Raw genomic sequence first — 72,089 nt, 5'->3', positions numbered from 1 at the left:
CCTGTGACTGGATGCTCTGCCTCTACACCAGTCACTGAAGTTCTAGGTGAGATAAGAGTGAATAATAAATTCTAAATATAAATAGAGATATATACACATATATACAGACAGATATGGTATATGTCACATTGGCATTTCGGTGTTCACAAGATTTCAAGTATCTCCTTTCATAACATGGCAGATAGATAGCAAACAGCACATCTGAACTTACAAGCTCCTAAAATTATTGCACTTTTATGAATTTAAGCTTCTCTATGCTCCATAAATATCCTCTATCCCTAGTTTCTATCTATTGTCCAAGGTGTGAATTATAATTTACTAGTAAAATAGTTCACAAATAGAATTTAATCACTAAATACCTCTTTCAAAAAATACTGAAATACAGTATGGATTTTCTTTGGGATATTGCTAAATATGTTTGAAGATATGGGCCACAGTGTATCTGAGGAAAAAAATGGTAACAAAATATGAGCTTACACCTGCTTTGAAGCAATGCTATGACAGGGTTTCAGGGACATTGCTTTGGTAATAAATTCCTTAGTTGGAAAGTAAATCAATAACCTATCAGGACCCTAGAAGGAACATTCAATGACTCTTTTCAATATTTTCAAAATATTAGCTTAAGGGAGGCATCAAATGAGAGAACAGCAGCCCATAGTAATCATGTCAGAAAAAAATGGAGAGACATTCCTAGGTTATATAAATATGATTGCATTTATATAAATGTGCATTAAGTTAGTAACAGTTTTTCTACAACTCTAGAATCTACATTATAAAGCAAAAGAGCATATTATTTACATTGTTTTAGATTAATGTCTGAACAAACTATAATCTTCTCCATTATATTACATTCATTTTACTGAAATGTTTTCAAAAATAATCATAATGGTAGATTAAAACTCATAAGTAATGCAGCACAGAAATAGTGAAGACAATGTCAAGACAGCCTAAATAAAACTTCCCCTTCCCAAAGAATCTGTACAATACTAGCAGTTCAGAAATGAAGGTCTGCTGGTCAGGGATGCCCCAGTGTGGGGCTCGAACTGGAGCAGGGAGCTCATCTCTCTCCAGCTCTAGCCAGTGATATTAGCACTCACTCCATCTTATGTTGTAGAACAATTTTGTAAATATAAGTAATTTCTGTGTCTAATAATTATTAAGATCTGGTGATAGCCTAAGGAAGTTCCAAAAAGAAATCACTATGTGACCATCTTATCTCTTACACTGTTTCTACAAGGAGACTTGCCTGTTACAGTTGACAGAATTTTCCTCCTGGTATGAGGTTTCTCTAGCAACGTCTGCTCTGGGGTAGGCATTATAAGGTTCTTGGATTCCTTTGGCCATTTCAGAGTCTTCTGCAGAGGAAATACTTGCATCTGAGGCTTCTCATCCTTCCAGAATCCTCCTCAAACAATACATTGGAATCATTGACTGACCAACCCTCAACCACACTGGGAGATGACGATGATGAGAAAACTGCCAAAATATCAGAAAAACTCCCCATCACCCACACACACACACACACACACACACCATCACTACACACCACAGGGACAGGACTTTCTAGAGTTGGGTTACGGGTGAAATCTGGGCATTTATTCCATTTATCTGTACACAGACCATCAGGGTAGATCAGTATGTTTCACCAGGAATGTGATTCCCTCTACAAAGGCATGTTGGTTTCTGCAACTCCCGAGATTGAAAATATCATCTCCTGTGCAAATATACCTATTTTACATTAAGAGATGGCACCTCTAAATCACAAACAGTGGAGTAAAAAAACATTACCTCAGTATAAAAAAATACAATATAACAAGATGTCAGCACTGGATACTCCTCAGGAATCTCCTTTCACCAAGAGAAGGCCCTTCAGAGGCAAAGGACATGTTCTATATCTCTGTGGCAGGGATTTGAGGAGAAATCTCAGTTGAGGAGCGTTTGCTACACTTGATGATGGTTTTTCAACAAATCATGGAGTTCTAAATCATACCTCAAGGAGTAGATTCATTTAGAATCAACTGAAAACTACAATTCCCAGAAGAAAATTTTTACCTGATTCTTTCTACATTTTTCTTCCTAAAGTGGGAGGAAAACATCCCTGTCTTCTCTCTCTCGGGTGAGTAAAAATTCTTCCTGCATTTCCCTTGAGGAATATTCTAGGCAAAAATCAAATTGCAAAAGTCAAATCACACAGAGTCTACACAGACTTTCAAATATCTCAAGGGTTATGAACCTTTGAGAGATGTCACAAATTGGAGTGGAGAAATCTTTAAAATGATTTGTTTTCAAATGCATGATGCTCTATGATAACCATGGATATTATGTGAGGTTGTGACTTGTAGAAGGTTAAGAAAGGTTCCCATGGAACCTGCTATGCAAACCTGATAAAGAAATAGTCCCTCAAACCAAAGTGCTCCTTAGTAGAGCTGATAGATGCAAATGAGCAAGGACTTCAATATCCACAAACAGCTACTCATGAGCCCTTAAAATGTTTTAGAAAATTCTTCACTGCTTGATACGGACTATATGTTTTAAATAATCATAATAACTTCAGTGATATACAGAATGGATTTTGAGTACTTGAAGTTAATATTGCTTCATCAGTGATAATGGACCTCTTGAGAACTTTCGAAAGTACCTGGAAGGTCAATAATTTTTTTAAAATCTAAAATACTAATTTTCTATCACATTCATCCTGCCATTAGATTGAGTGGGGATTCCCAAAGGCTACAGCTATGGGATATTTTAACACATTGGATGCAGATGTAAAAGCCAAAGTCTATTTTTCAAGATACATATTCATGATTTTTTAGAAAAATATAAACATGACTAGCTTTCATTTGTTGGTCTTCGAGATGACAGGTATTTTACACACCATATATTATCATATATTAAACATCATATATTATCACTATGAGATATTACTTTTAAATAGATCAGTAAATGTTTTCAAGTGCCATATTTTCTCTTTCACCTTTTTTAGGTATTATTGACACACAATGTTATTTGAGGTACACAACATAATGATTTGATACCTGTCTACAATGTGAAATGATGACTGCAGAGTGACACATCCAACATTTCACATAGTTTCTTTCCTTTTATAGTACCAGCATGTTGACATTTTAAAAAATCCAATTACTTTTTAATGAGGCAACTTTGGTTATAACACTGCCTATGACTTGGAGGTACAAGTTCATACCTTTCATGTCACTATACCATGTCCACCATGAAAACACCCACAATCCTTAATTGTAATCGACTGCCTCCCTCCTTTCTGGATCCTCCACTATCTCCCTCAGGTGGCCTCAATTCTAGACTCCTAGGGTATGTTTTGGATTTTTTTTGTTACACTCTCTACTTTTTCCTCCACATCTACATCTGAGTGAAATCATCTAGTATTTACTTTTCCTTCTGATTTATCTTATTTAGCATCACCCTCCCCAGTTCTAGCCTCTTGTCACAAGTAGTGAGTGGTCATCTTCTTTGATAGTTGAGTGGTACCAACTGCACATCCATACCACATCTTCTCGAAAACTGTTCATTCAATGGGTATTTATGTTGTTTCCACAAAATGGCTATAATACGCAGTGCTATAATAAGCAGGAGAGGGCACATATTCATTTGAGTCAGTGATCTTGTATTCTTCAGCGAGATACCAAGGCATGGGATAGGCTAAGATCTAAAGAAACAGTTCTCCACCAAAGACACATGTGTGATGAACAGCCACCTTAATAAATGCTCAACATCACTCATCACAAGGGAAATGTAATGAAAATTACAATGATAAGTTATCTTGCACGATGAGAATTGTGTACAATAAAAAAATAGAATCAGCAAATATTGGCAAGACTATGGAGAAAATGAAATAACTGTACACTGGTGATGGGAAAATAGATGGTCCCGGTCCACTGGAAAACAGTACAGGTGTTCTCAAGATATTAAAAATAGATCTACCATATGTTCCAGAATTACCAGTCCTAGGTGAAATTACTTTTATTTCCCTTGGTATTGGTATTGAATCCACAAAGACATCATTGAGGCCAATGACAGGAAATGTCATGGAATGTTTGTCTATATATGTTTTCTTCTACATATTTTATGGCTTTAGGACTTCCTTCAAAGTCTTCAATCAATTTTGAGTTTTCTGTATGAGATAGTGGTCGTGGGTCATTTTGTTGGAAAATAAACTTGCCAGTCTCCCCAACACAATTTGGTGAAGAGATTTCTTTTCTCCATTGTCACCTCTTTGATCTTGAGTCTCATTATACTAGCAAGACCATATGTGAGCACTACGAACTGCATAAAATTCCAGCCTCCATCATGATGCCCTCTGCTTCTGCAATACTCTGTTGAAGGCAGCCTTCACTTGGGCATTCCTCAGACTGTAAATCAGGGGGTTCAACAATGGGTTGAAGAGGTCATAAAATAGGGAAAGGATTTTCTTCTGCTCATCCCGGTGACCATCATCGGGGACCAAGTAAACCATCATGGCAATGCCAAAGTAGAACCCAACCACACAGAGGTGGGAGGAGCAGGTGGAGAAGGCCTTTCTGCGGCCCTCCTTTGACTTCATCTTTAGGATGGCCAAGACGATGCGGATATAGGAGACCATCATCAAGGAAAGGGGGCCCAATATGATAAATGCACCAGTAGCAAGGACAAAAAGTTTGTTGATCCAAGTGTTCCCACAGGCCACTTTGAGGACAGCTACTATTTCACAGAAGATGAAATTCACCTCCTGGGACCTACAGTAGGGCAGTCTCAGAAAAAGAATTAGATCTCCTAAGGCAAGAGACAAACCACAAGCCCAGGAGGTGATAGCCAGCACTGTGCACAGTCTCCAGCTCATGATGACTGTGTAGTGGAGAGGATGGCAGATGGCCACGTACCTGTCGTAGGACATCACCACCAAAATCATGCACTCAGTACAGGCAAAACCCAAATACAAAAACAACTGTGCAGCACATGAAGCATAGGAGATTGTATTTTTGTGTTTCACTAGGCTTTCCAGAAATTTGGGCAAATTGCTGGAGGCATAGCATATGTCAAGGATGGCCAGATGAGAGAGGAAGAAGAACATGGGGGTGTGCAGCCTGACATCCAGCCAGATGAGCCCCAAGATCATGCCATTTGCCAGCAGGTTGGAGACATACAGCAGGGAGAAGACACAGCAGAGAAGCACTTCCATGTCTGCACTGAGCGGGAATCCCACCAGGATGAATTCTGGGACCCATGACTGGTTGTCCCCCATCCTTAATGGTAGTTGGTCCAGGACTGTACGTGAATGAGAAGCCAGAGCTGGAGGTCAAGGTAGAGTTATTTATCTTGAATTGAGCTTGGAGAAATCATTCCATTTTATTATGGTGTGATTAGTATTTTAGATAAAATTGCACTAACACATTTCACCATATTATTTAGTCATGTTTCTTTTTTCATACCTTTTCCCATGAGTGTATTTGTGTTGTATCACATATATCTTATATTTGATTGAACCATGTAATTGCCGAAATAATGCCAAATATCCTTCTTTGTTTTTCAAGAATAATTCAATTCACTATTCTATTCTCGGTACGATTACCCAAATTGTAATATAAACATGATTGATGTCAGTTTGCTACAAGTTATAACCTCATGTCACATTTTATTTCTTTTCTAATCTCAGATAATTAGCCCTGACCCAAGACCATTTTGAATGGTGCACAGTCTTTGTTTTATACAATATCTCCCCTTTTATATCTTCTATTGATAATCCACGTTGTAGCCAATAAAATAAACACGATTTTAACTCACTTCATTTACACTAAGACAATATTACTTTGTCCTATTTTTTTCAAGGTTAATATGGATTAGTCAACCAATGTTTTTTCTCTACACATCTACATTACAAAGTCATTTATCCACACTATTTCGTGTCAATACTTTCCTGCTTCTATTTCAAAAATTTGTTCACTGCCAACTTTCTACTTACCCAATTCAGCATGAAATCAGTTACCTCATTAAAAGGTCTAATTCGTTTTAATGGTAAATCATATTTTCAAAGCAATTATACTTAACAAGAAGTTTCATCATGTATATTTTTATCAAGATTATTATCATTGTTCAAACATCATCATTCATTTAGAGAGAATATATAATTTGGTGTACAGATTGTTAAAGAGATAATAGATTCTTAAGATTCTTTAATACTCATGCAGCATTACTCCACCTTTTGGAGCGACAAATTTAATTTCCTAAATTAACATTGACCAAAATTAACATTTGGAAACTAATGTTATCAAATTTACATTAGTATCACCCTATGTCTTTGATATTGTACAGCAAATAAAATGTAAATTTATTATCCCAGATTCTTATGAATTATCTCTTTAAATATGTTATTGTTCTCTTTATATTTATATAGAAAAGATTCTTTCACATTTTAAATTCAAAACAATCATAATGGTAGATTAAAACTCACAAGCAATGCAGCACAGAAATTGTGAAGACAATGTCAAGATAGATGAAATAAAACTTCCCCTTCCCAACAAAATCCTTACAATAATAGCAGATGGAAGAACTTCAGAAATGAAGGTCTGCAGGTCAGTGAGTGCCTTCTCCCCTGAGCACCCAGAACCGGAGCAGGGAGCCTCGCTCTCTCCGGCTCTAGTCAATGGCATCGGCCCTGACTCCATCTTACGTTGTAGGGCAATTTCGTAAATATCAGCAGTTTATGTGTCTAATAACTATTAATATCTGGTGATAGCCTAGGAGAGTTGCAAAAAGAAATAACTATGTGACCATCTTACCTCTTACACTGTTTCTACAAGGAGATCTCCCTGTTATAGTGAGCAGAATTTTCAGTTCTAGTATGAGGTTTCTCTCAGAATGTCTGATCTGGGGTAGGCATTGTAAGGTTCTTGGATTCCTTTGGCCATTTCAGAGCCTTCTCCAGAGGAAATGCTTGCATATGAGGCTTCTCATCATTCCAGGTTCCTTTGCCAACAATACATTGGAATCATTTGAATGACCAACCCTCACCACACTGGAAGATGATGAGAAAACTGCCAAAATATCAGAAACACTCCCCCACACCACCACCACCACACACACACACACACACACACACACCCACCACCACCACCACCACACCCACACTTCAGGGCACAGAAATTTCCAGAGCTGGATTAGGGGTGAAATCTGGGCATTTATTCCCTTTATCTGTACACAGTCTTGTCAGGCGAGAGCAGTGTATTTCACCAGGAATGTGATATCCTCTACAAATTCATGTTGGTTTCTGCAGCCTCCCTGCTCTACTTCAACACCCTAGATTAAAAATCATCTGCAATTTATCTATTTTACATTAGGAGATGGCACCTCTAAATCACAAACAGTGGAGTAAAACAGCATTACCGCAATTTAAAAAAATACAATAAACCAAGATCTCAGCACTGGATACTCCTCAGGAATCCCCTTTCACCAAGAGAAGAAACTTCAGAGGCAAAGGACATGTTCTAAAACACTGTGGCAGGGATCTGGGGAGAAATCTCAGTTGAGGAGCATTTGCTACAATTGATGATGTTTTTTGTACATATCACGGAGTTCTAAATTATACCGCTAGGAGTAAAGATTTATTTAGAATCAACAAAAAAACTACAATTCCCGGAAGAAAAATTTGACATGATTCTTTCTACCTTCTTCTCCCTAAAGTGGGAGAAAAACATCCCTGTCTCCTCTCTGTGGAAGAGAGGAAAGATGTGCTGGGCTTTTCCCTGGGGAATATTCTAGGTAAAAGTCAAATCACATATTGACATCACACTGTGTCCACACAGACTTTCATGGTCTCAAGGGTTATGCACCCTAGAGAGATGTCACAAATTGGAGTATACAAATCTTTAAAATTATAGCTGTTCTAAATTCATGCTGCTTTATGGACCCCATAGATATTATGAGGCTGTGATTTGTAGAAGGTTAGAGAAGTTTCCCATGGAAGCTGCTATGGCAAACCTGATAAAGACACAAATAGCAAGGACTGCAATATCCAAACAGCTACCACGAACACTTAAAATGTTTAGAAAATACTTCAGTTGCTTGATTAGGACTATCTATATTAAATAATCATAATTTCAATAATATACAGAATGGATTTTGAGTATATGAACTTAATATTGTTTCATCTGTGATAATGGATGTCTTGAGAACTTTTGAAAGTAACTGACAGGTCCATAATTTTCTCTAAATCTAAAATACTGATTTTTAATCACATTTATCCAGGCATTAGGGGAGTGGGGATTCCCTAAGTCTACAGTTATGGGATATTTTAACAGATTGGATGCAGATGTAATAGCAAAGACCATTTTCCAAGATATAGATTCCTGATTTTTTACAAAAATATAAAACAGGACTAACTTTTCACATTTTTGTCTAGAGACTACAGCTATTTTAAATACTCAAACACATATATTATCCACATGAGCTACTTCTTTCAAATGGATCAGTAAATATTTCATGTGCCATTTTAATTTTCTCTCAGCTTCATTTACGTATTATTGACACATAATAATGTTTATATATTTGAGGTGCACAAATGTAATGACTTGATGCCTGTTTACACTGTGAAATGACGCCTGCAGAGTGACACATGTAGCATTTCATACTTTCTTTCCCTTTGATATTTAAAAAAAAATCTATTACTTTTACTGAGGCAACTTTGGTTGATAACACTGCCATGACTTGGAGGTTCAGGTTCATACCTCTTCATGTTACTGTACCATGTGCACCATCCAAGCACCCAAAGTCCTCCATCAAAATCCACTGCATTTGCATCCTCCACTATCTGCCTCTGGTGGCCTCAATTCTATGCTCAGATTCCTAGTGTCTGTTTTGGTTTATTTTTGTTACCCCCTATATTTTTCCCTTCATATTCTACACTGAATGAAATCATCTAGTATTTTCCTTTCCCTACTGACTTATCTTACTCAGCATAGCCCCAGTTGCAACCTCTTGTCACAAGTGGCAAGTGGTCATCTGCTTTGATCATCTCCTGCACATCCATACACATCTTCTTAAAAACTGCTCAGTCAGTGGACATTTAAGTTCTTTCCATAGCACAGCTAGAATAAGGAGGGCTATACTGAGCAAAGGAGGGCATATATTCCTTTGAATCACTGATTTTTGTCCTTCATTGAGGTACGTAGGCATGGGATGGGCAAGAAGCTAGACAGAAATTTCTCCAGGAAGACCTATAGGTGACAAACAGCTGCATTTAAAAATGTTCAACATCACTAATCACAAGGGAAATACCATCAAAAGGACAATGATAAGCCACCTTATACTGCGAGAATGGTCTATATTAAAAAAATCTGAAACAATAAATGTTGGCAAGACTATGGAGAAAATGAAATCTTTGTACATTGTTGTTGGGAAAATAGATGGTCCAGGTTCAATGGAAAACAGCACAGAGGTTCTCAAAATAAATAAAAATAGATCTACCATATGTTCTGGTAATTCCAGTCCTTGGTGAAATTACTTTGATTTTCCTTGGTATTGGTGCTGAGTCCCCAAAGACATCATGTAGCCAATTCCATGGAATGGTTTGTCTATGTATGTTTTATGGCTTTGTCTCTGTATATTTTATGGCTTCAGGACTTCCTCCAAAGTCTTCAATCAATTTTGAGTTTGTTTTATGAGATATTGGCCGTGTTTCATTTTGTTGGAAATGAACTGTCCAGTTTCCACAACACCATTTTGTGAAGAGAATTTCTTTCTCCAATGTATGCTCTTTGACTTGAGTCTCATTATGCCAGCAAGTCATAGGTGAGGAACACCAACTGCATAAAATTCCACCCTCCATCATGATGCCCTCTGCTTCTTCAATACTCTGTTGAAGGCAGCCTTCACTTGGGCATTCCTCAGACTGTAGATCAGGGGGTTCAACAATGGGTTGAAGAGGTCATAAAATAGGGAAAGGATTTTCTTCTGCTCATCCCTGTGACCATTGTCTGGGACCAAGTAAATCATCATGGCAATGCCAAAGTAGAACCCAACCACACAGAGGTGGGAGGAGCAGGTAGAGAAGGCCTTTCTGCGACCCTCCTTAGACTTGATCTTTAGGATGGCCAAGACGATGTGCATGTAGGAGAACAGCATCAAGGAAAGGGGCCCCAATATGATAAATGCACCACTAGCAAGGACAAAAAGTTTGTTGATCCAAGTGTCCCCACAGGCCACTTTGAGGACAGCTACTATTTCACAGAAGATGAAATTCACCTCCTGGAGACCACAGTAGGGCAATCTCAGAAAGAGAATGAGATCTCCTAAGGCAAGAGACAAACCACAAGCCCAGGAGGTGATGGCCAGCACCATGCACAGTCTCCAGCTCATGATGACCGAGTAGTGGAGAGGATGGCAGATGGCCACGTACCTGTCATAGGACATCACCACCAAAATCATGCACTCTGTTGCAGCAAAAGTCAAATACGAAAACAACTGTGCAGCACATGAAGCATAGGAGATCGTGTTTTTGTGTTTCACTAGGTTTTCCATTAATTTGGGCAAATTGCTGGAGGCAAAGGACATGTCGATGACAGCCAGATGAGAGAGGAAGAAGTACATGGGGGTGTGCAGTCTGACATCCAGCCAGATGAGCCCCAAGATCATGCCATTTGCCAGCAGGTTGGAGACATATAGCAGGGAGAAGACACAGCAGAGGAGCACTTCCATGTCTGCACTGAGCGGGAATCCCACCAGGATGAGTTCTGGGACCCCTGACTGGTTCTCCCCCATCCTTAATGATGGTTGGTCCCGGACTGAAACGTGATAGAAAAGTCAGAGCTGGAGGTAAAGGTAGAGTTTTTTATCTTGAAATGAGCCTGGAGAAAGCATACATGATTATCTATACTTTATTATTTCCCAGTGTTTCTTTGATTTTGGGTGGTTTTTTTTCCATTTTATTATGATGTGATTGGTCTTTCAGATAAAAATCAAGAACTATAAATAATGGCAGTAATGCAAGTGCTTAAATAATGCCATTTTATCCCTCTTTCATTTTTCAAGATCAATTCTATTCATTCCTCTATTCTCAGTACAATTACCCAAATTGTAATAAAAACATGATTCATATCAGTTTGTTACCTTTGCTCAAGTTATATGTTATGTTCCATTTAATTTCTTCTCTAATCTCAGATTATTAGCCCTGAACCATGATAATTTTGAATAGTGCACATTCTTGACTTTATACAATATCTTCCATTTTATGTCATTAACCCTAAGAGAGTATTACTTTGTCCACTGTTTTCAAAATTAATATGGATTAGCTGACCCATGTGGGTCTCCACAGATCTATATTACAAAGTCATTTATCCACACCATTTAGTACCAATATTTTCCTGCTTCTACTTTAAAAATGTGTTCACTGCCAACTTTATACTCACCCAATTCAGCATGAAATCAGTTAACCCATCAAAAGGTCTAATTCTTTCTAATGGTGAATCTTATTTTCTTTTTTTTTTTAAGAGGCATGTATATTATTTATTTATTTATTTGTTTGTACATGCACTGGGTACAGTCAGGAGCGCGGGAGGGTGAGAGAATTCACCAGAGCCAGAGCAGGGAGCAGAGCAGGCAGAAGGACCGAAGCACACTGCTGAGGGGAGCAGTGGGCGGCAGGAGAGGTCTGCGCGCCATGTGGGACCCTCCTGCGGTGGCCGGGGAGCAGCCGGGGATCGAACCGGTGCCGCAGAGGCTGCGGGCAGCTTCGCAACCCAGCGCTCAACCGCTGTGCCACCAGGGAGACCCTGGTGAATCTTATTTTCAAAGCCATTATCACACTTAATAGGAAGTTTAATCATGTATATTTTTATCAAGATTGTTATTATTCAAATATCATCATTTAATAGGGAGAATATATAATTTGCCGTGCAGATTGTTAAAGGGATAGTCCATTCTTAAGATTCATTAATCCTAATACAGCATTACTCCTTCTTTTGGAGAGTCAAATCTAATTTCCTTAACATTAACCAAAATTAACATTTGGAAACTAATGTTATCAAATTTACATTAGTATCAGCCTAGTCTTTGATATTATACAGTAGTTTGTTTTAAAGCAAATGTACATTTATTATCCCAGATTCTTAAGAATTTTCTTCTTTAATATGTTATTGTTCTCTTTATATATGAGATTATTTTATACTTTAAATTTACAAATTTCATTTCACTAATTTTATTTGTTGTGTGGCTAAAGTGGTACATACCTAATATGAGATTTTGAAGTTTTCAAAAATATCTGGGAAAACATGAAATTCAACAAAATCCTATAGAGATGATATTATACTATATACTATTTGTAATGATTTCCCTATGGCTGATACTGACAACTGTCAATAAATGTACATACAGTGTTCATTCTATGTTATATTTTCATACATATTAGTAAAATTGCATAAATAGTATCATTTTATTAATTACAATTAGAATCATATGCACATTTTTCATATCAACTGAATTTCCCTGACACGCGTTTCAATGGATGCATACCATTAATGTGCATACTAACTTTTTGTTGAGTTAGTACATTATCTTCCACCTAGGTTTTATGCCTTGTAATGAGAAAGTGGTTAAATATAATACACTTATTCTGTGTAACTTTTATTATTAAAGTAAATTCCCAGACGGTATATCTGTCAATTTTTTTTTAAAGAGAATTTTATTTTATTTATTTATTTTTAAAGATTTATTTATTTATTTATACACGCACTGGGTACAGTCAGAAGCGCGGGAGGGTGAGAGAATTCACCAGAGCCAGAGCGGGGAGCAGAGCAGGCAGAAGGAACGAAGTACACTGCTGAAGGGAGCAGCGGGCGGCAGGAGAGGTCTGCGCGCCATGTGGGACCCTCCTCCGGTGGCCGGGGAGCAGCCGGGGATCGAACTGGTGCTGCAGAAGCTGTGGGCAGCTTCGCAACCCAGCGCTCAACCGCTGCGCCACCAGGGAGACCCATATCTGTCACTTCTACATATTATTGTCTTTCTATAGCTCCCCTTTCTCCGTCACCACCTCCATTACCATCATCATTCTCAACCACATCATCTTTTCTCACTTGATAAAAGCAAACAAGCAAAATCCCAGACATTTTGCAACTGTAATGCATCACCTAAGGGGGAGAGTCCCCGATTTACCAATCAAGGCTGTATAATAACCTCCAGCTCACCTTGCTATGGAGTTTCCCATTTTAGTTCTCAGTTCTATTACTCTGACTTCCGTTTTTTAACACTATTTAGTCAAAGATGGTTAAAAATGTACCACTTTCAGTTCCTTGTTGCCACTGCTTCATATTAAATACAAAGAAAGATCAACAATACTTAATGGAAAGTGACTTCACAAAGCTTGAGTATAAACTGACAATAATGTATTTGTCATTTACACATTAAATTCCAGTGTGCTTACAAGCTTGAGTTAGCTACCCTCTGGATTCAAGGAGCTGAGTACAAATTTATGGAGTGATTGCCTATACTTTTTACTGCCTATTTCCACATGATTCCTGTAGAATTGGCAATTCCTACCCCACTGTTCATGATTTCCTCAGACACACTTTCACGTGTGAATGAAGACCAAATGATACAAATACTCACTTTGCATCAAATGTATTATTTTTTCCACAATTCCAATTTGTGGTCCCAGAGTTAGCTCTGTTTCCCAGGGGAATATCACCTAGGATGAGGTAAGGACAACACCAAACATTCACAGGGGAGGTCTTTGCATATAGAGTGTTACAACTAAGGATCATTATATATTTTCAACACCACAGCTCTGAAATACAATGTTTTATCTAACAAGACTTTTACCCACAAGACCAATACAAGATTTACAGAGCTACAAATGCGAATATAATAGGATCTCAGTCCCTTAAGGGGATGATGAATTAGAATAATTCATAGGTCTTGAGATTCTTTTATACTTATAAAAGTAATTTGCAAATCAATATTCTGGAAATTATTGTAAACCCTGTGAAAATATCAGAGTCAGTAAATGTAATTCATCTGGCTTGAAAATTCATAAGGGGCCTTCAAAATACAAGTGTGATCACACTGTGCAGCCACTGGTCTAACTGTGTGAGCCTGAAGAGGGGTTAGTGGGCAGGACACTGAGGGCACCACCCTGGGGTGTCCCTGTATGTCCACAGACACGACAGACAGGAAGGTGACAGCCTGCTTCTTCTTTTATTATCAGCATTAAAAGACTTTAATATATTTTATATTTTCATTTAACATTTAAACTTTTAATGATATTTAATGTTTCCCTTTCATATTTCGAAAACTGACATAGAAAAAGCTGCCGTATATTTAATCGTATATTAAACACCACAAAAATAGAGAAAATTCAGGTCTGTATGTCATTTATTCTGTTGATATTTTCAGAGAAAATCCTGATTTTAATAAATCCTGATAAGCCTGGGGGTAATATGCACCAGGACATCCTCACATAATCTCTCATAACCATCTCTATCCTCTCCCAGCTTCCTCTCACCAAGAGAGCCATTTTCTACTCTCCCTAGCAGAGATAAACATGAGGAGGCCGTCAGGCATGAATTAAATGAATAAGAACTGACAACATAAACAGTGAAGGGACCGCAAGCTCACTATAAAAATCCTATGTAATCCCCAGGGTAAAATAAAACATGAGGAGTGTTTGACATGAAAGACATATTCTTTGAGCTAAGATGACTCCTTCGAGTTGTTATACAGGTACAGTGATGGATGCTATGTCTCTACGGCAGTCACTGAAATTCTAGGTGAACGAAGGCACTCAAGGAGTGTGTGATAATGCATGAATAAATAATTCTAAATATAAATAGAGATATACACACATATATACAGACAGATATGGATAGACGACACATTGGCATTTCACAGTGTCCACAAGATTTCAATATCTCCTGTCACAACCTGGCAGAGATAGCAACATAGCACACCTGAACTTACAGGCTCCTAAAATTACTGCACTTTTATGAATTTAAGCTTCTAGACAGGCTCACACTTCATAAATATCTTCGATCACTAGTTTCTATCTATTGTCTAAGGTGTGAATTTTAATTTAGTAGTAAAATAGTTCATAATTAGAATTTAATCACTGAATACCTCTTTCTTTCAGAAAATCTGACTAATACAGTAATTTAAATATGGTATTTATTTGGGATATTGCTAAATATGTTTGAAGATATTGGCCATGTTGTATCTGAGGAGAAATTGGCAACAAAAATTGAACAAACGTCTTACGCCTGCTTTGAAGTGATGCTGAAAATTGGAGTTTCAGCGGCATTGCTTTGGTGATAAATTTGTTAGTTGGAAAGTAAACAATAACCTATCAGGATCCTTGAAAGTAAATGCAATACATTTTTCAATATTGTCAAAATAGTAGCTTAAGGGAGGCATGAACTGAGAGTACAGCAGCCCATAGCAATCATGTCAGAAAAAAATGGAGAGCCATTCCTCGGTTATATAAATATGATTGCATTTATATAAATGTGCATTAAGTTAATAATGAAGTTTTTCTACAACTCTAGAATCTACATTACAAAGCAAAAGGAAATATTTACATATTTTTAGATTAACATCTACACAAACTATAATCTTTCCCATTACTATTATATTCATTTTACCTAAATGTTTCAAAAACAATCATAATGGTAGATTAACACTCATAAGTAATGCGGCACAGAAATTGTGAAGACAATGTCAAGATAGCCTAAATCAAGCTTCCCCTTCCCAACAGAATCCTTACAATAATAATGTTCAGAAGAACTCAGCATTATTAAGAACTGGTGGTAGCCTACAAAGTTCCAAAAAGAAATAATATGTGACCATCTTACCTCTCACACTGTTTCTACAAGGAGACCTCCCTGTTAGACTTGACAGAATTTTCGTCCTAGTATGAGGTTTCTCTAGCAACATCTGATCTGGGGTAGGCACTGTAAGGTTCTTGGATTCCTTTGGCCATTTCAGAGCCTTCTCCAGAGGAAATGCTTGCACATGAGGCTTCTCATCCTTCTGGGTTCCTTTGCCAACAATACGCTGGAATCATTGGAATGACCAACCCTCACCACACTGGGAGATGATGATGAGAAAACTGCTGAAATATCGGAAACACTACCCCCTCCACCACCACCATGACCACACCCCCCCCCCCCCACACACACACTTCAGGGGACAGAAGTTTCCAGAGCTGGGTTAGGATGAAATCTGGGCATTTATTCCATTCATCTATACATGCAGTTGAGTCAGTGTGTTTCACCAGGATGGAGATTTCCATCAAAAAGGCATGTTCGTTTCTGCAGTCACTCTGGTCTACTTCAATTTCAACTCCCTAAATTAAAAATTATCTCATGTGCAAATATATCCATTTTACATTAGGAGATGGCACCTCTAAATCACATACAATGGAGTAAAACAGCATTACCTCAATAAAAAAAAGTACAATCAAACAAGATATCAGCACTGGATACTCCTCAGGAATCTCCTTTTACCAAGAGAAGACCCTTCAGAGGCAAAGGACATGTTCTATGACCCTGTGACAAGGGATCTGAGGAGATATCTCAGTTGAAGAGCATTTGCTACAATTGATGATGTTTTTTCTACATATCACGGAATTCTAAATTATACCACTAGGAGTAAAGATTTATTAGAATCAACAAAAATACACAATTCCCCAAAGGAAAATTTGACATGATTCTTTCTACCTTCTACTCCCTAAACTGGGAGAATTCATCCCTGTCTCCTCTCTGTGGAAGAGAGGAAAGATGCTCTGGGCTTTTCCCTGGGGAATATTCTAGACAAAAGTCAAATCACATATTGACATCACACTGTGTCCACACAGACTTTCATGGTCTCAAGGGTTATGCACCCTAGAGAGATGTCACAAATTGGAGTATACAAATCTTTAAAATTATTTCTGTTCTAAATTCATGCTGCTTTATGAATCCCATAGATATATTGAGGCTCTGACTGCTAAAACACTAGAGGAAATTTCCATGGAAGCTGCTATGGCAAACCTGATAAAGAATGAGTCCCTCAGCCAAGGTGATCCATCATGGAAGCAGGGCTGATAGACACAAATAGCAAGGACCGAATTATCCATAAATAGCTACTTATAAACATTCAAAATGTATAAAAGTCTTCATTGCTTGATATGGACTATATGTTCTTAAATAATCATAATTTCAGTGATATCCAGAATGGATTTTGAGTATATGCACTTAATATTGCTTCCCCTGTGTTAATGGACCTCTTGATAAATTTGAAAGTGACTGGGAGGTCAATAACTTTCTTTAAATCTAAAATACTAATTTTTAATCACATTTATCCTGCCTTTAGGATGAGTGGGGATTCCCTAAGTCTGCAGCTATGGGATATTTTAACAGATTGGTTGCAGATGTAAAAGCAAAAACCTATTTTTCAAGATACACATTCATGATTTTAAAAGAGGACTAATTTTTCACTTTTTTTTTCCTTAGAGATGACAGCTAATTTAAATACCCTAATACATATATTATCAAGATGGGATATTTGTTTTCAATGGATCAGTAAGTGTTTTCAGGTGCCATTTTAATTTTCTCTCAGCTTTACTTAGGTTATTGATACTTAATATGTTTACATACTTGAGGTGCACAATGTAATGACTTGATGCCTGTTTACACTGTGAAACGATGGCCGCAGAGTGACACATCCAGCATTTCACATACTTTATTTCCCTCTTTACTGCCAGCATGCTGACATTTTAAAAAATCCTATTACTTTTTGTCGAGGCAACTTTGGTTGATGACACTGCCATGACTTGGAGGTTCAAGTTCATACCTCTTCATGTGCACGATCAAAGCACCCACAATCCTCCATCATAATCCCACTGCCTCCCCCCTTTTTGCATCCTCCACTATCTCCCTCTGGTGGCCTCAATTCTACGCTCAGATTCCTAGGGTCTGTTTTGACTTATTTTTGTTACTCCCTCTAATTTTTCTTTCATATTCTACATCTGAATGAAATCATCTAGTATTTTCCTTTCCCTTCTGACTTATCTTACTCAGCATCACCCCAATTCCATCCTCTTGTCACAAGTGACAAGTGGTCATCTCCTTTGATAGCTGAAAATGATAGTGAAAGATGCACGGTCAGTGGGAATTTAGGTTGTTCCATAGCATGGCTAGAATAAAGAGGGCTATAATGAGCAGGGGCAGCATATATTTCTTTGAATCACTGATTTTGTGTCCTTCAGTGAGGTACCTAGCCATGGGATGGGCAAAGAGCAAGACAGACAATTTTCCAGGAAGATCTATGGGTGACAAACAGCCATCTTAAAGCTCAACATCACTCATCACAAGGGAAATACAATCAAAAGGACAATGATAAGCCCCCTTACACTGTGAGAATGGCCTATATTAAAAAAAATCTGAAACAATAAATGTTGGCAAGACTATGGAGAAAATGGAATCTTTGTACACTGTTGTTAGGAAAATAGATGGTCCAGGTCCAAAACCTCTGTACCAGAAAACAGTACAGAGGTTCCCAAAATAAATAAAAATAGATCTACCATATGTTCTGGTAATTCCAGTCTTAGTGAAATTAATTTTATTTTCTTGGTATTGGTACTGAGTCCCCAAAGACATTCTTGAAGCCAATGTCATGGAATGTTTATCTGTGAATGTTTTCTTCTATGTATTTTATGGCTTCAGGACTTCTTTCAAAGTCTTCAATCAATTTTGAATTTTTGTTTGAGATAGTGGTCATGGTTCATTTTGTTGGAAATGAAACTGTTCCAGTCCCCAACACCATTGGAGACGAGAATTTCTTTCTCCATTGTATGCTCTTTGATCTTAAGTTTCATTATAGCAGCAAATCATATGTGGACACCACCAACTGCATAAAATTCCACCCTTCTTCATGATATCCTCTGTTTCTGCACTACTCTGTAGAAGGCAGCCTTCACTTGAGCATTCCTCAGGCTGTAGATCAGGGGGTTCAGCAATGGGTTGAAGAGGTCATAAAATAGGGAAAGGATTTTCTTCTGCTCATTCTTGGTCCCATTGTCTGGGACCAAGTACATTATCATGGCAATGCCAAAGTAGAACCCAACCACACAGAGGTGGGAGGAGCAGGTGGAGAAAGCCTTTTTGCGGCCCTCATTTGACTTGATCTTCAGGATGGCCAAGACGATGCGCATGTAGGAGACCAGCATCAAGAAAAAGGGCCCTGTTATGATGAATGCAGCAGAAGAAAGGATATAAAGTTTGTTGAACCAACTGTCCCCACAGGCCATTTTGATGACAGCTTGGACTTCGCAGAAGATGAAATTCACCTCCTGGGACCCACAGTAGGGCAATCTCAGAAAGACAATCAGATCTCCTAAGGCAAGAGAAAAACCACAAGCCCAGGAGGTGATGGCTAGCACCTTGCATAGTCTCCAGGTCATGATCACCATATAGTGGAGAGGATGGCAGATGGCCACGTACCTGTCATAGGACATCACCACCAAAATCATGGCCTCTGTACAAACAAAAGCCAAATACAAAAACAACTGTGCAGCACATGAAGCATAGGAGATTGTTTTTTTGTGTTTCACTAGGTTTTCCATTAATTTGGGCAAATTGCTGGAGGCATAGCATATGTCAATGACAGCCAGATGAGAGAGGAAGAAGTACATGGGGGTGTGCAGTCTGACGTCCAGCCAGATGAGCCCCAAGATCATGCCATTTGCCAGCAGGTTAGAGACATACAGCAGGGAGAAGACACAGAAGAGAACCACTTCCATATCTGCACTGAGCTGGAATCCCACCAAGATGAGTTCTGGGAACCATGACTGGTTGTCCCCCATCCTCAATATGGTTGGTTCCAGTCTGAGATGTGACAGAAAAGCCAGAGCTTTAGGTCAATGTACAGTTATTTATCTTGAAAAATGCTCAAAATGTCTTTACTTATTTTCCCAGTGTTCCTTTGTTTTTTCCATTTTATTATGATGTGATTAGTCTTACAGATAAGAAGAACGATAAGAAGAACTATAAGAACTATAAGCAATTGCAGTAATGTATTTCACTTTATTACTTTCTTTTTTCATATCTTTTCCCATCATTATGTTTGTGTTTGTATACTCATATATCTTAAATCTTACTGAATCATGTAAGTGCTGAAATAATTTCAATTTATCCCTCTTTTGTTTTTCTAGAACAATTCTACTCACTAGTCTATTCTCAGTACAATTACCCAAATTGTAATATAAACATGATTCATATCACTTTGTTACCCTTTGCTCCAAGTTATAACCTCCTGTCACATTTTATTTGTTTTCTAATCTCAGATAATTAGCCCTGATCTATGATAATTTTGAATGGTACAGTCTTTGTTTCATACAATAAGATTCACCATTAAAAAGAATTAGACCTTTTGGGTAACTGATTCCATGCTGAATTGGGTTGTTACAAAGTTGGCAGTGAACAAATTTTTAAAGTAGAAGAGGGAAAATATTGATACTAAATAGTGTGGATAAATGATTTTGTAATGTAGATCTGTGGGGAAAAACATTGGTAGACTAATCCATATTTACTTTGAGAACAGTGGACAATGTAATATTGTCTTTATGTTAATGAAGTCAAATAAAGTCATATTTATTTTATTGGATACAACAAAGATTATTTTCTAATTTTCAATTATCACACTTAACAAGAAGTTTAATCACATATATTTTTATCAAGATTGTTAATCATTACTCAAATATCATCATTTAATAGGGAGAATATATAATTTGGTGTACAGATTTTTAAAGGGATAGTCTATTCTTAAGATTCTTTAATCCTATTGCAGTATTATAGTATCTTTTGGAGAGACAAATCTAATTTCATAAATTAACATTTACCAAAATTAACATTTGGAAACTAATGTTACCAATTTAACATTAGTATCAACTTATGTCTTTGATATCATAGGTAGGTTATTTTATAGTAAATGCCCAGATTCTTATGAATTATCTTCTTTAAATATCATATTGTTCTCTTTATATTTATGTATAGAGATTACATTCTAAATTTACACATTATGATTTTACTAATCTTGTTCATTGTGGATAAAGTGGCACATACCTCATATGAGATTTTGACATTGAGTTTTCAAAAATATCTTGGAAAACATAAAATTCAACAAAAACCTATATAGATAATATTATATCATACAAATATACTGTATATAAATGACTTCCCTATGACTGATGGTGAGAATTGTCAATAATTGTACATATAGAGTTCATTCTATGTTGTACTGATATTTTCATACATATAATAATAAAATTCTATTTATTACATTTAGAATCATATGTACATTTTTCGTATTAATTATTTTTCCTGACATATGTTTCAATTGGTGCATATGGTTCATTTGTTTACTAACTTTTTGTTGAGTTAGTACATTACCTTCCACCTTGGTTGAATGCCATATAAAGCAAAAGTGACTAAATTTAATGAATTTATGTTCGTATAACTTTTGGTATTAAATTCCCAGACGGTATGTCTCAGTCAACTCTCTGTATTATTTGTCTTTCTAACTCCCCTCCTTCTGCATCATCACCTGTATCACCATCATCATTCTCAACCACATCATCTTTTCTCACTGATAAAAGCAAACAATCAAAATCCCAGACACGATGTAACTATAATGAATCACCTAGTGGGGAAGAGTCCCCAATTTACCAATCAAGGCCCTATAACCTCAAGCTCATCTTCCTATGGAGCTTCCCACTTTAGCTCTCAGTTCTATTATTCTGACTGTCATGTTTTTACACTATATAGTCAAAATTGGTATAAAATGTACCATTTTCAGTTCATTGTTGCCACTGCTTCATATTAAATATCAAGAAAGAATAGAATACTTAATGGAAAGTGACTTTACAGAGCTTAAGCACAAACTGATTATAATGTATTTGTCATTTATACATTAAATTCCAGTGTGCTTACAAGCTTGAGTTAGCTACCCTCTAGATTAAAGGAGCTGAGTACAACTTTACAGAGTGATAACCTTTATTTCTTACTGTCCATTTCACAAGATTTCTGTACAAATGATAATCCCTACCCCACTCAGGATTTCCTCATAGACACACTTTCACACGTGAATGAAGACCAAAAGATACAAATACTCACTTTGCATCAAATCTATTGTTTTTTTCTACAATTTCAGTTTGTGGACCCAGAATTATTTCTGTTTCCCAGGTGAATAACACCTAGGATGAGGTAAGGACTACACCAAAAATTCCTGGGGGATGACTTTGCACATACAGTTGTTACTACTACTGAGCATTATATACATTCAACACCACAGCTCTAAGATACAATGTTGTATCTGACATGACTTTTACCCACAAGGCCAATACAAGATTTACAGAGCTATAAATTCTAAGATAATAGGAGGTCAGTCCCTTAAAGTGATGACAAATATAGATTAATTCATAGGTCTTGAGATTCTTTTCTGCTTATAAAAGTAATTTGAAAATAGGGCCTCCCTTGGTGGCACAGGTGGCTGAGTGCAGCGCTGTGAAGCTGTCTATAGCCTCTGTAGCACCGGTTAGATCCCGGCCAGCCAGCCAGCAAGGGTCCCACATGGCACAGCAGACCTCTCCTGTCTCCCCGCTGCTCCCCTCAGCAGTGTATTTCGTCAGTCTGCCTGTTCTGCTCCCCACACTGTCTCTGGTGAATCCTCTCACCCTCCCGTGCATCTGGCCTGTACTCTGGTTCTTATATAAAAAATAAATCTTTAAAAAAAAAAGTAATTTGAAAATAAATATTCTGGAAATTATTGTATATCCCTGTGAAAGTATCAGATTCAGTAAATGTAATTCCTCTGGCTTGAAAATGCATGAGAGTCCTTCAAAATATGAGTGTGGTCACACTGTGCAGAGTCACTGGTCTCACTGTGTGAGCCCGAAGGGGGTGCTCAGTGGGCAGGACACTGAAGGCTCCTCACTGGGTTGTCCCTGTATGTCCACAGGCACCACAGAAAAGAAGATGACAGCCTGCTTCTTCCTCTCTAAATACCATTAAGACTTTACTATTTTTAATATTTTCCTTTAACATTTTAACTTTTAAAATGGTTAATATTTCTCTTTAATATTAGGAAAACTGACATATAAAAACTTGTCATATATTAAATGATTATGACATGATGAGCCTGGGGGTAATACACACCAGGACATCCTCACATAATCACTCATAACCAGCTCCATGCTCTCCCAGCTTCCTGTCACCAAGAGGGTCATTTTCTACTCTCCCTAGAATAGATAAACATGAGGAGGCCTGTCAGGCAGGAATTAAATGAATAAGATGGACAACAAATAGAGTCAAAGGACTTACAAGCTCACTATAAAGATCCATGTAATCCCCAGGGTAAAATAAAACACAAAGATCCATTCTTTGAACTGAGATGACTCCTTTGAATGGTTATAGAGGTCTCTGATGGATGCTTTCTCTCTACGACAGTCACTGAGGTTCTAGGTGAAACCAGGCACTCGAGGTACATGTGCTAATGCATGATAATATATTCTAAATATAAATAGAGATATACACATATATACAGTGTCCACAAGATTGTCAAATATCTCCCATCATAACCCAGCAGAGATAGCAACACAGCACACGCTGAACTCACACGCTCCTAAACCTATTTCACTTTTATGAACTGGAGTTTCTCTCCAGGCTCATGCCCCATAAATATATTCTATCATTAGTTTCTATGTTTTTCCAAGGTGTGAATTATAATTTATTAGGAAAATAGTTCACAATAGAATTTAATAATTAAATGCTGCTTTAAAAAAAAAAGCTGAGTAATACAGTAATTTAAATATGGCATTTCTTTGGGATATTGCTAAAATATGGTTGAGGATTTGTGCCATATTATATCTGAGGAGAAAATGGCAACAAAAAATGAACTAATGCCTTACGCTGGCTTTGAAGAGATGTTATGAGAGAGTTGCAGGGAAATTGCTTTGGTGATAAATTTCTTAGTTGAAAAGTAAAACAATAACTTATCAGCACCCTTGAGGGCACATGCCAAGACACTTTTGAATGTTTTCAAAATATTAGCTTAAGGGAGGCATTAAGTGAGAGGACAGCGGCGCCATAGAAAAATGTGAGAAAAAATGGGAGACAGTCCTAGCTTAAATAAATATGATCACATTTTTATATAAACATGCGTTAAATTTGTAACATTAAGTTTTTCTACAACTACAGAAACTACATTATAAAGCAAAAGGGAATATTTACGTTTTTTAAGATTAGTTTAAAATGTCTGAATAAACTGTCATCTTTTAATAATGCAGTTTAGAAATAGTGAAGACAATTCACTAAAAAAGACATCCCCTCCCAACAGAATCCCTACAATAATAGCAGCTCAGAAAGGGAGATTTGCAGGTCACTGAGTGCCATTCTTCCCTGCGGGGAGGGAACTGCAGCAGGGAGTGTCCAGCTCTAAGCAGCAGTATCAGCACTCGCTCTATCCTGTATGGTTGCAGGACAATTTTATAAACATCAGTAATTTCTACATCTAATAATTAAGATCTGGTATAGACTAGGGAAGTGTCAATAAGAATAACTATGAGAGTGGGCCTCCCCTGGTGGCCCAGCGGTTGAGCGCTGGGCTGCGAAGCTGCCCGCAGCATCTGCAGCACTTGTTCAATCCCTGGCTGCCAGCGAGGGTCCCACCTGGTGCACAGACCTCTCCTGCCATGCCCGCTGCTACCCTCAGCAGCGTATTTGGTCAGTCTGCCTGTTCTGTTCCCTGCTCCGGCTCTGGTGAATTCTCTCACCCTCCCGCACTTCTGACTGTACCCAGTGCTTATATAAATAAATAAATAAATCTTAAAAAAAAAAAAAGAATAACTATGAGACAAACTTACCTCTACACTGCTTCCGCAAGGAGAAGACTTCCCTGTTAGTGACTAATTTTCCTAATAACTGAGGTTACTCTACTGATATCTCATCTGGATGAGGCACTATAAGGTTCTTTGATTCCTTTGGCCACTTCAGAGCCATATCCAGAGAAAATGTTTTCCTATGAGGTTTCTCATCCTTCTAGATTCCTTTGTAAACAATACATTGGGATAATATGAATGACCAATTCTCAACCACACTAGGAGGTGATGACAAGAAAACTGCCAAAATATCAGAAAAGTGCCCCCCACCAATACAGACACACGTCAGGGGACAGAAGTTTATAGAGATCGGGTAAAGGTGATATCTAGGAATCTCTACATAGACTTGCACCTACTCTCTCAAAAGAGATCAGCATGTGTCACCAGGAATGTGATTCCCTCAGCAAGGCATGTTGGTTTCTGCAACCAACCGGCTCCACTTCAACTCCCTAGATTGAAAATCATCTCAGGAGCAAATAAATTTATTTAACATTAGGAGATGGCACTTCTGAATCACATACAGTGGAGGAACACAACATTACCTTAATTGAAAAATACAATAAAACAAGATGTGAGCGCTTGATACTCCTCAGGAATCTCCTTTCACCAAGAGAAGACCCTTCAGAGGCAAAGGATGTGTTCTAAGACCCAGTGGTAGGGATCTGAGGAGAAATATCAGTTGAGGAGCATTTGCTACAATTGATGATATTTTTTCTACATATCATGGAGTTCTAAATTATACCTCTAGGAGTAAAGATTTATTTAGAATCAACTGAAAACAATTCCCAGAAGGAAAATTTGACAGGGTATCTTTCTACCTTCTTCATCGTGAAGTGGGAGAAAATATCCCTGTCTCCTCTGAGTAAAGATTCTCTATGTGTTTCCCTTGAGGAATATTCTAGGCAAAAGTCAAATCACATATTGACATTATACTGCGGCCACACAGACTTTCAAATATCTCAAGGGTTATGAACCCTAGAGAGTTGTCACAAATTAGAGTGTACAAAACTTTAAAATTATTTCTGTTCTAAATTCATGCTGCTTTATGAATCCCATAGATACTATGAGGCTGTGATTTGTAGAAGGTTAGAGAAGTTTTCCATGGAAGCTGCTATGGCAAACCTGATAAAGAGTCTCTCATCCAAGGTGATCCATCACCGAAGCAGGGCTGATAGACACAAATAGCAAGGACTGAAATATCCATAAACAGCTACTTATGAGCCTTAAATTGTTTTATAAAATTCTTCATTGCTTGATATGAACTATATATTTTTAAATAATCATTATAATTTCAGTGATATTCAGAAAGGATTTTGAGTATATGAAGTTAATATTGCTTCATCTGTGATAACAGACCTCTTGAGAACTTTCTAAGGTGACTGGGAGGTCAAAAATTTTCTTTAAATCTAAAATACTAATTTTTAATCACATTTATCCTGCCATTATATGAGTCTGAAATGACTAAGTCTACAGCTGTGGGATATAGTAACAGATTGGATGCAAATGTAAAAGCAAAAACCTATTGTCCAAGATACAGTTTCCTGATTTTTTACAAAAATATAAAACAGGACTAGTTTTTCACTTTTTGTCCTAGAGACTACAGCTATTTTAAACACCATAAAAATATATTATCCATATGAGATACTTCCTTCAAATAGATCAGTAAATGTTTTCAAGTGCCATTTTAATTTCCTCTCTTTCAGCTTTATTTAGGTATTATGGACACGTAACAATGTTTATATATTTGAGGTGCACAATGAAATGATTTGATACCTGTTTACACTGTGAAATGATGGCCAAAGAGTGACACATCCAACATTTCACATGGATTGTTTTCCTTTTTACTGCCAGCATGTTGACATTTTTAAAAATCCTATTACTTTTTACTGAAGCAACTTTGGTTGATAACACTGCCATGACTTGGAGGTTCAGGTTCATACCTCTTCATGTTACTGCACCATGTGTACCATTAAAGCACCCACAATCCTCCATCATAATTTACTGCCTCTCCCCCTTTTGCATCCTCCACTATCTCCCTCTGATGGCCTCAATTCTATGCTCAGATTCCTAGCGTCTGTTTTGGCTTATTTTTGTTACTCCCTCTATTTTCCCTCCATATTCTACAGATGAGTGACATCATCTAGTATTTTCCTTTCCCTTCTGACTTATCTTGCTCAGCATTACCCAATTTCATCCTCTTGTCACAAGTGGCAAGTGGTCATCTGCTTTGATATCTGAGTGGTACCCAATGCACATCTATACACATTTTCTTTAAAACTGCTCAGTCAATGGGCATTTAAATTCTTTCCATAGCACGGCTTGAATAAGGAGGGCTATAATGAGCAGGGGAGGGCATATATCCCTTTGAAACAATGATTTTGTGTCCACGAAGTACCTCGGCATGGGATGGGAAAAAAGATGAAAAGACAATTTTCCACAGAAGACACAAGTGACAAAAGCCATCTTAGAAAATGCTCAACATCACTCAGCGCAAGGGGAATACAATCAAAAGGACAATGATAAGCCAATTATACCTGTGTGAATGGCATATATTCAAAAACACAGAAACAACAAATGTTGGCAGGACTGTTGAGAAAATGGGATCTTTGTACACTGTTGGTGGGAATGTAGATCGGTCGAGCACCTATGGAAGAGAGTATGTAGGTTTCACAAGATACTAAAAATAGATCTACCACATGATCCAGAAATTTTGCTCCTAGTTAAAATTATTTTTATTTCTTTTGCCCTTGGTGTTGTGTCCCCAAAGACATCCTTGAAGTCAATGCCTATGTACGTTTGCCTATGTATGTTTTCTTTTATATATTTTATGGCTTCAGATCTTCCTTCAAAGTTTTTAACCCATTTGAGTTTCCTTATGGTATGAGATAGTGGTCTAGGTGCAATCTGCTGGAAATGAAACTGTCTATATTCCCCAACACCACTGAAGAGACTTTTCTTTCTCTTTCATCTTGAGTTGCATTATACCAGCAAGTCCATATGTGAGCACTACCAACTGCATACAATTCCACCTTCCTTCATGATGTCCTCTGCTTCTGCACTGCTCTGTTGAATGCAGCCTTCATTTGAGCATTCCTCAGACTGTAGATGAGGGGGTTCAACAATGGGTTGAAGAAGATATAAAACAGGGTGAGAACTTTTTTCTGCTCATCCCAGTGACCATCATCGGGGACCATGTAAATAATCATGGCAATGCCAAAGTAGAACCCAACCACACAGAGGTGGGAGGAGCAGGTGGAGAAGACCTTTCTGCGGCCCTCCTTTGACTTGATCTTCAGGATGGTCAAGACGATGCGCATGTAGGAGACCAGCATCAAGGAAAGGGGCCCCACTAAGATAAAAGCACCACAAGAAAGGATAAAAAATTTGTTGATCCAGGTGTCCCCACAGGCCACTTTGAGGACAGCTATTATTTCACAGAAGATGTGGTTCACCTCTGGGAATCCACAGTAGGGCACTCTCAGAAAGAGAATCAGATCTCCTAAGGCAACAGAAAAACCACTAGCCCAGGAAGTGATGGCCAGCACCGTGCACAGTCTCCAGGTCATGATCACCATATAGTGGAGAGGATGGCAGATGGCCACGTACCTGTCATAGGACATCACCACCAAAATCAGGCACTCTGTGCAGGCAAAACCCAAATAAAAAAACAATTGTGCAGCACAAGAAACATAGGAGATCATTTTTTTGTGTTTCACTAGGTTTTCCAGTAATTTGGGCAAATTGCTGGAGGCATAGGAGATGTCAATGATGGCCAGATGAGAGAGGAAGAAGTACATGGGGGTGTGCAGCCTAACGTCCAGCCAGATGAGCCCCAAGATCATGCCATTTGCCAGCATGTTGGAGACATACAACAGGGAGAAGACACAGCAGAGAAGCACTTCCATGTCTGCACTGAGCAGGAATCCCACCAGGATGAGTTCTGGGACCCCTGACTGGTTGTCCCCCATCCTTAATGATAGTTGGTCCAAGACTGAAACGTGATAGAAAAGCCAGAGCTGGAGGTAAAGGTGGCATTATTTATCTTGAAATAAACTCACAGAAAGCATACAGGATTATCTATATTTGACTAATTACCCAGTTTTTCTTTGATTTTTGGTGTTTTTTCCATTTTAATATGATGTGATTAGTTTTTCAGATAAAAATTAAGAACTACAAACATCGCATTAATGCATTTCACTGTATTATTTATTAACATTTCTTTTTTCATATCTTTTCCCATAAGTGTATCTGTGTTTGTATACACATATATCTTATATTTATTGAACCACATAACTGCTGAAATAATGACAGTTTATCCCTCTTGTTTTTTGAAAAACAATTCTATTCACTATTTAATTCTCAATATGATTACATAAATTGTAATATAAACACAATTCACTATGGTAAAAATATTAGTTTGTTACCCTTTGCCCATTTTATAATCTCACATCACATTAGCCCTGAACCATGATAATATTGAATGGTTCACAACCTTTTTTTATACAATAGCTCCCATTTATGTTTTCCATTGATTATCCATGTTGTACTCAATAAAATAAATGTGAATTTAGTTCCCTTCATTAACACTAAGATAATGTAACTTTGTCCAGCGGTTCTCAAGGATAATATGGATTAGTCAACTAATGTTTTTCTCCACAGATCTACATTACAAAATCATTTATCCACACTATTTAGTATCATTACTTTCCTGTATCTACCTTAAAAATGTGTTTCTTTCAACCTTGTATTCACCCAAGTCACCATGGAATTAGTTACCCCATCAAATGGTCTAATTTTTTTTAATGGTGAATCATATTTTCAAAGCAATTATCACACATAACAAGAAGTTTAATTATGTATATTTTATCAAGATTGTTATCATTGTTCAAATATCATCATTTAATAGAGAGAATATATAATTGGGTGTACAGATTGTTAAAGGGATAGTTGATTCTTAAGATTCTTTAATCCTACTGCATCTATACCCCATCTTTTGGAGAGACAAATCTAATTTACTGAATTAATATTAACCAAAACTAACACTTGGAAATTAATGTTACCAAATTAACATTAGTATCAGCCTATGTTTTAATATTATACATTAGTTTACCTTAAGGCACATGTTCATTTATATTCCAGCTTCTTATAAATTATCTTCTTTAAATGTGCTATTGTACTCCTTATATTTACATATAAGAGATTCTTTTACATTTTAAATTTATACATGATCATTTCACTGATCTTGTTCAGTGTGTGCATGAAATGGCACATACCTCATATGAGATTTTAATGTTGGGTTTCAAAAATATCTTGGAAAACATAAAATTCAACAAAAACCAATACAGACATATCATACAATTTACTGTGTATAAATGATTTCCCTATGACTGATGGAGACAATTGTCAAGTGTTCAGTCTATGCTGTATACTGATATTTTCATAATATACATAAGTAAAATTTTATGATTATTTTATTTGTTTTAGTATCATTTTATTTGTTACCTTTAGAATCACATGTACATTTTTTATATTATTTTCCCTGACCTGTGTTTTAAGTGGTGCATACTGTTTATTTTCATACAAACTTTTTGCTGAGTTAGTATATTCCCTTCCACCTTGATAGTATGCCATATAAAGCAAGTGATTAAATGTAATGTATTTTTGTGTAACTTTTATTATTAAAGTAAATTCCCAGACAGTATATTTCAGTCAATTCTATGTATTATTTGTCTTTCTATATTCCCTCTTGCTCCATCACCACCTCCATCACCTCATCATTCTCAATCACATCATGGTTTCTCACTTGATAAAAGCAAACTAGCAAAATCCCAGACACGATGTAACTATAATGTATCACCTAGTAAGAAAGAGTCTCCAATTTACCAATCAATTTACCAATCTGGCTGTATAACCTGAAGCTCATCTTCCTACGGAGCTTCCCACTTCAGCCTCTCTGTTCTATTATTCTGACTGCCATGTTTTTTTGTTGTTGTTGTTTGTTTGTTTGTTTGTTTTTGTGGGACCCTCGCCGGTGGCCGGGGAATGAACCAGCATTGCAGAGGCTGCGGGCAGCCTCGCAGCCCAGCGTTCAACCACTGCGCCACCAGGGAAGGCCCCTGACTGCCATGTTTCAACATTATTTAGTCAAAGTTGGTTAAAAATGCACCACTTTCAGTTCATTGTTACCACTGCTTCCTGTCAAATACAAAGAAAGAACAATACTTAATGGAAAGTGACTTCACAAAGGTTAAGTATACACTGATTATAATGTAAGTAGTTCCTCTTTACACATTAAATCTCTGTGTGCTAACAAGCTTGAGTTAGTTACCCTCTAGATAAAAGGAGCTGAGTACAACTTTATGGAGTGATTGCCTGTACTTTTTACTGCCTATTTCCACATGATTCTTGTAGAAGTGGCGATTCCTACCCCACTATTCAGGATTTCCTCATAGACACACTTTCACACATGAATAAAGACCAAAAGATATCAATTTTCACTTTGCATAAAATCTATTATTTTTTCCTCAATTTCAGTTTGTGGCCCCAGAGTTATTTCTGTTCATCCCAGGTGAATAACACCTAGGATGATGTAAGGGTGACAGCAAACATTCCAGGGAGACCTCATTGCATATACAGTTGTTACACGCTAAAGAATAGTCTATACTTTTAACACCACAGCTCTAAAATACAAAAGGTTGCATCAGACATAACTTTTACCCAAAGGACCAATACAAGTTTTACAGAGCTACAAATTCCAAAATAATAAGAAGTCAATCCCTTGAAGAGATGACAGGTATAGATTCATTCATAGGTTTTCAGGTACATTCTTTGAACTAAGGTGACTCCTCTGAGTGGTTATAGAGGTCCTGTGATGGATGTTATGTATCTATGACAGTCACTGGGGTTCTAGATTAAACAAGGCACTTAAGGAGCATGTGCTACCAGGTGAATAATAAATTCTAAATATAAATACAGATATGCACATACATATACAGACACATATGCATAGAGTCACATTGGTATTTCAGTGTCCACAAGATTTTCAAATATCTCCCATCATAACATGGCAGAGATAGCAACATAGCACACCTGAGCTTACAAGCTCCTAAAATGATTCCACTTTTATGAATTTAAGATTCTCTACAGGCACATGCTCCATAAATATCTTCTATCACCAGTTTCTATCTATTGTTTATGGGTGTGAATTATAGTTTACTAGCAAAATAGTTCACAATTAGAATTTAATCATTGAATAACTCTTTCAGAAAATGATGACTAATACAGTAATTCAAATATGACATTTCTTTAGGATATAACTAAATATGTTTGAGGATTTTGACTATATTATATCTGAGGAGAAAATGGCAACAAAAAATGAACTAATGTCTTACACCTGCTTTGAAGAGATGCTATGAAGAAGTTTCTGGGAAATTGCTTTGGATAAATTCCTTAGTTGGAAAGTAAAACAATAACCTATCAGCACCCTTGAAGGCAAATGCAAAGCCACTTTTCAATATTTTCAAAATATCAGCTTAAGGGAGGCATCAACTGAGGGTACAGTTTCAAAAAGAAATAACTATGTGACAATCTTACCTCTTGCACTGTTTCTATAAGGAGATTTCCCTGTTACGGTTAACAGAATTTTCCTTTCTAGTATAAGGTTTCTCTAGTAACATATGATCTGGGGTAGGCACTATAAGGTTCTTGGATTCCTTTGGCCATTTCAGAGCCTTCTCCAGAGGAAATGCTTGCACATGAGGCTTCTCATCCTTCTGGGTTCCTTCACCAACAATACACTGCAATTATTTGAATGACCAACCCTCAACCACACTGGAAGATGATGAGAAAACTGCCGAAATATTGGAAACACTCCCCCACCATAACACAAATATTTCAGGGGACAAAAGTTTACAGAGCTGGGGCAGGAGTGAAATCTGGGCATTTATTCCATTTATCTATACACAGTCTTGTCAGGGGAGATCTGTATGTGCCTCCCTCTACAAAGGCATGTTGGTTTCTGCAGCCACCTGGCTCTACTTCAACTCACTAGATTGAAAATCATCTCATATGCAAATATATCTATTTTACATTAGGAGATGGCACCTCTAAATCACAAACATTGGAGTAAAACAGTATTACCTCAATAAAAAATACAATAAAACAAGATGTCAGCACTGGATACTCCTCAGGAATCTCCTTTCACCAAGAGAAGAAACTTCAGAGGCAAAGAAAGGACGTGTTCTATGTCCTTGTGGCAGGGATCTGAGGAGAAATCTCAGTTGAGGAGTATTTGCTACAATTGATGATGGTTTTTCTACATATCATAGAGTTCTAAATTATACCTCAAGGAGTAAAGTTTATTTAGAATCAACTAAAAATTACAATTCCCAGAAGGAAAATTTGACATGACATGATTCTTTCTACCTTCTTCTTCATAAATTAAGAGAAAAACATCCCTGTCTCCTTTCCCTGGAGGTGAGCAAAGAGTCTCTATGCTTTTCCCTTGAGGAACATTCTAGGCAAAAGTCAAATCACATATTATCATCACACATGGTCCACAGAGACTTTCAAAAATCTCAAGGGTTATAAACCCTAGAGAGATGTCACAAATTAGAGTATACAAATCTTTAAAATTATTGCTGTTCTAAATACATGCCTCTTTCTGAACCTCATGGATATTACGAGGCTGTGACTTGCAGAAGGTTAGAGAAGGTTCCCATGGAAGCTGCTAAGGCAAACCTGATAAAGAGGTGATCCATGATGGAAGAAGAAGCAGGGCTGATAGATGGAAATAGCAAGGATTGCAATATACAAACAGCTACTCATGAGCCCTTAAAATGTTTAGGAAATACTTCAATGGCTTGATTAGGACTATATATTTTAAATAATAATTATAATTTCAGTGATATGCAGAATGGATTTTGAGTATATGAAGTTAATATTGCTTCATCTGTGATAATGGGCCTCTTGAGAACTTTTGAAGGTGACTGGGAGGTCAATAATTTTCTTTAAATCTAAAATACTAATTTTTAATCACATTTATCCTGCCATTAGATAAGTGGGGAATACCCTAAGTCTACAGCTATGGGATATTTTAACAGATCGGATGCAGATGTAAAAGCAAAAACCTATTGATCAAGAAACAGATTTATGATTTTTTACAAAAAATATAAAACAGGACTAGTTTTTTGCTTTTTGTCCTAGATACTACAGCTACTTTAAATACCATAAAACATATATTTTCCACATGAGATACTTCTTTCAAATTGATCACTAAGTGTTTTCAAGTGCCATATTAATTTCCTCTCTTTCAGCTTTACTTAGGTGTTACTGACACATAATAATGCTTATATATTTGAGGTGCACAATGTAATGATTTGATACCTATTTACACTGTGAAAGGAAGGCTACAGAGTGATACATGCAGCATTTCACACAGTTCCTTTCCCTCTTTACTGTCAGTGTGTTGACATTTTAAAAAATCCTGTTACTGGGCCTCCCCTGTGGCACAGCAATTGAGTGCTGGGTTGCGAAGCTGCCCACAGCCTCTGCAGCGCCAGTTCGATCCCCGGCTGCCGGGCAAGGGTCCCACATGGCACGCAGACCTCTCCTGCCGCCCGCTGCTCCCCTCAGCAGTGTACTTCGGTCCCTCTGCCTGCTCTGCTCCCCGCTCTGGCTCTGGTGAATTCTCTCACCCTCCGGCACTTCTGACTGTACCCAGCACTTGTATAAATAAATAAAATAAATAAATAAATAAATAAATAAATAAATCTTTAGAAAAAAATCCTGTTACTTGTTATTGAGGCAACTTTGGATGATAACGCTGCCATGACTTGGAGGGTCAGCTTCACAACTCTTCTTATAACTGCACCATGTCCACCATCAAAGCACCCACAGTTCCCCATCATAATCTACTGCCTCCACCCTTTTTGGATCCTGCAGTATCTCCCATGGATGGCTACACTCATATTCCTAGGGTCTGTGTTGGCTTATTTTTGTTACTCCCTCTGATTTTTCCTCCATATTCTATATACGAATGAAATAATCTAATATTTACTTTTCTCTTCTGACTTATCTTACTCAGCATTGCCCTCCTCAAATTTCAGCTTCTTGTCACAAGTGGCAAGTGGTCATCTCTTTGATAGTTGAGAGGTACCCACTGCACATCCATACACACCTTCTTGAAAACTGCTGGTCAATGGCATTTAGGTTGTTTCCCTAGCACGGCTATAATAAAGAGTGCCAGAATGAGCAGGGGAGGGCATATATCCCTTTGAACCACTGACTTTGTGTTCTTCCATGAAGTACCTAGGCATGGGATGAGCAAAAAGCTGAAAAGACAATTTTCCACAGAAGACACAGCCACCTTAAAAAATACTCAACATCACTCAGCACAAGGGGAATATAATCAAAAGGAAATTGATAGCCACCATATACCTGGGAGAATGGGCTATATTAAAAAAAAAACACAGAAACAACAAATGATGGCAGGACTATTGAGAAAATGGAATCTTTGCATGCTATTGGTGGGAATGTAGATTTGTCCAGCACCTATGTAGGTTTCACAAGATATTAAAAAAAAGATCTACCACATGATCCAGAAATTCCATTCCTAGTTAAAATTATTTTTATTTCTTTTGCCCTTGGTGTTGTGTCCCCAAAGACATCCTTGAAGTCAATGCCTATGTATGTTTGCCTATGAATGTTTTCTTTTATATATTTTATGGCTTCAGATCTTCCTTCAAAGTCTTTAACCCATTTGAGTTTCCTGTATGGTATGAGATAGTGGTCTAGGTTCAATCTGTTGGGAATGAAACTGTCCAGTTTCCCCAAAACCATTTGAAGAGACTTTTCTTTCTCCAATGTATGCTCTTTCACCTTGAGTTGAATTACACCAGCAAGTCCATATGTGAGCACTACCAACTGCATACAATTCCACTCTCCTTCATAACATCCTCTGCTTCTGCACTGCTCTGTTGAAGGCAGCCTTCATTTGAGCATTCCTCAGACTGTAGATGAGGGGGTTCAACAGTGGGTTAAAGACAGCATAAAACAGTGTAAGTACTTTCTTCTGCTCATCCCGGTGACCATCGTCTGGGACCAAGTAAATCATCATGGCAATGCCAAAGTAGAACCCAACCACACAGAGGTGGGAGGAGCAGGTGGAGAAGGCCTTTCTGCGGCCCTCCTTTGACTTCATCTTCAGGATGGCCAAGACGATACGCATGTAGGAGAACAGCATCAAGGACAGGGGTCCCACTAGGATAAATGCTCCAGAAGAAAGGACAAAAACTTTGTTAATCCAAGTGTCCCCACAGGCCACTTTGAGGAGAGCTAGGATTTCACAGAAAATGTGGTTCACCTCCTGCGACCCACAGAAGGGCACTCTCAGAAACAGAAGTAGATTTCCTAAGGCCAGTAAAAAGCCACATATCCAGGAGGTGATGGCCAGCACCGTACACAGTCTCCAGGTCATGATGACCATGTAGTGGAGAGGATGGCAGATGGCCACGTACCTGTCATAGGACATCACCACCAAAATCATGGCCTCTGTACAAGCAAAAGCCAAATACAGAAACAATTGTGCAGCACATGAAGCATAGGAGATTGTTTTTGTGTGTTTCACTAGGTTTTTAAATATATTGGGCAAATTGCCAGTGGCATAGGACATGTCAATGATGGCCAGATGAGAGAGGAAGAAGTACATGGGGGTGTGCAGTCTGACATCCAGCCAGATGAGCCCCAAGATCATGCTATTTGCCAGCAGGTTGGAGACATACAGCAGGGAGAAGACACAGAAGAGGAGAATTTCTTTCTCCACATTGAGGTGGAATCCCACCAGGATGAATTCCGGGAACCATGACTGATTAACCCCCATCCTTATGGACAGTTTGTCTGAGATTGAAATGAAATACAAAGACCAGAGCTGGAGGGCAATAAAAACTAGAGTTATTTGTCTTAAAATGAGCTCACAGTAAGCATACATGCTTATCTGCACTTTACTGAGTATTTTCCTGGCATTTCTTTGCCTTTTTGATGTTTTTTCCCATTTTATTATGAAGTAATTAGACTTTCAAAAGGAAATGAAAACTATAAACTATTCTACTCTATGCATGTCACCAAACTATTCATTTATGTTTGCTTTGTAATATCATTTCCCATGAGTGATGTTTGTATATATATATTTTATATGTGATATCTATATCTTATATTTCCTAAAACCACATAAGTGCCGAAATAATGCCAATTTAGCCCTCTCTTATTTTTAAAGAACAATTGCATTTACTCTACTTTCAGTATAATTAGCACGAATCAGAAAATTTAACATAAACATGATTCACTACTAAATACCTTAAGTAGATCCAAGTTATAACCTAATGTCAAATTTTCTTTTCTAATCTAAGAAAATTACCCAGGATTTCACAGCATGAACCATGATAATTTTGAATGGATACAGTATTTTTTTATAAAATAGCTCCCATTTTAAATCTTTCATTGATTATCCATGTGGTAGTTCATGGTATAAATTTTTGACCCAACAAAGTAAATGTAAATGATAGTCCCATCGTTAATACCAAGATAATGTTAGTTTGTCCCACTATTGGCAAGATTAATATAAATTAGTTGGCCCATGTGTTTTCTCCGCAGGTCTACATTATAAAATCATTTATCCACACTATTTAGCACTTCCCTGTCTCTACTTAAAAGACTTGTTCTGTGCCAACCTTGTGCTTACCCAAGTCATGGAATCAGTTACTGCACTAAAATTTCTAATTCTTTTTAATGGCGAATCATATTTTCAAAGCAATCATATTTAACAAGATGTTTAATAATTTATTTTTAATCATTATTGTTTTAACATTTCAAATATAATCTAGGGGCCTCCCTGGTGGCACAAGGGGTTAAGATAGCACAGTGAAGCTATCCGCAGCCTCTGCAGCACGAGTTAGATCCCTGGTGGTCAGGGAGCTGACCACATGGCACAGCAGACCTCTCCTGTCTTGCCACTTCTCCCCTCAGTAGTATATTTCAGTCAGTCTGCCTGTTCTGCTCCCCACTCTGTCTCTGGTGAATCCTCTCATACTTCCTCTGCACCTCTGGCCTGTACCCCAGTTCTTGTATGCATAAATAAATAAATCTTTTAAAAATATAATTTAGTAGGGAGAATATATAATTTGGTGTACAAATTGTTGAAGGGGTAGTGGATTCTTAAGATTCTTTAATCCTAATGTATCATTACTGACATCTTTTGGAGAGACAAATCTATTTTACAAAATTAACATTAGTATCAGCATATGTCTTTGATATTATACAGTAGTTTATTTTAAGGCAAATATATATTTATAATTCCAGATTCTTATGAATTACCTTATTCAAATATGTTGTTGTTCTCTTTTTATCTATCTATAAGAGATTGCTTTACATTTTAAATTTACAAATTACAATTTCACTAATTTTGTTGAATGTCTGGATAACGTGGCATATACCTCATATGAGATATTTCCATTAAGTTTCCAAAATTATCTTGGAAGATATTTTTATTTAGAATTTTATTTAGAAGTATTTTATTTAGAAGTATTTTTATTTAGAATCACATCTACACTTTCCATATCAAAATATTTCCCTGACATGCTTCAATTGGTGCATACTATTAATTTGCATACTAACTTTTTATTGATTTGGTTCATTACTTTCCACTGGCTTGTATGCCATTTTATTATAATGCTAAAGTGATTAAGTATAGTGCATTTATTTTTCTGTAATTTTGATTATTAAAGTAAATTCCTAAATGGTATAGCTCAGTCAATTCTCTGTATTTTTCATCTTTCTATTTCTCCTCCTCTGTCATCACTGCCATCAGCATCATCATTCTCAACTTTAGCATCTTTTCTCTCTTCCTAACAGTAAACAAGAAAAAATACAAACACGTTGTCACTGTAGTATGTCACCTGGTGGGAAAGAGTCCCCAATTCAACAATCAAGGCTGTATAACCTCAGTTTCTATCATTCTGATTGCCATGTTTTAACATTCTTTAGTCAAACCTGGTGTAAAATGTGCTCCTTCCAGCTCATTGTGACCACTGCTTCATATCCAATACCACTTAATGGAAAGTGAGCTCACACACTTAGGTATAAACTGACTATAATGTAAGTAGTTTCTGATTTACATTTCAAATCCCAGGGCACTTACAAGCTTGAGTTATCTACCCTCTAGTCTAAGGAGCTGACTACAACTTTATAGGATGTTTACCTGTATTTTTTTGCTTCCAGATACAAATGATTCCATATAGAAATCGCTATCCCACCCTTACTACTTAATTCCAGTTAGTGGCCAGAGAGTTATTTCTGTTTCCTAAGTGAACAACATGTAGAATGATGTAGGATTACACCAACCATTCCAGGGAGACCTTTGCACATACAGTTGTTACACTAAAGAATATTTATATTTTCAACACAACAGCTCTGAGATACAAAATGTTGCATTTGACATGACTTTTACCCACAGGCCAATACAAGTTTTAGAGATAATAACTACCAAGATAATAGGAGGTCAATCCTTTAAAGAGATGATGAATATAGATTATTTCATAGGTCTTGAGATTCTTTCATGATTATAAAGTAATTTGCAAATAAATATTGTGAAATTTATTCTTTAACCCTATGAAAATATCAGGCTTGGTAAAAGAAGCTTCTGAAGTTCAAAAATGCATAATCATCCCTCAAAATACAAGTGTGGTCACACTGTACAGAGTTACTAGTCTCACTGTGTGAGCCTGAAAGGGGGGAGTCTCAGAGGGCAGGACACTGAGGTCTTCTCCCTGGGGGCATCCCTGCATGTCCACAGATAACACAGAAAGGAAGGTGACAGCCTGTTTGTTCCTCCCTAAGCACCATTAAAAGACTTTAATATTTTCCTTTAATATTAGGAAAGCTGACATATAAAAAGCTGTCATATATTTAATCATATGACCCAATGAGCCTGGGGGTAATACACACCAGGACATCCTCACATAATCACTCATAACCAGCTCCATCCTCTCACATCTTCCTGTCACCAAGGGGGTCTTTTTCTACTCTCCCTAGAATAGATAAACATGAGGAGGCCTGTCAGGCATGAATTAATGAATAAGGATGGACAACAAAACAGTAAAAGGACTTACAAACTACAAAGATCTAACTAATCCCCAGGATAAAATAAAATACGAACTGGGATTTGACACCAAAGATCCATTCTTTGAACAGAGATGATTCAGTGGTTATACAGGTCAAGAGATGGATTCTGTGTCTCTACGACAGTCACTGAAGTTCTAGGTGAAACAAGGCACTCAAGAAGCGTGTGCTAAGTGTGAATAATAAATTCCAAATATAAATATATATATATATATAAAGACAGATATGGATAGAGTTAAGTTAGCATTTCACAGTGTCCACAAGATTTTCAAATATCTCCTACTGTAAGCTGGCAAAGATAGCAACACAGCACACCTGAACTTACAAGCTGAAGTTATTGAATTTAAGCTTCTCTACAGGCTCACCTTCCATAAACATATTGTAAAATTAGTATCTATCACTGACCAACATGTGAATCACACTTTGCTAAGAAAATTTCACAATCAGAATTTATTTCTGAATACTGCTTCCTTGCATAAAATGCACAGTAATACATGTAACTAAATATGTTGTTTCTCTAGATATTACTGAATATGCATGAAGATATGGACTATATCATAGTTGGAAAAAATGGCAACACAAAAATGAATTAAAGTCTTATAACTGCTTTGAGTTGATGCTTATGAGAGTGTTTTAGGGATTTTGCCTTGGTGATTAATTAATTTCTTGGAAAGTAAAATAATAACCTAATAAAGACCCTTGAAGGCACTTTGGAACATTTTGAAAATATTCACATAAGGGAGGCTTCAGATAAGAGGGCAGTGGCCCCTTAGTAAGACTGTCAGAAAAAAGTTGAAAACAGTCCTAGGTTCTATAAACATGATTGTATTATGAAGGTTTATATAAATGTCTGTCAAGTTGATAACATTTTGTCTACAACTATAAAATCTATATTACAGAGGCAAAAGGGAATAATTAACTCTTTTTTCGGATTAGTTAATATATTAATAAGCTGTTATCTTTTCCATTACTATTATATTCATTCTACTTAAGTATTTCAAAAATAATAGATTAAAACTCATAAGTAATGCAGCACAGAAACAGTGAAGACAATGTCAAGATAGCCTAAATAAAATTTCCCCTTCCAATAGAATCCCTACAATAATAGCGGTTCAGAAATGGAGGTCTGTGGGTGAGTAAGGGGCATTCTCCCCTGCGGGGCTGGAACAGGAGCCGAGAGCTCTCTCCAACTCTAGACAGCAGTACAGACACTGACTCTATCCTACTCTGTTGAAGGACAATTTTTAAATATCATTAATTTCCAAGGCTAGCAATTGCAGTAATTTCTGTGTCAAATAATATGTGCTGACAGCCTAGGGAAGTTTCAATAAGAAATAACTATGTGACAGTCTTATCTCTTACATGATTCTACAGGAGAAGACTTCCCTGCCATGGTTACTACAATTTTCCTTTCTAATAACTGAGGTCACTCTATCTGTGATAAGGTTCATTGCTCCTTTGGCCATTTCAGAGCCTTCTCCAGAGGAACTTCTTGCATATGAGGCTTCTCCTCCTTCCAGAGTCCTTTCGAACAACATATTTGAAACATTTGATGAGAAAATTGCCAAAATAGCAGAAACTCCCACCCCCAAACACACCACCACCCACATCAGGGGACAGAAGTTTCCAGAGCTGGGACAGGGCTAAAATTTGGAGATTCATTCTCTTTCTCTGTACATGCAGTTGAGTCAGGGGAGATTCAGTATATTTCACAAGGAATGTGATTCCCTCTACAAAGCATTTGATTTCTGCAGCCACCCTGCTCGACTTCAACTCCCTAGATTGAAAATTACTTCATGTGCAAATGTATCTATTTTATGTTAAGAGATGGCACCTCGAAATAAGTAAAACAATATTACCTCAATTAAAAAGTACAATCAAACAAGATGTCAACACTGGATACTTCTCAGGAATCTCCTTCACAAAGACTCTTCAGAGGGGAAGGATGTGTTCTAAGACCCTGTGGCAGGCATCTAAGGAGACATCTTGGTTGAGGAGCATTTTCTACAACTGATGATAGTGTTTCAATGTATCATGAAGATCTAAATCATAGCTCAAGGAGTAGAGTTTTATTCAGAATCAACTAAAAATGGTAATTCCCAGAAGGAAAATTTGACATCTCTTTCTCCCTTCTTCTTCCTCAACTAGGAGAAAAAGATCGCTGTCTCCTCTCTCTGGAGGGAAGTGAAGATTCTGCCTGCTTTTCCCTTGAGGGAAAAGTCAGGTCACATATTGGCATCATTGTGTGTCCACACAGATTTTCAGTATCTCAAGGGTATGAACCTGAGAGAGATGTCACAAATTGGAGTGTACAATTATTTTAAATAGTTTTATTAATTCATGTTCTCTGATGTCCCCATAAACACATATGATAGGCTGTGACTTTCTAGAAGTTGTTTTGCAAAGCTCTGAAGGGGTAGATTCCCCCAAACCAAGGTGTATCTTTCTCTGATTAGGGCAGACTGGATGCAAATGAGTAAAGATAATATCCATAAACAGTATTAGTGAGCCTCGTGAAGTTTACAAAAATATACCTAACAATATGGACTATATACTTTTCATACAATTGTTTTATTTTTGTGATCAACAGACAGGACTTTGAGTCTATGAAGTCAATGTTTCATCTGTGACAATGGGACCTTTAAGAACTGTGACTCAATATTTCCCTTCAAAATCTAAAATATTCACCTTTAATCACACTATTTCTGTCATCATGACAGTAGAGTTTTCCAAAGTCTATAGCCAATGTGTTTTCACAGATTCTAGGCAAATGTAAATACAAAATTCTAATGATTTTCCAAGATACGCATTTAACAAATTTACAAAAAAAGTAAAAAAAAAAAATATATTTTCACATAGTGTTTTAGATACAATTTAAAAATTGGTTAAATATATTATACAGTGAGATTTTTAAAGACTTTGAATTTCCTTTTGCCGAATCTATTTATTATTAACATATTAAATGTTCATATATTTGAGGAGTACAACTTAATAACGTGATAATCATACACTGGAAAGTTTACACTTCTTTAGATTGATCCCCTTTTCTGCACTACTTTGTTGAAGGCAGCCTTCATTTGAGCATTCCTCAGACTGTAGACAAGGGGGTTCAGCAATGGATTGAAGAGGGTATAAAACAGGGAAAGGATTTTCTTCTGTTCATCTCGGTGGCCATTGTCTGGGACCAAGTACATCATCATGGCAATGCCAAAGTAGAAGCCAACCACACAGAGGTGGGAGGAGCAGGTGGAGAAGGCCTCTCTGCGACCCTCCTTTGACTTGATCTTCAAGATGGCCAAGAGGATGCGTATGTAGGAGAACATCATCAAAGAAAGGGGCCCCAATATGATAAACACACAAGCAGAAAGGACAACAATTTTATTGAGCCAAGTGTCCCCACAGGCTACTTTTAGGACAGCTATGATTTCACAAAAGAGGTGGTTTACCTTCTGGACCCTACAGTAGGGCAATCTTAGATAGAGAATTATATTTACTAGAGCCAGGATAAAACCATACGCCCAGGAGATGCTGGTCAGGACTGTGCACAACCTCCAGTTCATGATGACCATGTAGTGGAGAGGATGGCAGATGGCCACGTACCTGTCATAGGACATCACCATCAAAATTGCACACTCTATAATAGCAAGTGCAGAATACAAAATCATTTGCATAGTGCATGAAACAAAGGAGATTGTTTTTTTGTGTTTCAGTAGGTTCTCCATTATGTTGGGCAAACTGCTAGAAGAATAGGAGATGTCAATGACGGCCAGATGAGAGAGGAAGAAGTACATGGGGGTGTGCAGCCTGACATCCAGCCAGATGAGCCCCAAGATCATGCCATTTGCTAGCAGGTTGGAGACATACAACAGACAGAAGATACAGAAGAGGAACACTTCAATTTCTGCACTGAGTTGGAATCCCACCAAGATGAATTCTGGGACCCATGATTGGTTGTCCCCCATTCCTTAATGATAGTTTGTCCAGGACTGAAATGTAATATAAAGGCCAGAGATGGAGATTAATGAATAGTGGAGTTATTTATCTTGAATGGAGTTCAGAAGTAACTTGTAAACTTATCACAACCACACTAATTTTTTTCACAATGTATGCTTGCTATTTAGTTTTTAGCTATTAATTATGAAGCAGTTAAACTAGCATACAAATATCAATAATATAAAGAAATACGCCATATACACATCATCAAATTTTTCAACTTATCTAAAATATTGACTTAGACTTTCTTGCCATGACTTTGATGTTATGTAGAGTACAGACCAATTGTTTTCTCTAATATCTTCAGTTTGGGTTTTCCAAGGACTTACTAGTTTGAGAACAGTTTAAAAACAATCAGGCTTTCATCAGACTTCTCAGCAGAAATTTTATATACCTTGAGAGAAAAGGATGACAGATTCAAAATGCTGTAGAATAAGCATTAAAGGAATTTGACAAAACTATTTCTCCCCCATAGAAAATGTTGACAGGAGCTCTCCTGTGTAAATCAAAGAGAAGAAAGTCCACAAAAAACTAACAAGTAAATAAGTAGATAGAACCAGAAAACTATGGAAGTAGCATGTCTTCATATATTAGTAATCACATTTAATACAAATGGACTAAAATCACCAATCAAAAGGCACAGAGTGGTCAGACAGATTAAAAGGCAAATCCCAAATTTATTCTGCATATATGAAACTCATGATACAAAAATATACCCAGAATCAATATGAAATGATGGAAACTATTACTCCAAGTCAATGCAAAATTTTAAAAGGCAGGAACTATTATACATACATCAGAAAATATAGACTTAAACCCCAAAAAATAGATAGCATGAAACAAAGATGGATATTATATAATAATAAAGGAATAAATACAATAGCTGGACAAAACAGTCATCAATATTATGTGCAAATATAGTAGCACCAAAATATGTAAAGCAAATGTTAATGGACCTAAAAGAAGACATTGACAATAATAGTAAAGAACTTTAATGCCTCCCCCCCAGATCAATGGACTAGTCATTGAGACAGAAAATCACCAAGGAAGCAATGGTCTTAAGTGATAAACTGGGTGAGAATGAACTTATTAGACCATTCCACCTCCAAACAGAAGAAACAAATTCTTGTCGAGTGCTCACAGAAACTTCTCAGCAATAGACCATATGAAGGGACACAAATCTTAACAAATTGATGAAGATTGAATTCCTATCAAGCCTATTATGGGACCACAATGGTAGGAAACTAGAAATCAGCCAAAGAAGAAAGGGGGAAACCACACATTTTTGGAGAATAAACATCATGCCACTGAAACAAACTACTGGATCAAAGAGGAAATAAAAAGTGAAATAAAAATCAAGGGATCAAGGGATAAATTAAAATAAAGGAATGGGGGGCTTCCCTGGTGGCGCAAGGGGTTAAGACGCAGCCTATGAAGCTGTCTGCAGCCACGGCAGCATCAGTTCAATCCCCAGCCAGGGAGCTACCCACATGGCACAGCAGACCTCCCCTGCCTTGCCCGCTGCTCCTCTCAGCAGTTTATCAGTAGATCTGCCAGTTCTGCTCCCCACACTGTCTCTGGTGAATCCTCTCACCCCCCACACCTATGGCCTGTACCCCAGTTCTTGTATGCATAAAACATAAATCTTTAAAAAATATATAATAAAAATAAAGGTATGACTTTTAAGAACCTGGAGGATGCAGCAAAAGCTATACTAAAAAGGAAGTTTCTAGCAATACAGCCCTACCTCAGGAAGCAAGAAGTGTCACAAATAAGAGGTCAAAGCTTATACCTATCTGAACTAAAAAGAAACAAAGAAAAATCAAATGAAAATTCATCAGAGGGAAGGAAATAAGTTAGAGCAGTAACCAACAAAACAGAGATTAAAAGTAATCCAAAAGGTAACAAAATGAAGAGCTGGTTCTTTATAAAGATTAACTTATCCAGGGCCTCCCCTGGTGGCACAGCAGTTGAGCGGTGGGCTGCGAAGCCTCTGCAGCCCCGGTTCGATCCCCAGTTTGATCCCCGGCCACAGGAGAGGGTCCCACATGGCGCGCAGACCTCTCCTGCCATGCCCACTACTCCCCTCCGCAGTATACTTCGGTCCTTCTGCCTGCTCTGCTCCCCGCTCTGGCTCTGGTGAATTCGCTCACTATCCCCAGTGCTTGTATAAATAAATAAATAAATCTTTAAAAAAAGGCACTTTAAAAAAAAGATTAACTTATCCAGACACACACACAAAAAAGGGAAAGGAAATACAAACAAAATCAGAAATTACAGAAGAGAAGTTCCAATAGATGTTACAGAAATACAAAGGATCATGATCACAGTCATATGACAACAAACCAGACAATCTAGAGGAAATGGGAAAATTCTTAGAAAAATACAACAGCCCAGGACTGAATCAGGAGAAGAAAACCTTAACAGACTGATCGTGAGTAAAGGAATTCAGCACAAAAGCACAGGACCAGACGGCTTCACTAGTACATTCCAGCAAACAACAGTTACTCCTGTTTCCTAGATGAACAACATCTGGACGGCCTAAGTCCCACACCACCCACCACACAGACATGTCTTCACTCTTCAGGCACCACAAGCTAAAGAATATTTTAATATATAACAGAGCACTCAAATACAAAATGTGACATATGTGATTGCATATTTATCCTCATAAGCAAAAATTGTTGCTTCCAAAACTAAAATATTCCTAGGTTGTATGAGAAAAAACTCAAGATGATGGATATTTTATTTCTATTTATTTATTTATTTTTTGCATAGATGATCTGGGGTGCAGGACAGAGGTGTGGGAGATGGGTGAGAAGATTCACCAGAGACAGAGTGGGCAGCAGAATAGACAAATCTATTGAAACACACTGCTGAGGGGAGCAGCAGGGAGACAGGAGAGGTCTGCTGTGCCATGTGTGGGTCTGCTCCCTGGCTGGGGATCGAACTCAGGTGATAGTGATGATAGTGCTGAGACTTAACCCGTAGGCCACCAGGGAGGACTGATATTTAAAGTTTAAATCATATTTTGACTTCAACTTGTGCTTGTGGAAGTAACTAGCAACATAAATATCCTAGAAATTATTGTATACTCCTGTAGAAATACAGGGCTCGGTAAATGTAATTTGGAAGGAGCTGTATATTGAACTCAATAACGTCTGTATGGGTCATTCAGAAATACTGAGCGGTCACACAGGGCCACTAGACTCACTGTGTGAGACTGGAGGAGAGCTCAGAGGGCAGGGAGGCTGAGGAACCCTTCCTGGGGGGTGTTCTCCTATGACCAGTTACCAAAAAATGAAAGCTGGCCTATTCCTCTCCAGACACCATCAAAAAAGAAATGAAAACAAATGATCACATGTAATTCTGTGATATAAGATTTGAATTTCAGAGAAAGGGTATGCTTTCTTATAAAAGAAAAAAAATGATCAAAACTGACCTCTAAATTAATTTAAAAAATAGAATGAGATTAAAAAGTCTATATGACTAGACATATGTGACTATTGGCCTGTGGAGAGGCAGATCATTCCTTTTTTGTAAACTGTTTTATTATGGTGTGAAGGACACATAAACAGATGTACATATTGGATGTAAACGCTCTGATGGGCGTGGAAGTCAGTATACACTTGAGAAGTTATCACTTTAATTATCTCCACAATCATGTCAGAAACATCTCCATCAACTTCAAACTCTACTGAAGTCATTTTCTACTTTAGGGAATTAAAGAAGTTGGATATGAGGAGGCCTTTCAGGCACCAGTTTAATGCATAGGCTGGGACAATAGTACTGGGGGGAAAATTATATCCTCTGAAGATCTGTGTAATCCTCAAGATAATATCAGAGATGAGGTGGGGTTGAAGCCAATTGCCTTTTTTTGTGTTTTTTGAACTGAGATGATTCTTATTTGTATATAAAGTCTTGTGAGTGAGTGACCTATCACATCCCTGCCTTTTGTCCCCTGAAATAGTGTAATTCCCGATGAGCAGGTGCTCAACATAAGCTCCTTAAATGGAAGAAAGTGTTTTTAGAGACTCACATATTGGGCATTAAAGCACATTCACCCAGATTCTAAAACACCTCAGGGGTCATAATCTGAGAGAGAGATCAATGATTACAGAATTCCTGAATTTATAAACACCTAAAATAATTCCAGTTTTATGAATTCAGGTTTCTCAACATCCTCTATATTTAAGCACCTCATATCACTAAATTTTATCTTTTGAGCAAGACATGAGTATTATAATAGAAAAAGTTCACAATAGAATTTAATCATTTGAAATTGCTTACTTACAAAAATCCCATGACTAAGCTTGTAATTTGAAGATACTACTAGAGTATGTTTATGAAGCTAAACGATATGAACCATATTATAGCTGTATAGAAAATGCTGCATGACAATGAATTAATTTCTTATGCCTGCTTTGAAGTGATGCTTCCAAGGAAGTTTCAGCAAAATTGATTTATTGAATAATTAGTTCATAGGAAAGGAAAATAGCCTAACAAGGAAACTTGAAGCTCTTGCAACAGCATTTTGAACTTTTGCAAGTTCAAAAACTGATGTCTAAGAGAGAGAGAGCATTTGGGCCTCCCTGGTGGTGCAGCTGGTTGAGCGCAGCGCTGTGAAGCTGGCTGCAGCCTCTGCAGCACACGTTTGATTCCCGGCCAGCCAGGGAGACATTCTCATGGCGCAGCAGACCTCTCCTGTCTCGTCTGCTGCTCCCCTCAGCAGTGCTTTCAGTCCGTCTGCCTGTTCTGCTCCCTGCTCTGTCTCTGGTGAATCCTCTCACCCTCCCAAGCCTCTGGCCATACCCCAGTTCTTGTATAAATAAAAATTAATCTTACAAAAAATACTAGGTTTAAAAAAAAATGAGAGACAGCAATTTAGAGGGCGCTGGTGCTTTAGGAACTACAGCTTGAGAAATTTTAGAGACAGACCTCATTTTTTTTCTATGAATACAAGTACATTGGTAGGATTTATACAATGGATATTATGTTGGCAATGTTTAGTTTTGCTAAAACCAGAGGATCTATATTGCACTGTGCAAAACGGCATAGTTAAATCTAACTTTTTAGCTTAATTTTGGCTTTGGATTAATAAATACTGCAATCTTCACCTGAATTACTATTACTTACATTTTACTTAAATATTCTTTAAAATAATAAGGAAGAGAAATCTCTTAAATAATATAGCACTGAAGTTGAGAAGAAAATTTTAAGATGGTCTAAATGAAAGTTCCTCTTCCCAACACACTCAACAAAATAATAGCAATTCAGAAAACCAGTGTTTGAGTGACCAGGATGTACAATTTTTCACACTGCAGTCTTGTCACTGGACTAGGAAATTTTATGCTGGTTCCATTTTAGTCCGCAGTTTTGGCACTCACAAGTCTGTCCTGTTTTGTAATAGAATATTTGTACAAATATGTAAGTTCTGAGTCTAATCATCAAGATTGTGTGATAGTCTAGGAGGTTTCAACAGGAAGCAACTATGTGACAAACTTACCTCTCCTCTGTTTCAGCAAGGAACACCTGAATGCTACTGTTGCCAGAACTTTCTTTCCATCTCTGTTAGGTGATGTGAGGTTTTTCACTCTTGAGCCTTTCAGAGGCTTTTCCAGTGGAAATGGCTTCATATGAAGTCTCCCTACTTCTAGATTCCTTCCCAAACAATAGCTTTAGGCTAATTTGAATGACCAGCACTCAACCACATTGGGGTGGGGTGATAAGGAAACTGCCAGGAGATAAAGAAAACCCTCCCACAGCTGAGCAGACAGAATCTTGCAGAGCTGAGGTGGGGGGTGGAATCCAGGGCTCTCTTTCCTCACTACAGCATTCACTTGAGTCACGACAGACTCAGGATATTTCACCCAGGAATGTCATTCCTCTCCACAAAGCCATGCTGGTTTCCACTGTCACCCTGTTCTGCTCTAGCTACTGCACTGAATATGATCTCCGTGCAAACACATCTTGTTTACATAAGAGGATGTCAACACTGGGTGTTGCTCAGGAATCTCTGTGACAGGGATATGTCCCTTTGGAGGGAAAGCACATGCTCTAAAACATTAGAGTAGGCTTCAGAGTATAAGCCTTAGAGTGAGGAGCATATGCTGTAACTGACGGTGGTTTTGCAAGATTATAAAGATCTAAATTAAACCTTAGGAGTAAAGATTTTATTGGGAATCATCTAAGAACTATAATTCCCAGAGGGATGATAATCACACATTTCTACTTTCTCCCTAAGGTGTGAAGACAAGATCCTTGACTCTTCTCTGGAGGAGAGTCAAGATTCTGCCTGGTTTTCCCTTGAGGAACATTCTGGGCAAAAATCAGGTCACCTATTAGCATCACACAGTAACTATACAGATTTTCATATGCCTCGGGCTTTGTGAACCTATGGGGGAGATATCACAATTTCAGTCACACAAATCTTTATAAAGTCTTTCAGTTTTATGAATCGATGCTACACTAGAGTTGTGACGTTCAGAAGGTTAGAGAGATTCCCCAAGGAATCTGCTCTGGCAAACCCGAGAAGGAATAGGCCCCCAAGCCACAGAGCATCTTTCTCTGAACTAAGGCATGATAGATGCAAATAAGCATCCTCATTAAGATTCAAATAATATGCCAAGTGCTAGATATGGATTATATATTTTAGCCTAATATGATACATATGTTATCACCTAATGGGGTATTTATTTTCAAATGAATAAATATTAAAGTTTTAAAGTTTTATTTTCAAAATAGTAAAAGCAAATATTAAAGTTTTATTTTCTTTCCCACCAACTCCCATTTATTTAGGTATTATTGACATACAAAAAATGTTTATATATAGATGGTATACAATGTAATGATTTGATATATATAAACATTGTGAAATGATCACCACAGTCAAGGTAATTAACATATTCAACATTTCAAATAAGCATCATCTTGTGTGTGTGTGTGTCTGTGTGTGTAAAACAAGAACTATTCTCAACAAATTTCAAGTATTCAAATAAATAATTATTAACTATCATTACAGTGCTATACATTTCATCCCAACTTATTCTTTTAATAACTTAAAAGTTTGTATCCTTGGATCTCACACTAGCCCATGACATTCATAGTTACACTCTGCTTCCATTATTTTAGCTAGAGACTTGCCATACTCTTGGAAAGTTGAATGTTCCTTTGGTATTATTTGGTAGATGTATTTTTTGTGTGCCTAGGAGCACTATTACCATTGATTTATATGGAAAATTTTTGAGTATATATTTGTATGAACAATATACATATTTATATGCACACACTTTCTTTTTCTTATCCATTCATCCATCTTTGGACATTTAGGTTATGTCCATATTTTGCCTCTTTCTAGTAATGCCACAATAAACATGGGAGGGGAAATATCTCTATGAGATATAGACTTCACCTCTTTTGATATATATATATATATATATAAAATCATATATACATTCACTCTATATGTTTTTATGGGTTTTATGGTAGCTCTACTTTTTTTTTCAATGAACTTCCATAAAGTTTCCATAATTGTGGTACCAATTTACATGCCAACTACAATGTTCAAGGATTCCCTTGCTCCACACACCATGGAATACACTAGTCATCTGTGACTTTTTGATAACAGCCATCCTAAAGGTGTGAGGTGGTATTTCACTGTGGTTTAGATTTCCCTTACGAGTACTGAGGTTAGCACCATTCCATACACCTGCTGGCCACTTACACGTATTCTTGATAAAAATGTCTTTTCAGTCCTTTGCCCTATTTTAAATCAAGTTGTCAGTTTTATGTTGTGAGTAGCACATGTTCATTAAATATTCCGGATATTAGTCTCTCTCATCAGATGTGATTTATAACTTGCTCCTATCCTGAGGTTACTTTCACTCCCATGATTTTTTTTTTTTTTTTGAGATGAAGAACTTTGGAGTTTGAATTTTTTCCTAATTAACACATCTTCATTTCTCCAAGGTGGTTTTGCACATTCCGCTTGTGCCTTAGATTTGTCAATGATTCTTTGTGGTTTCTATGACTTTGTGAACTTTAGTTGACTAGATTTTGAACAGACATTTTTCAATCTCTATCAATTCGCTGAATAAAGTAGAAGACTTCAAAAATCAGCCCTGCTAGAGATTTGGGGTGATCTCCCAACATTTAATGGGGAAGCAGCTCCTGAGCACGTGCAGTATTTTCTCAGTATAAGGTTTTCCTGCTTCATCTCTGTAGCTTGTGAACACTAGCTCCCCTTGGTGTTGTCTAATATGAATTAATCTTCAGAGCTACCAAACCTGGATGCTCACTTTTCCTAGTCAGTCACCCCAACCTGTCATCTACACTGCCATGCTTATCTGTCCTATTAATCAGGCAAGACTGAAAACACTGCTCATTCCATCTCCTGAAAACCCAGAAAGTTGTAGATGTCACCTACTCTTTGACCCTTGAGGAAAATGGGAATGTCATCCTGATCAAGGCACACCGAGAAGAGCAGGCAGGTAAAGTGGCAGCATTTGCACACACACTTCACTGTCTCTCTTGGCTTTGCTATTGCCTGGGGTGCTGTAAACTGGTCTCTGATGTTCCAACAAAGTCAATGTGGTCTATATATCATCTCCATAAAGGAATAAGGAATAAGGGATTCCTATTCAGCCATCTGGCTGATGTTATTTTTGGATCCCATTTTAGGGGATTTTCTTGTGTTTCATTGCACAAGTGAACACATCTGTGAGAAAAATGCATAAATTTAACCCTCTTTTACAGTGCCCTCTTTCTCTGCAATGCTCTGTTGAAGGCAGCCTTCATTTGAGCATTCCTCAGACTGTAGATAAGGGGGTTCAACAGTGGGTTAAAGACAGCATAAAACAGTGTAAGTACTTTCTTCTGCTCATCCCGGTGACCATCGTCTGGGACCAAGTAAATCATCATGGCAATGCCAAAGTAGAACCCAACCACACAGAGGTGGGAGGAGCAGGTGGAGAAGGCCTTTCTGCGGCCCTCCTTTGACTTCATCTTCATGATGGCCAAGACGATGCGCATGTAGGAGAACAGCATCAAGGACAGGGGTCCCACTAGGATAAATGCTCCACAAGAAAGGATGAAAAGTTTGTTAATCCAAGTGTCCCCACAGGCCACTTTGAGGAGAGCTAGGATTTCACAGAAAATGTGGTTCACCTCCTGCGACCCACAGAAGGGCACTCTCAGAAACAGAAGTAGATTTCCTAAGGCCAGTAAAAAGCCACATATCCAGGAGGTGATGGCCAGCACCGTACACAGTCTCCAGGTCATGATGACCGTGTAGTGGAGAGGATGGCAAATGGCTACGTACCTGTCATAGGACATCACCACCAAAATCATGTCCTCTGTACAAGCAAAAGCCAAATACAGAAACAACTGTGCAGCACATGAAACATAGGAGATTGTTTTTGTGTGTTTCACTAGGTTTTTAAATATATTGGGCAAATTGCCAGTGGCATAGGACATGTCAATGATGGCCAGATGAGAGAGGAAGAAGTACATGGGGGTGTGCAGTCTGACATCGAGCCAGATGAGCCCCAAGATCATGCTATTTGCCAGCAGGTTGGAGACATACAGCAGGGAGAAGACACAGAAGAGGAGAATTTCCTTCTCCGCATTGAGGTGGAATCCCACCAGGATGAATTCCGGGAACCAAGACTGATTAACCCCCATCCTTATGGACAGTTTGTCTGAGATTGAAATGCAATACAATGACCAGAGCTGGAAGGCAATAAAAACTAGAGTTATTTGACTTAAAACGAGCTCACAGTAAACATACATGCTTATCTGAACTTTACTATTTTCCCAGCATTTCTTTGCCTTTTTTTTTTTTTAAGATTTATCTATTTATTATTTATACATGCACTGGGTACAGTCAGAAGCACGGGAGGGTGAGAGAATTCACCAGAGCCAGAGCGGGGAGCAGAGCAGGCAGACTGACAAAATACACTGCTGAGGGGAGCATCGGGCGGGACAGGAGAGGTCTGCTCGCCATGTGGGACCCTCCTCTGGTGGCCGGGGAGCAGCCGGGGATCGAACCGGCGACGCAGAGGCTGCGGACTCTTCGCAACCCAGCGCTCATCCGCTGCACCACCGGGGAGGCCCCATTTCTTTGCTTTTTTGATGTTTTTTCCCATTTTATTATGAAGTAATTAGACTTTCAAAAAAAAATGAAAACTATGAACTATTCTACTCGATGCATGTCACCAAACTATTCATTTATGTTTGCTTTGTAATATCATTTCCCATGAGTGATGTTTGTATATATGTATTTTAAATGTGATATCTATATCTTGTATTTCCTAAAACCACATAAGTGCCGAAATAATGCTAATTTATCCCGCTCTTATTTTTAAAGAACAATTATTTACTCTAGTTTCAGTATAATTAGCACAACTCAGGAAATTTAACATAAACATGATTCACTACTAAATACCTTAAGTTGATCCAACTTATAACCTAATATCAAATTTTCTTTTCTAATCTGAGAAAATTACCCAGGATTTCACTGCATGAACCATGATAATTTTGAATGGACACAGTATTTGTTTATAAAATAGCTCCCATTTTAAATCTTTCATTGATTATCCATGTGGTAGTTCATGGTAGAAATTTTTGACCCAATAAAGTAAATGTAAATGATATTCCCATCATTAATACCAAGATAATATTAATTTGTCCCACTATTGGCAAGATTAATATAAATTAGTTGGCCCATGTGTTTTCTCCGCAGATCTACATTATAAAATCATTTATCTACACTATTTAGCACTTCCCTACCTCTATTAAAAGACTTGTTCTGTGCCAACCTTGTGCTTATCCAAGTCATGGAATCAGTTACTGCACTAAAAGGTCTAATTCTTTTTAATGGTGAATCATATTTTCAAAGCAATCATATTTAACAAGATGTTTAATAATTTATTTTTAATCATTATTGTTTTAACGTTTCAAATATAATCTAGGGGCCTCCCTGGTGGCACAAGGGGTTAAGATAGCACTGTGAAGCTATCCGCAGCCTCTGCAGCACGAGTTAGATCCCTGACGGTCAGGGAGCTGACCACATGGTGCATCAGACCTCTCCTGTCACGCCCGCTGCTCCCCTCAGCAGCGTATTTCAGTCAGTCCGCCTGTTCTGCTCCCCACTCTGTCTCTGGTGAATCCTCTCATACTTCTTCTGCACCTCTGGCCTGTACCCCAGTTCTTGTATGCATAAATAAATCTTTTAAAAATGTAATTTAGTAGGGAGACTATATAATTTGGTGTACAAATTGTTGAAGGGATAGTGGATTCTTAAGATTCTTTAATCCTAATGTATCATTACTGACATCTTTTGGAGAGACAAATCTATTTTACAAAATTAACATTAGTATCAGCATATGTCTTTGATATTATACAGTAGTTTATTTTAAGGCAAATATATATTTATAACTCCAGATTCTTATAAATTACCTTATTCAAATATGTTATTGTTCTCTTTATATCTATCTATAAGAGATTATTTTACATTTTAAATTTATAAATTATAATTTCACTAATCTTGTTGAATGTCTGGATAACGTGGCATATACCTCATATGAGATATTTCCATTAAGTTTTCAAAACTATCTTGGAAGACATGAAATTCAATAAAGGCCTATAAAGATAATATTATATTACACAATATAGTGTACATAACTGATTTCCATGACTGATGGTGATGATGGTCAATCTGCCCATATAGTTTTCACTATATATTTACTGATATTTTCAGACAGATTATTAAAAATTTTATGAATAGTATTTTTATTTAGAATCACATCTACACTTTCCATATCAAAATATTTCCCTGACATGCTTCAATTGGTGCATACTATTAATTTGCATACTAACTTTTTATTGATTTGGTTCATTACTTTCCACTGGCTTGTATGCCATTTTATTATAATGCTAAAGTGATTAAGTGTAGTGCATTTATTTTTCTGTAATTTTGATTATTAAAGTAAATTCCTAAATGGTATAGCTCAGTCAATTCTTTGTATTTTTCATCTTTCTATTTCTCCTCCTCCGTCATCACTGCCATCAGCATCATCATTCTCAACTTTAGCATCTTTTCTCTCTTCCTAACAGTAAGCAAGAAAAAATACAAACACGTTGTAACTGTAGTATGTCACCTGGTGGGAAAGAGTCCCCAATTCAACAATCAAGGCTGTATAACCTCAGTTTCTATCATTCTGATTCCATGTTTTAACATTCTTTAGTCAAACATGGTATAAAATGTGCTCCTTCCTGCTCATTGTGACCACTGCTTCATATCCAATACCACTTAATGGAAAGTGAGCTCACACACTTAGGTATAAACTGACTATAATGTAAGTAGTTTCTGATTTACATTTCAAATCCCAGGGCACTTACAAGCTTGAGTTATCTACCCTCTAGTCTAAGGAGCTGACTACAACTTTATAGGATGTTTACCTGTATTTTTTTGCTTCCAGATACAAATGATTCCATATAGAAATCGCTATCCAACACTTACTACTTAATTCCAGTTACTGGCCACAGAGTTATTTCTGTTTCCTAAGTGAACAACATGTAGAATGATGTAGGATTACACCAACTATTCCAGGGAGACCTTTGCACATACAGTTGTTACACTAAAGAATATTTATATTTTCAACACAACAGCTCTGAGATACAAAATGTTGCATTTGACATGACTTTTACCCACAAGACCAATACAAGTTTTAGAGCTAACAACTACCAAGATAATAGGAGGTCAATCCTTTAAAGGGATGATGAATATAGATAATTCATAGGTCTTGCGATTCTTTTATGCTTATAAAGTAATTTGCAAATAAATATTGTGAAAATTATTGTTTAACCCTATGAAAATATCAGGCTTGGTAAAAGAAGCTTCTGAAGTTCAAAAACGCATAATCATCCCTCAAAATACAAGTGTGGAAACACTGTGCAGAGTTACTAGTCTGAAAGGGGGGAGTCTCAGAGTCAGAGGGCAGGACACTGAGGTCTCCTCCCTGGGGACATCCCTGTATGTTCACAGATAACATAGAAAGGAAGGTGACAGCCTGTTTGTTCCTCTCTAAACACCATTAAAAGACTTTAATATTTTCCTTTAATATTAGGAAAGCTGTCATATATTTAATCATATGACCCAATGAGCCTGGGGGTAATACAAACCAGGACATCCTCACATAATCACTCATAACCAGCTCCATCCTCTCACAGCTTCCTGTCACCAAGGGGGTCTTTTTCTACTCTCCCTAGAATAGATAAACAGGAGGAGGCCTGTCAGGCGTGAATTAATGAATAAGGATGGACAACAAAACAGTAAAAGGACTTACAAACTACAAAGATCTAACTAATCCCCAGGACAAAATAAAATACGAGCTGGGATTTGACACCAAAGATCCATTCTTTGAACAGAGATGATTCAGTGGTTATACAGGTCAAGAGATGGATTCTGTGTCTCTACGACAGTCACTGAAGTTCTAGGTGAAACAAGGCACTCAAGGAGGGTGTGCTAAGTGTGAATAATAAATTCCAAATATATATATATATATATATATATATATATATATATATAAAGACAGATATGGCTAGAGTTAAGTTAGCATTTCACAGTGTCCACAAGATTTTCAAATATCTCCTATTGTAAGCTGGCAGAGATAGCAACACAGCACACCTGAACTTACAAGCTGAAGTTATTGAATTTAAGCTTCTCTACAGGCTCACCTTCCATAAACATATTGTAAAATTAGTATCTATCACTGACCAACATGTGAATCACACTTTGCTAAGAAAATTTCACAATCAGAATTTATTTCTGAATACTGCTTCCTTGCATAAAATGCACAGTAATACATGTAATTAAATATGTTGTTTCTCTCAGATATTACTGAATATGCATGAAGATATGGACTATATCATAGCTGGAAAAAATGGCAACACAAAAATGAATTAAAGTCTTACACCCGCTTTGAGTTGATGCTTACGAAAGTGTTTTAGGGATTTTGCCTTGGTGATTAATTAATTTCTTGGAAAGTAAAATAATAACCTAATAAAGACCCTTAAAGGCACATGGAACAACACAACACTTTGGAACATTTTGAAAATATTCACATAAGGGAGGCTTCAGTTAGGAGGGCAGTGGCCCCTTAGTAAGACTGTCAGAAAAAAAGTTGAAAACAGTCCTAGGTTCTATAAACATGATTGTATTATGAAGGTTTATATAAATGTCTGTCAAGTTGGTAACACTTTTTCTACAACTATAAAATCTATATTACAGAGGCAAAAGGGAATAATTAACTCTTTTTTCGGATTAGTTAATATATTAATAAGCTGTTATCTTTTCCATTACTATTATATTCATTCTACTTAAGTATTTCAAAAATAATAGATTAAAACTCATAAGTAATGCAGCACAGAAACAGTGAAGACAATGTCAAGATAGCCTAAATAAAATTTCCCCTTCCAATAGAATACCTACAAAAATAGCGGTTCAGAAATGGAGGTCTGTGGGTGAGTAAGGGGCATTCTCCCCTGCGGGGCTGGAACAGGAGCCGAGAGCTCTCTCCAACTCTAGACAGCAGTACAGACACTGACTCTATCCTACTCTGTTGAAGGACAATTTTTAAATATCATTAATTTCCAAGGCTACCAATTGCAGTAATTTCTGTGTCAAATAATAAGATGTGCTGACAGCCTAGGGAAGTTTCAATAAGAAATAACTATGTGACAATCTTATCTCTTACATGATTCTACAGGAGAAGACTTCCCTGCCATGGTTACTACAATTTTCCTTTCTAATAACTGAGGTCACTCTATCTGTGATAAGGTTCATTGCTCCTTTGGCCATTTCAGAGCCTTCTCCAGAGGAACTTCTTGCATATGAGGCTTCTCCTCCTTCCAGAGTCCTTTCGAACAACATATTTGAAACATTTGATGAGAAAATTGCCAAAATAGCAGAAACTCCCACCCCCAAACACACCACCACCCACATCAGGGGACAGAAGTTTCCAGAGCTGGGACAGGGCTAAAATTTGGAGATTCATTCTCTTTCTCTGTACATGCAGTTGAGTCAGGGGAGATTCAGTATATTTCACAAGGAATGTGATTCCCTCTACAAAGCATTTGATTTCTGCAGCCACCCTGCTCGACTTCAACTCCCTAGATTGAAAATTACTTCATGTGCAAATGTATCTATTTTATGTTAAGAGATGGCACCTCGAAATCACACACCTCGAAATAAGTAAAACAATATTACCTCAATTAAAAAGTACAATCAAACAAGATGTCAACACTGGATACTTCTCAGGAATCTCCTTCACAAAGACTCTTCAGAGGGGAAGGATGTGTTCTAAGACCCTGTGGCAGGCATCTAAGGAGACATCTTGGTTGAGGAGCATTTTCTACAACTGATGATGGTGTTTCAATGTATCATGAAGATCTAAATCATAGCTCAAGGAGTAGAGTTTTATTCAGAATCAACTAAAAATGGTAATTCCCAGAAGGAAAATTTGACATCTCTTTCTCCCTTCTTCTTCCTAAACTAGGAGAAAAATATTGCTGTCTCCTCTCTCTGGAGGGAAGTGAAGATTCTGCCTGCTTTTCCCTTGAGGGAAAAGTCAGGTCACATATTGGCATCATTGTGTGTCCACACAGATTTTCAGTATCTCAAGGGTATGAACCTGAGAGAGATGTCACAAATTGGAGTGTACAATTATTTTAAATAGTTTTATTAATTCATGTTCTCTGATGTCCCCATAAACACATATGATAGGCTGTGACTTTCTAGAAGTTGTTTTGCAAAGCTCTGAAGGGGTAGATTCCTCCAAACCAAGGTGTATCTTTCTCTGATTAGGGCAGACTGGATGCAAATGAGTAAAGATAATATCCATAAACAGTATTAGTGAGCCTCGTGAAGTTTACAAAAATATACCTAACAATATGGACTATATACTTTTCATACAATTGTTTTATTTTTGTGATCAACAGACAGGACTTTGAGTCTATGAAGTCAATGTTTCATCTGTGACAATGGGAGCCTTAAGAACTGTGACTCAATATTTCTCTTCAAAATCTAAAATATTCACCTTTAATCACACTATTTCTGTCATCATGACAGTAGAGTTTTCCAAAGTCTATAGCCAATGTGTTTTCACAGATTCTAGGCAAATGTAAATACAAAATTCTAATGATTTTCCAAGATACGCATTTAACAAATTTACAAAAAAAGTAAAAAAAAAAAAATATATTTTCACATAGTGTTTTAGATACAATTTAAAAATTGGTTAAATATATTATACAGTGAGATTTTTAAAGACTTTGAATTTCCTTTTGCCGAATCTATTTATTATTAACATATTAAATGTTCATATATTTGGGGAGTACAACTTAATAACGTGATAATCATACACTGGAAAGTTTACACTTCTTTAGATTGATCCCCTTTTCTGCACTACTTTGTTGAAGGCAGCCTTCATTTGAGCATTCCTCAGACTGTAGACAAGGGGGTTCAGCAATGGATTGAAGAGGGTATAAAACAGGGAAAGGATTTTCTTCTGTTCATCTCGGTGGCCATTGTCTGGGACCAAGTACATCATCATGGCAATGCCAAAGTAGAAGCCAACCACACAGAGGTGGGAGGAGCAGGTGGAGAAGGCCTCTCTGCGACCCTCCTTTGACTTGATCTTCAAGATGGCCAAGAGGATGCGTATGTAGGAGAACATCATCAAAGAAAGGGGCCCCAATATGATAAACACACAAGCAGAAAGGACAACAATTTTATTGAGCCAAGTGTCCCCACAGGCTACTTTTAGGACAGCTATGATTTCACAAAAGAGGTGGTTTACCTTCTGGACCCTACAGTAGGGCAATCTTAGATAGAGAATTATATTTACTAGAGCCAGGATAAAACCATACGCCCAGGAGATGCTGGTCAGGACTGTGCACAACCTCCAGTTCATGATGACCATGTAGTGGAGAGGATGGCAGATGGCCACGTACCTGTCATAGGACATCACCATCAAAATTGCACACTCTATAATAGCAAGTGCAGAATACAAAATCATTTGCATAGTGCATGAAACAAAGGAGATTGTTTTTTTGTGTTTCAGTAGGTTCTCCATTATGTTGGGCAAACTGCTAGAAGAATAGGAGATGTCAATGACGGCCAGATGAGAGAGGAAGAAGTACATGGGGGTGTGCAGCCTGACATCCAGCCAGATGAGCCCCAAGATCATGCCATTTGCTAGCAGGTTGGAGACATACAACAGACAGAAGATACAGAAGAGGAACACTTCAATTTCTGCACTGAGTTGGAATCCCACCAAGATGAATTCTGGGACCCATGATTGGTTGTCCCCCATTCCTTAATGATAGTTTGTCCAGGACTGAAATGTAATATAAAGGCCAGAGATGGAGATTAATGAATAGTGGAGTTATTTATCTTGAATGGAGTTCAGAAGTAACTTGTAAACTTATCACAACCACACTAATTTTTTTCACAATGTATGCTTGCTATTTAGTTTTTAGCTATTAATTATGAAGCAGTTAAACTAGCATACAAATATCAATAATATAAAGAAATACGCCATATACACATCATCAAATTTTTCAACTTATCTAAAATATTGACTTAGACTTTCTTGCCATGACTTTGATGTTATGTAGAGTACAGACCAATTGTTTTCTCTAATATCTTCAGTTTGGGTTTTCCAAGGACTTACTAGTTTGAGAACAGTTTAAAAACAATCAGGCTTTCATCAGACTTCTCAGCAGAAATTTTATATACCTTGAGAGAAAAGGATGACAGATTCAAAATGCTGTAGAATAAGCATTAAAGGAATTTGACAAAACTATTTCTCCCCCATAGAAAATGTTGACAGGAGCTCTCCTGTGTAAATCAAAGAGAAGAAAGTCCACAAAAAACTAACAAGTAAATAAGTAGATAGAACCAGAAAACTATGGAAGTAGCATGTCTTCATATATTAGTAATCACATTTAATACAAATGGACTAAAATCACCAATCAAAAGGCACAGAGTGGTCAGACAGATTAAAAGGCAAATCCCAAATTTATTCTGCATATATGAAACTCATGATACAAAAATATACCCAGAATCAATATGAAATGATGGAAACTATTACTCCAAGTCAATGCAAAATTTTAAAAGGCAGGAACTATTATACATACATCAGAAAATATAGACTTAAACCCCAAAAAATAGATAGCATGAAACAAAGATGGATATTATATAATAATAAAGGAATAAATACAATAGCTGGACAAAACAGTCATCAATATTATGTGCAAATATAGTAGCACCAAAATATGTAAAGCAAATGTTAATGGACCTAAAAGAAGACATTGACAATAATAGTAAAGAACTTTAATGCCTCCCCCCCAGATCAATGGACTAGTCATTGAGACAGAAAATCACCAAGGAAGCAATGGTCTTAAGTGATAAACTGGGTGAGAATGAACTTATTAGACCATTCCACCTCCAAACAGAAGAAACAAATTCTTGTCGAGTGCTCACAGAAACTTCTCAGCAATAGACCATATGAAGGGACACAAATCTTAACAAATTGATGAAGATTGAATTCCTATCAAGCCTATTATGGGACCACAATGGTAGGAAACTAGAAATCAGCCAAAGAAGAAAGGGGGAAACCACACATTTTTGGAGAATAAACATCATGCCACTGAAACAAACTACTGGATCAAAGAGGAAATAAAAAGTGAAATAAAAATCAAGGGATCAAGGGATAAATTAAAATAAAGGAATGGGGGGCTTCCCTGGTGGCGCAAGGGGTTAAGACGCAGCCTATGAAGCTGTCTGCAGCCACGGCAGCATCAGTTCAATCCCCAGCCAGGGAGCTACCCACATGGCACAGCAGACCTCCCCTGCCTTGCCCGCTGCTCCTCTCAGCAGTTTATCAGTAGATCTGCCAGTTCTGCTCCCCACACTGTCTCTGGTGAATCCTCTCACCCCCCACACCTATGGCCTGTACCCCAGTTCTTGTATGCATAAAACATAAATCTTTAAAAAATATATAATAAAAATAAAGGTATGACTTTTAAGAACCTGGAGGATGCAGCAAAAGCTATACTAAAAAGGAAGTTTCTAGCAATACAGCCCTACCTCAGGAAGCAAGAAGTGTCACAAATAAGAGGTCAAAGCTTATACCTATCTGAACTAAAAAGAAACAAAGAAAAATCAAATGAAAATTCATCAGAGGGAAGGAAATAAGTTAGAGCAGTAACCAACAAAACAGAGATTAAAAGTAATCCAAAAGGTAACAAAATGAAGAGCTGGTTCTTTATAAAGATTAACTTATCCAGGGCCTCCCCTGGTGGCACAGCAGTTGAGCGGTGGGCTGCGAAGCCTCTGCAGCCCCGGTTCGATCCCCAGTTTGATCCCCGGCCACAGGAGAGGGTCCCACATGGCGCGCAGACCTCTCCTGCCATGCCCACTACTCCCCTCCGCAGTATACTTCGGTCCTTCTGCCTGCTCTGCTCCCCGCTCTGGCTCTGGTGAATTCGCTCACTATCCCCAGTGCTTGTATAAATAAATAAATAAATCTTTAAAAAAAGGCACTTTAAAAAAAAGATTAACTTATCCAGACACACACACAAAAAAGGGAAAGGAAATACAAACAAAATCAGAAATTACAGAAGAGAAGTTCCAATAGATGTTACAGAAATACAAAGGATCATGATCACAGTCATATGACAACAAACCAGACAATCTAGAGGAAATGGGAAAATTCTTAGAAAAATACAACAGCCCAGGACTGAATCAGGAGAAGAAAACCTTAACAGACTGATCGTGAGTAAAGGAATTCAGCACAAAAGCACAGGACCAGACGGCTTCACTAGTACATTCCAGCAAACAACAGTTACTCCTGTTTCCTAGATGAACAACATCTGGACGGCCTAAGTCCCACACCACCCACCACACAGACATGTCTTCACTCTTCAGGCACCACAAGCTAAAGAATATTTTAATATATAACAGAGCACTCAAATACAAAATGTGACATATGTGATTGCATATTTATCCTCATAAGCAAAAATTGTTGCTTCCAAAACTAAAATATTCCTAGGTTGTATGAGAAAAAACTCAAGATGATGGATATTTTATTTCTATTTATTTATTTATTTTTTGCATAGATGATCTGGGGTGCAGGACAGAGGTGTGGGAGATGGGTGAGAAGATTCACCAGAGACAGAGTGGGCAGCAGAATAGACAAATCTATTGAAACACACTGCTGAGGGGAGCAGCAGGGAGACAGGAGAGGTCTGCTGTGCCATGTGTGGGTCTGCTCCCTGGCTGGGGATCGAACTCAGGTGATAGTGATGATAGTGCTGAGACTTAACCCGTAGGCCACCAGGGAGGACTGATATTTAAAGTTTAAATCATATTTTGACTTCAACTTGTGCTTGTGGAAGTAACTAGCAACATAAATATCCTAGAAATTATTGTATACTCCTGTAGAAATACAGGGCTCGGTAAATGTAATTTGGAAGGAGCTGTATATTGAACTCAATAACGTCTGTATGGGTCATTCAGAAATACTGAGCGGTCACACAGGGCCACTAGACTCACTGTGTGAGACTGGAGGAGAGCTCAGAGGGCAGGGAGGCTGAGGAACCCTTCCTGGGGGGTGTTCTCCTATGACCAGTTACCAAAAAATGAAAGCTGGCCTATTCCTCTCCAGACACCATCAAAAAAGAAATGAAAACAAATGATCACATGTAATTCTGTGATATAAGATTTGAATTTCAGAGAAAGGGTATGCTTTCTTATAAAAGAAAAAAAATGATCAAAACTGACCTCTAAATTAATTTAAAAAATAGAATGAGATTAAAAAGTCTATATGACTAGACATATGTGACTATTGGCCTGTGGAGAGGCAGATCATTCCTTTTTTGTAAACTGTTTTATTATGGTGTGAAGGACACATAAACAGATGTACATATTGGATGTAAACGCTCTGATGGGCGTGGAAGTCAGTATACACTTGAGAAGTTATCACTTTAATTATCTCCACAATCATGTCAGAAACATCTCCATCAACTTCAAACTCTACTGAAGTCATTTTCTACTTTAGGGAATTAAAGAAGTTGGATATGAGGAGGCCTTTCAGGCACCAGTTTAATGCATAGGCTGGGACAATAGTACTGGGGGGAAAATTATATCCTCTGAAGATCTGTGTAATCCTCAAGATAATATCAGAGATGAGGTGGGGTTGAAGCCAACTGCCTTTTTTTGTGTTTTTTGAACTGAGATGATTCTTATTTGTATATAAAGTCTTGTGAGTGAGTGACCTATCACATCCCTGCCTTTTGTCCCCTGAAATAGTGTAATTCCCGATGAGCAGGTGCTCAACATAAGCTCCTTAAATGGAAGAAAGTGTTTTTAGAGACTCACATATTGGGCATTAAAGCACATTCACCCAGATTCTAAAACACCTCAGGGGTCATAATCTGAGAGAGAGATCAATGATTACAGAATTCCTGAATTTATAAACACCTAAAATAATTCCAGTTTTATGAATTCAGGTTTCTCAACATCCTCTATATTTAAGCACCTCATATCACTAAATTTTATCTTTTGAGCAAGACATGAGTATTATAATAGAAAAAGTTCACAATAGAATTTAATCATTTGAAATTGCTTACTTACAAAAATCCCATGACTAAGCTTGTAATTTGAAGATACTACTAGAGTATGTTTATGAAGCTAAACGATATGAACCATATTATAGCTGTATAGAAAATGCTGCATGACAATGAATTAATTTCTTATGCCTGCTTTGAAGTGATGCTTCCAAGGAAGTTTCAGCAAAATTGATTTATTGAATAATTAGTTCATAGGAAAGGAAAATAGCCTAACAAGGAAACTTGAAGCTCTTGCAACAGCATTTTGAACTTTTGCAAGTTCAAAAACTGATGTCTAAGAGAGAGAGAGCATTTGGGCCTCCCTGGTGGTGCAGCTGGTTGAGCGCAGCGCTGTGAAGCTGGCTGCAGCCTCTGCAGCACACGTTTGATTCCCGGCCAGCCAGGGAGACATTCTCATGGCGCAGCAGACCTCTCCTGTCTCGTCTGCTGCTCCCCTCAGCAGTGCTTTCAGTCCGTCTGCCTGTTCTGCTCCCTGCTCTGTCTCTGGTGAATCCTCTCACCCTCCCAAGCCTCTGGCCATACCCCAGTTCTTGTATAAATAAAAATTAATCTTACAAAAAATACTAGGTTTAAAAAAAAATGAGAGACAGCAATTTAGAGGGCGCTGGTGCTTTAGGAACTACAGCTTGAGAAATTTTAGAGACAGACCTCATTTTTTTTCTATGAATACAAGTACATTGGTAGGATTTATACAATGGATATTATGTTGGCAATGTTTAGTTTTGCTAAAACCAGAGGATCTATATTGCACTGTGCAAAATGGCATAGTTAAATCTAACATTTTAGCTTAATTTTGGCTTTGGATTAATAAATACTGCAATCTTCACCTGAATTACTATTACTTACATTTTACTTAAATATTCTTTAAAATAATAAGGAAGAGAAATCTCTTAAATAATATAGCACTGAAGTTGAGAAGAAAATTTTAAGATGGTCTAAATGAAAGTTCCTCTTCCCAACACACTCAACAAAATAATAGCAATTCAGAAAACCAGTGTTTGAGTGACCAAGATGTACAATTTTTCACACTGCAGTCTTGTCACTGGACTAGGAAATTTTATGCTGGTTCCATTTTAGTCCGCGGTTTTGGCACTCACAAGTCTGTCCTGTTTTGTAATAGAATATTTGTACAAATATGTAAGTTCTGAGTCTAATCATCAAGATTGTGTGATCATCTAGGAGGTTTCAACAGGAAGCAACTATGTGACAAACTTACCTCTCCTCTGTTTCAGCAAGGAACACCTGAATGCTACTGTTGCCAGAACTTTCTTTCCAGATGACAGAGACTATTCTGGCAATATCTTCATCTCTGTTAGGTGATGTGAGGTTTTTCCACTCTTGAGCCTTTCAGAGGCTTTTCCAGTGGAAATGGCTTCATATGAAGTCTCCCTACTTCTAGATTCCTTCCCAAACAATAGCTCTAGGCTAATTTGAATGACCAGCACTCAACCACATTGGGGTGGGGTGATAAGGAAACTGCCAGGGGATAAAGAAAACCCTCCCACAGCTGAGCAGACAGAATCTTGCAGAGCTGAGGTGGGGGGTGGAATCCAGGGCTCTCTTTCCTCACTACAGCATTCACTTGAGTCACGACAGACTCAGGATATTTCACCCAGGAATGTCATTCCTCTCCACAAAGCCATGCTGGTTTCCACTATCACCCTGTTCTGCTCTAGCTACTGCACTGAATATGATCTTGGTGCAAACACATCTTGTTTACATAAGAGGATGTCAACACTGGGTGTTGCTCAGGAATCTCTGTGACAGGGATATGTCCCTTTGGAGGGAAAGCACATGCTCTAAAACATTAGAGTAGGCTTCAGAGCATAAGCCTTAGAGTGAGGAGCATATGCTGTAACTGACGGTGGTTTTGCAAGATTATAAAGATCTAAATTAAACCTTAGGAGTAAAGATTTTATTGGGAATCATCTAAGAACTATAATTCCCAGAGGGATGATAATCACACATTTCTACTTTCTCCCTAAGGTGTGAAGACAAGATCTTTGACTCTTCTCTGGAGGAGAGTCAAGATTCTGCCTGGTTTTCCCTTGAGGAACATTCTGGGCAAAAATCAGGTCACCTATTGGCATCACACAGTAACTATACAGATTATCATATGCCTCGGGCTTTGTGAACCTATGGGGGAGATATCACAATTTCAGTCACACAAATCTTTATAAAGTCTTTCAGTTTTATGAATCGATGCTACACTAGAGTTGTGACGTTCAGAAGGTTAGAGAGATTCCCCAAGGAATCTGCTCTGGCAAACCCGAGAAGGAATAGGCCCCCAAGCCACAGAGCATCTTTCTCTGAAATAAGGCATGATAGATGCAAATAAGCATCCTCATTAAGATTCAAATAATATGCCAAGTGCTAGATATGGATTATACATTTTAGCCTAATATGATACATATGTTATCACCTAATGGGGTATTTATTTTCAAATGAATAAATATTAAAGTTTTAAAGTTTTATTTTCAAAATAGTAAAAGCAAATATTAAAGTTTTATTTTCTTTCCCACCAACTCCCATTTATTTAGGTATTATTGACATACAAAAAATGTTTATATATAGATGGTATACAATGTAATGATTTGATATATATAAACATTGTGAAATGATCACCACAGTCAAGGTAATTAACATATTCAACATTTCAAATAAGCATCATCTTGTGTGTGTGTGTGTCTGTGTGTGTAAAACAAGAACTATTCTCAACAAATTTCAAGTATTCAAATAAATAATTATTAACTATCATTACAGTGCTATACATTTCATCCCAACTTATTCTTTTAATAACTTAAAAGTTTGTATCCTTGGATCTCACACTAGCCCATGACATTCATAGTTACACTCTGCTTCCATTATTTTAGCTAGAGACTTGCCATACTCTTGGAAAGTTGAATGTTCCTTTGGTATTATTTGGTAGATGTATTTTTTGTGTGCCTAGGAGCACTATTACCATTGATTTATATGGAAAATTTTTGAGTATATATTTGTATGAACAATATACATATTTATATGCACACACTTTCTTTTTCTTATCCATTCATCCATCTTTGGACATTTAGGTTATGTCCATATTTTGCCTCTTTCTAGTAATGCCACAATAAACATGGGAGGGGAAATATCTCTATGAGATATAGACTTCACCTCTTTTGATATATATATATATATATATATAATCATATATACATTCACACTATATGTTTTTATGGGTTTTATGGTAGCTCTACTTTTTTTTTCAATGAACTTCCATAAAGTTTCCATAATTGTGGTACCAATTTACATGCCAACTACAATGTTCAAGGATTCCCTTGCTCCACACACCATGGAATACACTAGTCATCTGTGACTTTTTGATAACAGCCATCCTAAAGGTGTGAGGTGGTATTTCACTGTGGTTTAGATTTCCCTTACGAGTACTGAGGTTAGCACCATTCCATACACCTGCTGGCCACTTACACGTATTCTTGATAAAAATGTCTTTTCAGTCCTTTGCCCTATTTTAAATCAAGTTGTCAGTTTTATGTTGTGAGTAGCACATGTTCATTAAATATTCCGGATATTAGTCTCTCTCATCAGATGTGATTTATAACTTGCTCCTATCCTGAGGTTACTTTCACTCACGTGATTTTTTTTTTTTTTTGAGATGAAGAACTTTGGAGTTTGAATTTTTTCCTAATTAACACATCTTCATTTCTCCAAGGTGGTTTTGCACATTCCGCTTGTGCCTTAGATTTGTCAATGATTCTTTGTGGTTTCTATGATTTTGTGAACTTTAGTTGACAAGATTTTGAACAGACATTTTTCAATCTCTATCAGTTGGCTTAATAAAGTAGAAGACTTCAAAAATCAGCCCTGCTAGAGATTTGGGGTGATCTCCCAACATTTAATGGGGAAGCAGCTCCTGAGCACGTGCAGTATTTTCTCAGTATAAGGTTTTCCTGCTTCATCTCTGTAGCTTGTGAACACTAGCTCCCCTTGGTGTTGTCTAATATGAATTTATCTTCAGAGCTACCAAACCTGGATGCTCACTTTTCCTAGTCAGTCACCCCAACCTGTCATCTACACTGCCACGCTCATCTGTCCTATTAATCAGGCAAGTCTGAAAACATTGCTCATTCCATCTCCTGAAAACCCAGAAAGATGTAGACATCACCTACTCTTCTTTTTGACCTTTGAGGAAGATGGGAATGTCATCCTGATCAAGGCACACCGAGAAGAGCAGGCAGGTAAAGTGGCAGCATTTGCACACGCACTTCACTGTCTCTCTTGGCTTTGCTATTGCCTGGGGTGCTGTAAACTGGTCTCTGATGTTCCAACAAAGTCAATCTGGTCTATACATTGTCTCCATAAAGGAATAAGGAATGAGGGATTCCTATTCAGCCATCTGGCTGATGATATTTTTGGATCCCATTTTAGGGGATTTTCTTGTGTTTCATTGCACAAGTGAACACATCTGTGAGAAAAATGCATAAATTTAACCCTCTTTTACAGTGCCCTCTTTCTCTGCAATGCTCTGTTGAAGGCAGCCTTCATTTGAGCGTTCCTCAGACTGTAGATAAGGGGGTTCAACAATGGGTTGAAGAGGGTGTAAAACAGGGAAAGGACTTTCTTCTGCTCATCTCGGTGGCCATTGTCTGGGATTACGTACACCATGATGGCAATGCCAAAGTAGAAGCCAACCACACAGAGGTGGGAGGAGCAGGTGGAGAAGGCCTTTCTGCGGCCCTCCTTTGACTTCATCTTCAGGATGGCCAAGAGGATTCGCACGTAGGAGACCACTATAAAGGAAACAGGGCCCACTAAAAAGAGCACACCACCTCCAAAGAGCATCATTTTGTTGACCCAAGTGTCCTCATAGGCCACTTTGAGGACAGCTAGGATTTCACAGAAGAAGCTGTTTACCTTTTTGGTTCCACAGTACGGCAATTTCAGAAAGAGCACTAGATCTCCTAAGGCCAACAAAATGCCACAAGCCCAGGAAGTGATGGCCAGCACCATGCACAGTCTCCAGCTCATAATGACCGTGTAGTGGAGAGGATAGCAGATGGCCACGTACCTGTCATAGGACATCACCACCAAAATCACAGCCTCTGTTACACCGAAAGCCAAGTACAAAAATATCTGCATAGCGCACGTGACAAATGAGATAGTTTTTTTGTGTTTCATTAGGTTTTCCAGCAGTTTGGGCAAATTGCTAGAGGCATAGGACATGTCAATGACAGCCAGATGAGAGAGGAAGAAGTACATGGGGGTATGCAGTCTCACATCCAGCCAGATGAGCCCCAAGATCATGCTATTTGCCAGCAGGTTGGAGACATACAGGAGGGAGAAGACACAGCAGAGAAGCACTTCCATGTCTGCACTGAGTGGGAATCCCTCCAGGATGAATTCTGGGACCCCTGACTGGTTGTCCCCCATCCTTAATGGTAGTTGGTCCCAGTCTGAAATGTGATAGAAAGGCCAGGTCTGCAGGTCAATGAAAACTGGAGGTAATTATCTTAAGATGGGCTCAGAAGAAGCCATGTGCTTATTCCCAGAAGACTGTGTTTATTTCCCAATGTTTCTTCTGGTTTTGTTCCTTTTTTTATTATGAAATAATTAAGCAGATATATGTCAATATTTATAAACAATACTATTACATTTACATTATATATGACAGAATATACTTTTTTTCAGCCTTGTTTTACCATTTGTCTAATATATATATGATTTTTTAATGGACCACATAAATATAAATTTTTGTCTGGACCACATAATTGCAACCATGCTTCCAATTAATCTCTTATATTTATTAGTTTCTTACATGGAGATTCTCAGTTAACTCTATTACATTAATACCTATATACACCACCATCCTCCTCATCCTCATTACCACTGTCTCTTCATAGAAGCAAACAGGAAAAAAAAACACAAAACATATTATCACTGGAAAACAAACAAATACCCAGACAGAAAGTCTAATTTAGCAAGCATGAGTATTTAATCTAAGGTTGACCTTTCCTATACAATTGTCCCTCTTTAGTGTGTTAACGTTCATCATTCTGACTCTCACATTTTTATATAATTTAGTCAGACCTGCTAAAAAGTGCATTTCCTTTGGTTCATCATATTAAACACAAAGGAAAAAGCAAGAATATTTAATAGAAAGTGAGACTCATAAAGCTTAAGGATCATCTGATTACAATATAAGTAGCTCCTTGTTTGCTAGGTTAGATCTTTCTAGGTCTACGTAAAACCTTGGGATCTACCCTCTATATTGAGGGAGCTGATTACAATTTAATGTAACATTTGCCTATATTACTTACTGTGCAGGATCTGA

The 72,089-nt window shown here is 37.6% G+C and overlaps 9 protein-coding genes across 9 annotated transcripts; all 9 read right to left on the bottom strand.

Annotated features, from left to right (window-relative positions):
• Positions 1-4,321: 4,321 nt before the first annotated feature.
• LOC119255752 (olfactory receptor 2A5-like) lies at positions 4,322-5,254 on the bottom strand. Its single transcript, XM_037523268.1, has one exon. The coding sequence runs from the start codon at positions 5,252-5,254 to the stop codon at positions 4,322-4,324; it is 933 nt and encodes a 310-aa protein (XP_037379165.1).
• A 4,577-nt stretch (positions 5,255-9,831) lies between these two features.
• Positions 9,832-10,764, bottom strand: LOC119255693 (olfactory receptor 2A2-like). Its single transcript, XM_037523142.1, has one exon. The coding sequence runs from the start codon at positions 10,762-10,764 to the stop codon at positions 9,832-9,834; it is 933 nt and encodes a 310-aa protein (XP_037379039.1).
• Positions 10,765-18,901: 8,137 nt separating this feature from the next.
• LOC119251326 (olfactory receptor 2A5-like) lies at positions 18,902-19,834 on the bottom strand. The gene is made up of 2 exons (XM_037518661.1): positions 19,583-19,834; positions 18,902-19,537 (listed from the first exon to the last, which is right to left on the bottom strand). The coding sequence occupies exons 1-2, from the start codon at positions 19,832-19,834 to the stop codon at positions 18,902-18,904; spliced, it is 888 nt and encodes a 295-aa protein (XP_037374558.1).
• An 8,105-nt stretch (positions 19,835-27,939) lies between these two features.
• On the bottom strand, positions 27,940-28,872 carry LOC119255634 (olfactory receptor 2A5-like). Its single transcript, XM_037523021.1, has one exon. The coding sequence runs from the start codon at positions 28,870-28,872 to the stop codon at positions 27,940-27,942; it is 933 nt and encodes a 310-aa protein (XP_037378918.1).
• Positions 28,873-35,849: 6,977 nt separating this feature from the next.
• LOC119255582 (olfactory receptor 2A5-like) lies at positions 35,850-36,782 on the bottom strand. The gene has a single exon (XM_037522896.1). The coding sequence runs from the start codon at positions 36,780-36,782 to the stop codon at positions 35,850-35,852; it is 933 nt and encodes a 310-aa protein (XP_037378793.1).
• Positions 36,783-43,104: 6,322 nt separating this feature from the next.
• On the bottom strand, positions 43,105-44,044 carry LOC119255511 (olfactory receptor 2A5-like). The gene has a single exon (XM_037522772.1). It carries the CDS (start codon positions 44,035-44,037, stop codon positions 43,105-43,107), a length of 933 nt encoding a protein of 310 aa, XP_037378669.1. The 5' UTR covers positions 44,038-44,044.
• Positions 44,045-52,816: 8,772 nt separating this feature from the next.
• On the bottom strand, positions 52,817-53,778 carry LOC119255444 (olfactory receptor 2A2-like). Its single transcript, XM_037522659.2, has one exon. The coding sequence runs from the start codon at positions 53,747-53,749 to the stop codon at positions 52,817-52,819; it is 933 nt and encodes a 310-aa protein (XP_037378556.1). The 5' UTR covers positions 53,750-53,778.
• Positions 53,779-60,507: 6,729 nt separating this feature from the next.
• On the bottom strand, positions 60,508-61,440 carry LOC119255381 (olfactory receptor 2A5-like). The gene has a single exon (XM_037522532.2). The coding sequence runs from the start codon at positions 61,438-61,440 to the stop codon at positions 60,508-60,510; it is 933 nt and encodes a 310-aa protein (XP_037378429.1).
• Positions 61,441-70,255: 8,815 nt separating this feature from the next.
• Positions 70,256-71,188, bottom strand: LOC119255316 (olfactory receptor 2A2-like). The gene has a single exon (XM_037522416.1). It carries the CDS (start codon positions 71,186-71,188, stop codon positions 70,256-70,258), a length of 933 nt encoding a protein of 310 aa, XP_037378313.1.
• Between the last annotated feature and the right edge of the window lie 901 nt (positions 71,189-72,089).

The sequence above is a fragment of the Talpa occidentalis genome, unplaced genomic scaffold, assembly GCF_014898055.3.
Source record: "Talpa occidentalis isolate TD23 unplaced genomic scaffold, MPIMG_talOcc4v2.1, whole genome shotgun sequence".
Taxonomy (NCBI): domain Eukaryota; kingdom Metazoa; phylum Chordata; class Mammalia; order Eulipotyphla; family Talpidae; genus Talpa; species Talpa occidentalis.
The sequence above is the reverse complement of the archived record's forward strand: the minus strand, read 5'-3'. Positions and strand labels throughout refer to the sequence as shown.

Coding starts and splice junctions, on each gene's coding strand:
- LOC119251326 (XM_037518661.1), bottom strand. CDS start 19,834: ATGGGGGACAACCAGTCATGGTTCCCAGAACTCATCTTGGTGGGATTC. Junction 19,538..19,582: donor CCAAATTAATGGAAAACCTA/GTGAAACACAAA, acceptor TGTGCTGCACAG/TTGTTTTTGTATTTGGCTTT.
- LOC119255381 (XM_037522532.2), bottom strand. CDS start 61,440: ATGGGGGACAACCAATCATGGGTCCCAGAATTCATCTTGGTGGGATTC.
- LOC119255582 (XM_037522896.1), bottom strand. CDS start 36,782: ATGGGGGTTAATCAGTCATGGTTCCCGGAATTCATCCTGGTGGGATTC.
- LOC119255752 (XM_037523268.1), bottom strand. CDS start 5,254: ATGGGGGACAACCAGTCATGGGTCCCAGAATTCATCCTGGTGGGATTC.
- LOC119255693 (XM_037523142.1), bottom strand. CDS start 10,764: ATGGGGGAGAACCAGTCAGGGGTCCCAGAACTCATCCTGGTGGGATTC.
- LOC119255316 (XM_037522416.1), bottom strand. CDS start 71,188: ATGGGGGACAACCAGTCAGGGGTCCCAGAATTCATCCTGGAGGGATTC.
- LOC119255634 (XM_037523021.1), bottom strand. CDS start 28,872: ATGGGGGACAACCAGTCAGGGGTCCCAGAACTCATCCTGGTGGGATTC.
- LOC119255511 (XM_037522772.1), bottom strand. CDS start 44,037: ATGGGGGACAACCAATCATGGGTCCCAGAATTCATCTTGGTGGGATTC.
- LOC119255444 (XM_037522659.2), bottom strand. CDS start 53,749: ATGGGGGTTAATCAGTCTTGGTTCCCGGAATTCATCCTGGTGGGATTC.